Raw genomic sequence first — 72,089 nt, forward strand, 5'->3', positions numbered from 1 at the left:
AGAGGCTTCCGCTATTAACAAGACCTCTGGTCGGCTGTCCATCTATTCTCACATCTCATACATAATGATACCAAAGTGACACAGGTTATCTGTAATATACCCATAACTAACAGACATCCATTGGTTCCAGTTTGATTTTATTCAGGTTTAGTCATGTTTTGTCTCTCCAGCTCCCACTCTACGTTGTTGAAGTACTTCGCAGAGGCAGAGCAGGTGTTTTAAATACAGAACAGAGTGGTGCTTCAAACCATTTTCCCAGTTCAAAGCAGTTACAGATTCTCTAGTTCCATTATTACTTCATTGGGACAACAGGTTTATTCCAGTATTCACACAAGAAGATTATCTTTGTTTTTTTCAGACAGGCTTTCTACAGTGTCCAGGAACCCCGGTTAGCCAAAATCCTCCTTATCTAAGAAATGTCCTTTTCCATGTCATTATATGCTCACCTCCCATTCTGACAGACTTCTAATCTGGTTAGAGGCCCTGCTGAAAGCAGAAACAGGGGCGATCAGGATTCCATTCTGGCATTGAGTAGTTCTCCACTTACACAACTACATCTTATTTGAACCTGTTCTCCCTATTTCACTTGCCTGAAAGGAGAAACGGGGGCAGTCAGGAACCCTGCCTGGTGTAGAGTCATTCTCAATGGAAGACTTTGATTTAGATGTTTTATAGATAGGCGGGAATAAGACCCATTGTGCTAATGCCCTTGAAATCCTTTTGTTGATTGGGAATAAATATGATGGCCACTGCTCCTCCATGGAACTCTGAAAGAGTGATTGGAAGACCTTTCAAGCATTCCCTAAGTGGCCCCACTCACTTTAAACAGCTGGTCAACTACCTGCCTGGTTCATCATCTGCCACAGTATTTGGGGTCTTCTTCACCTGGGCATATTCCCCATTATCTTTCCCATTGTGGCCCTGAAATGATTTGCTCCCCATCTAGTCCAGGGTGAGCACAGCCTACAGGCTTCCAGACAACCCATCCTCCCCTCCCTAGCTATCGGAATCTCCATGCAAGCTGTGAGCTTTTCATCATCCCTGATAGGGAAGGGTCCTTCCCTCACCAGGAGAAACAACACAGTTGGCCTCTTGCTCTAGTGCCCTCTCATGCACGGAGGCCATGTCTACATAGTGGTAAATGGGAAGCTGAACATCTTGGTGCTGTATCTAATGCTGGCATCAGTGCACGATCTGGGATTTTGGATGGCTCTGTTCCCTGTTCAAAGTTCCCTATACTGATAATACAGGTTGCGTGACCCGAGTCCATTTTGAAGACCTGCAGAAACATTGCCCTCTGAAAAAAAATTCTTTGTGTCCACCTGAAGGAGTGCGAATCACACTCACTCAAGTACCTCCAGGATAGACGATTGGCGGGCAGTATGGGTGTCTGCGCTCTTTTGGGAAGGAAAGAGGCAGATCCTGTTAAAACAGATGGTGACAGCAAATATAGTATGGTTCCCAATGACCCATACATTGGGAACAGCACACTGCTCATATAAAATAGTGCAAAAGTACTGTGATTCTCAGATACTATATCCCCTTTCAAAGAAACTGTATTACTATTGATGGTAAACTTTGCTTAAATTCTTATATTTCCATCCATGATAGCATTCCTCAAGATGCATGTCTCTGCTGATACCCACCTCTTGCCCAACTTTTTTCTTTCATTCCTTTGCTCATGAGAAAACATTTAAGTAATGCTCCAGATAATTTGTTTCTATAACCTATTATACACTATGGTGAAGATGCAAAAATTAATAAAATTCTGAAAAAATGGGATGGTTAGATGCAGTTTAGTTGACATTGGTCATATGAATATGACGATCCTTTTTTATTGCTTGTTTGGTACAACTATGCTTGCATTGTGCAGACACTTTTCTGAAGCAAGTTATGCAATTCGTGAAAATGAATAAGACTACTGGTATAGATATACCTTTGTAGAACTCCTGGAACATCTCTTTGGGCAGAAGCTCGCCGGTGAGGTAGTGTCCGCTGATGAAGGAAATGGTGTCCCAATCATAGAGCCAGTTCTCCATGAACTGAGAAGCCACTTCTATAGCATCCCACTCTATATTGTGGATGCCCGATGCACCTGCATACTCAACAGTGGTCAACATGTGCTGCAAGGCATGGCCAAACTAGGGAGAACAGACGCGAAAGGAAACAGGGTAATCGGTCAGAGAAGTGACATGACTACTTGGAACAAACAAACTAACAGAGAGACATCATTGATAAAAGCAATCTGGCAGCAAGTGCTGTGTCTCTTTATTAGTATTCTATACTGTATGAAATATGTCTGCCACTGACAAACAGAGACAGTGCTAATGCATCTACATGACTATTGTATCTAATTCAATGAAAAAGTGATGGAAGGCTTAATAAGACATGCAAGGGGTAAATGCAAAAAAGGAGAATGTGGGAAAGAGGATGTGAAGTGAAGTACTAGGGGACAAGGCAAAATCCAGCCACCTCAACTAACCCCAAAAAACTTACACAAATTGCTAGAAGCTAAAACTCTCTGCTGAATGTAAAACACTGCCTGCTCAATACTAAAAAAAATAATACTTTTTCCTTGGAATGCAAAAGGACATTGGGAACTCGGAGGTAGCCAGACAGCAGAGAAGAGTGAGAGAAGGAAAGAGAGAGAAAAAAATAGGAAGAGTCGATAACAGATTTGATGTATGAGTGCGGAGGAACAGCTGAAGTGGAAGGTGGGGCTCGGGGGCATCAGAATCGACAATGGCGACCTTTGTTATGTAATGGAAGTTTTTGGAGGGACTTTTTCTCATTTAAATATCTAATCACGTTTTGACAGTATTCGGTATGGGGCGAGCATCACTACTATGTATATCCATTTTACGCATTTTCTTCAAATGCTACTTTGCTTTTTATCTAGTAAGGTGATTTTCAAAAACGTATATTTAACAATAACTTTCAAATGTTTTTTAGTTTACCAACTTGAAATCAAGTGCATATGACGATGTTGAGAAAATGTTCCTGGTGTGACTTCTTTATGGTACATTTACTGGTAATTCGTAATATCGTTCCTAACACGTACACGGTTCCTCTCAAAGGAAGGGTCTGGTGATTGTGATAAACAGAGGTGCAGTCAAAAGTATTCGTAAACACAAACGGTTGAAATGTAAAAACGTAGATGGTTGGAGGCTGAAGTTGCTCATCACTCAATTATTTTTTTACAAGAAAGCGCTGAGGGGAATATTTACAAGCCCCTTAGCGCCGCCATAGCAACATATTTTTTACGCCAAAGCGGCGCTAAACGCAATCTGGGAAAATCATAACAAGGCCCTTAGAGTGTCCCCTTCAAATGGCCACAAGAATAAGGCCTGAGCGTCTCTGCTCATAAATGCAAGAACTTTTCGTAACCCTTCTCAAACGGGTGCCCAGTTAGGCTTTCTGGCCACCACTAAAATATTTACTTCCTATAATTACACACTCCTGCTAGCAGAAGCAGCATTGACGACACGAACAGATTTTTGACTAAAATTCTTTGTCTTCATGTCTTTATTTGGAGGACAAATTAAAGAAGGGTATCACAAAAATGTAATTACAAATATCCCAATAATAAATACTGAAAATAAAAAAAAAAACAATGAAAAAACATAGGCCCGTATTTATACTTTTTGACGCTAAACTGCGCTAACGCAGTTTAGCGTAAAAAAAATTTGCGCCGGCTAACGCCATTCTGAAGCACCATGCGGGCGCCGTATTTATTGAATGGCGTTAGCCGGCGCAAGCAGACCGGCGCTGCCTGGTGTGCGTGGAAAAAAACCACGTACACCAGGCAGCGCCGGCGTTGGGAAAAATGGCGCTAGGGCGTCTTAAAAATGGTGCAAGTCAGGTTGACGCAAAAAAATCGCCTCCACCCGATTTGCGCCATTTTTAACGACGCCCAGACGCCATTTACATGACTCCTGTCTTAGTAAAGACAGGAGTCATGCCCCCTTGCCCAATGGCCATGCCCAGGGGACTTATGTCCCCTGGGCATGGTCATTGGGCATTGAGGCATGTAGGGGGGCACAAATCAGGCCCCCCTATGCCAAAAAAAAATTAAAAAATAAAATAAAATTATACTTACCTGAACTTACCTGAATGTCCCTGGGGTGGGTCCCTCCAGCCTTGGGTGTCCTCCTGGGGTGGGCAAGGGTGGCAGGGGGGGTCCCTGGGGGCATGGGAGGGCAGCTGTGGGCTCGTTTTGAGCCCACAGGTCCCTTAACGCCTGCCCTGACCCAGGCGCTAAAATCCGGCGCAAATGCGGGGTTTTTTGCCCCGCCCACTCCCGGGCGTCATTTTTGCCCGGGAGTATAAATACAACGCATTTGCGGCGCAGTCATTTTTTTAGGCGGGAACGCCTACCTTGCATCTCATTAACGCAAGGAAGGCGTTCACGCAAAAAAATGACGCTCTTTCCTCATACTTTGGCGCTAGACGCGTCTAACGCCAAAGTATAAATATGGCGTTAGTTTTGCGCCGAATTTGTTTGTACGTACCTTAGAAGAGAACCACACATATATTACCAAAATGTAAACGCATTTATCTATGCTAACTGTACTTGTTTGGAAGCCATATTTTCTAAAGTTAACCTAACTTGTAAACAGGCCAGATTTGCAAGTATTTCACTTTTATAAAATGTTATGCAAATGTAATGTTTTTCTCCCTTTGCAGATGTGTTATTAAGCTAGTTATAATAGAAATTATTTTTCTGAGACTGTTAGGTAGCTGGGAATAAATTGGAAGTTGGCTGTGGACACGCAGACCGTGGTGGTGGGAGAGATCCTCCTGTAACAGGCACACCGGACCAGTGATACATTCAAGGTTGTGCAGATGTGCGCTCTTTGTCTAGAGGTGGGAAACTAGGGAGTCTACCTGCTCCATGGAACAGCAGCGGCTGACTGAACTTTTTGGCGGGAACCAATGTGGAGCAGCTTCCAGAACTTTCCTTCACATATTAATTATGTGTTTTCTAGAACAGTTTAGCAGACACTGTCCTGACTTCACTGACAGAAGATCTCTTCTTGACTCTGCTGATTTCCCATGCTTGGGGTGTGGAACTTCATGCTTGAGTACCCATGCCTATCCGCTAAACCTTAACTTGGTTTATTAGATGCTGACAGCTTCCTCTTAGAAATTCCCTGTTCCCCCTTCTATACTTATTTGGAATAGGGGTGTTTCTTTACGGAATCTGTCTACTTAATATTGTGTCTTCTTTATGTCACTATATTTTTTAATGTTTTTCCTGTTAATATACAAATTCAGATTGTATGATCATTTGAAAATAAATGCTGAATTTATAAACTGACTAACTTGCTGATTATTGATTGATGTGGGATCTTGACTAAAGTTTGTTACTAAAAGACTTATAGTTTGGAAGCTATGCGCTCTGTTATCTTGGAGGAGCCACAGTGGTTTCACTGAAAATGAGATGTTTTGCTGATGATAGCCCCTTTATTACACTTCAACTTGGAAATCAAAGGTTCAGACGACCAGTGGAGCATCCTTTTTGATGATTATAATAAGGGATTGGGGTTTATGGATCTCCACTCCATCATCTAATACATACTGTACCGGCTTTTATTTTCCTACAGAGTCCCAACTATTTCATACAACAAACCCCTTAGAGTTTCACATGTACACATCTGTCACCTTTGCTTATGATATTCAGGTTCACAATACACAATAAGAAAACTTTCTTTAAAGAAAAGGACACTATGATTGTACTTTATTGTCCCCTGAATTCATGTATTATTGAATCATATGGGCATGTGGCCTAAGAGATTGACAGTGCTTCAATAAAAACACTGACACAGTAAAAGCAGTTGTGCCTATGAAGATCGGTGGTCTGTCCAGTAAATACTTCTAAAAAACCCTGGATGATTAATTGTAAGCTGAACATTTAGTAAAGCATAGTAATTATTACTGTGATTTTAGAAATTCTGATACCTGCGTGTTATCATTATGATAACTGAGAATAAGAACACATGTTTAAATTTTGAGTCTTTGCACTGAAAGTAGCTAAGGTTGCAACAAGAAGTGCTCCGCTTCTTGGAAACAGCTGATTCAAAAAGCTCAGCTTGTTGACTCACTGGATAGTATAATCCATTCAATTTTCAGACAACTCACTAAATTAGCAAATATTCTGTTCAAACAACCTCTTGCATATTCCAAACAACGAATACGTTTTTACATAAAAACACAAATATAATTTTTTACCCAAATAATAACAAAAGGCAAAACTTACACACCTCGTGAAACAATGTTGAGACTTCCTTGAAGGACATCAGCGAAGGGGTGGAACCCACAGGAGGAATCTGGTTGCAAATAATGAAAGCAACAGGAATCTGCTTGAGAAGACGACTCCTGGCTGAAGAGTGCGAGAAAGATTGACAGAAGTTAATGCTTTGCGCGTTCCCTTTTTACCAGTGACCTGTTGAGGTAAACAGGCTCAAGTGATTAACTAAAAGCAGCAAGGGCCTCATTTAGACATGGGAGTAGTGAAACATGCACCAAAAAATAGTCCAGCCTCCCCATCACCTGCATTTCCTACTGCATTTCCTACTGCATTTGGAGGGCAAGAGATGGCAGCTTTCCCAACGACGAAGCTGCTGCAGCTCCCTCAGCAAGAAAGTCCATTTGGCGGAGGCCATGCTAGTGCCATTGCTGTTAGGGCAGCTCTCATTAGAGCCGCCCCTCGGTTATCATGTCCAATGCCTTTTTTCCATCTGTGTCCATCATGTAGCCATAGTCATGTAGCCATGACAAGAAAAGTGCAAACATGTCGAGCAGGCACTGATGGGAAACTTCCCGTACATGTGGCGCACCCACTGGAGTGGTTCTGCCATTGAGGCAGGAGCTACTTTGGGAGTAAAAAAAACACCTTTGACCCAGCAGGCCGGCCGTATATGGGCTGACAGAGGTGGTGCCGCCACTACGACAGCTGGTCAGCGTGCCCTAACAGAAGCCCTACCTGTTAGAAGACCAAAGGGATCCAGTTCTAGGAAAATTTGAATGAATACCAATAGTATGCAAATATAAATCACACTATTAGCAAAAACACTTTCTAATGCACATTTCTTCATATACAACTATGTTTATAAACTAAACATTTGCTCCTTTGACTAGGGTTAATGGAATTCTAATTTGTAATCATTAGATCCATATAGACTCTACTACGGCTGCATGAAATAGCTGAATTGTTGAAGCTGTAATCATTGATGTTTCAGTAACAACTCTATTTTAAGGTGACTCGTATGCAGATTCTCTAACAAATGTATTATCAGAAAGTCATTATTAGGATCAGCAGTACACCCTCCCACCTTTATCTGGTGTCCATGTCTATTGTCATAATGTTTTATGTGAACACTTGTACCTTTGTTTTTGCCTCTAAGGGCCCATCAGACATTAGCCCCAGTCTGTATTATATCCACCTGCGCATATTGTTGGGGGCCAGAGGCTTATTTTTCCTCAACAGAGTATAGGTCTGTATGGCTGACTTTCATAATGGCTTTGACATTTTATTGTTCATCTCCTTTGATGAACAATATTATTTAAAGGGCATTTAAAGATGACTGGCCTATCTCTGGTAACACGATATATGTGTGTTTTCCCATACACTAAAAAACGGATGTGACACTGCAAAAGAAAGCATAGATGAAGATAACAAATCATAACTTCAAGGGCATGTGGAGGACATCTGTAGCTCAATAAAAGCCGAAGCATAATTCCATAGGGATGACGAGAGAGAGAGAGAGAGAAAGTGAGAGATGACTCTTCATCACCAAGAAGGGACCAACATCTGAGAATTGCAACAAAGTGAAAGAGTTTCTAAAGTTCCTGTAGATGCCACCTGGAATTTAGTGTTAATAAATCCACTGATGATGTCTCATGATTGCTATAAATTTTCAAATGAGTGGATATGGAGTGTGCAAGACTGTGAATCTATAATAAAGCCATGCTGCCTTTTAAAGCTCACATTATGCGAGTTAGTAAAAGTATGAGAGTAATTTAACTTACTGAGGAATTCCGCCATCCAGGCACCGCTGTTCTTCTCTTCTGGCCGAGAGTAAGGGTCCAGGTAAAAGGAGGCAAGGTGATTGTCTACAACACAGAAAACCACAACCTGGGTTAAAAACACACCTTTTCTTCACACTTGCAATGAATGCGTGGTAAAACAAAATAAATAATAATAATAATAATAATATACTTCACTAGCAGAAACACTCTATAGTGCAATGAACAAAAAATGTACGCAAAAGGAAATGCTCCATAATGATAAAGTGAGTCTTGAGTACTCACAAATTTCCAACTTACAAGCAACCTACTTTAAAGTTTCCAATCTCCCAATCTAGGGCAAGTGAGAGACTGCCTGAGCTAAACATCATCTATCCTTTAGCCTAATATCCTACAGGCTAGAGTTCCAGCTCACTACCTAGGGTAAGGGTTGTAGCATTTGTGATGATGGAACCATCTGCCAAAACCTACACAATGCCTTCTCACTAGTGACTCCATGCAAATATAAGAATCTTACTTTTATGAAACTAGGGTGCCCTTGACTTTTGCTTTCGCTGAAAATAGAGCATCATTTAATTTTGGCAGTCATTATGCATGGCACATAAACACTTCCACTGCCACCTTATCTTTAACTTAATAGTGCTTGCTTTAGGAAAATACTAGGGTAAACTTCCAATGCTGTTTATTTGGTACCATGGTGCTCCAGTGCCTTGAATTAGGTGCATTGCGGACATACACTGACACCTCAGTCTATCCTGTAAGTCCATAGAAAAGTACGCAAATGCACAGTATAACTAGGTTAGTCCACACCGGCTGCTGCACTTGCCACATTTTGCAGATTTAACACATACATCTAAATTGCTATGTGTCAGGAGGACTTACCGAGTGACCATGCCTGGCTAGTAACAACATTTGCACATTTAAAAAAAGGCACTTCCCTTGAATGTGCTTCTGTATATGAAAGAAAACAGTCTGCACACAGACACAAAATAGTAGCACTGAAAGCTCAAAGGGCATCCACAGAGTACTTAGCCATTGAAGATTTAGTGAAAACCCTCGGCCGAGGACTGGCGATGAAAAACAATTCTGTGGTTCAACAGGTAGATTCTACAATACTTTAGCATCAGAAGTTTTTTCCAGTGCTTAATTTGTGCCAGTGGATGCAGGGGTGGGCAATATTATCCATTTTTGTACACAGAAACTTTTTTCATCATCATCAAACTTCGGCCCAGAGCAAGAGATAGAAACGCAAAAAAAGGGAGAAATAAAAAGCACAACAATAAAACAATGAGAAGAAAGAATGGCTATGTTTGAAAAGCATAAACAGTTCATCCATCCCCTTGTTATGTTGGGGGCATCCCACATCAATGGTGACATGACAAGCCACTGTCCAACGCCTCTCCTTGCCACAGCTACACTCTTCTCTTTCTCCTTAGCTGAGATCTCATTGTAGGCCAAAACAAAGACCCTGAAAATCATTTGGTGGCCACCTTACTCGTACAGAACATGGCAGAAGGTTTCTGGATTCAATCGGAGTGCAAACTTACAGTTAGAATAAGTTAAAAGAGATCACAGAGAAGCCATATGTCTTATTTGCAGAGCAGTGAAAATAGGTCACCTTTGAATGCATAGGCAGGGCCAGTGGAATTATGTGTATCCATGGCTGGGGCGTTTTTCAAGTAACTATAGTTTTGCCAAATAATACACCACCTGCTGCATAATCTGCAGATTTTAACAATAAAAAAATTCTAGCTCATATGGATCAAAAGTTCCGAAAAATATAGCAACGTGTTCCTGCGCAGTGGCACCCTCTTTGCAAAGATTGACAGGTCATCTTTTAGCTGCTTATAGTGGCATAACAAAGACCCCCGCAGCCCCTTTCATGCAGTAGGGGTTCCAGGGTACCCCCTCAGCTCAGCACCAGGCTTGAGTGAGTCCATATGGGGCCCCCTCCGTGTTCTATGAAGGGGGGCCCGCCTAGTTTCATTACACCACTGGCTGCTTATTCCTGTATTTGCTGTATTTGTCTACTAAACCGGTACTATTGAGGTGACATTTTCTCGCTGACAGTGTTACCATGTGTAAAACTGACAAAATAACGAAGTAATACTATCAAAGAATGTGCTGCATTATGCTGCATAATTTGAAGTTTCTTGCCACATTATTCGGTCCTCCCCGTCACATCATTTGGTCCTCCGTGACATCATTTGGTCCTCCCCAGCCACCTAACTCCAGCTACCCTGTGTATAGAGAATCAGTCATAGAGTGGCCTGAGCAGAAACAGAATTTATAGTCCCCGGCTGGTGACTGTGAATTGGATCCTTAGAAACCTACGAGGTGTAAACTCTTGATCAAATTTAACTCTTCCAGACAAGTTGCCTAGCTGATGAGATCCAGAGGTTGGGTGCAAAATCACTACATCAAAGAGACAGGGAGCCGTGAAACAGAATTTGCAAAGCCTGCAACTTACATAAGGTACTCTGTGCTAGCTATGACTGTCAGCAGAATCACCTTTTTCATCGTAGACGGTGAAGAAGCGGACATCAGGATTCCACACTTCTGCAGCCCCATCAGCCGCACGGATCGTGACCCCAAAGAGCTCCTTACAAAGCTTAAACATGCCTTGCAAAACCCTGCAGGTGACAAAAAAAACTCTGAATGGTTTCTACCACTATAGTCTACACATGATCATCTGCATGTGTCAATCAAAAACAAATGAATGTATTTGCTCTGTAAACTAATAGATATCGAGTTGCCTCGTTGACAACTGTATAAGGGGAAATACACACTTCTGTGTGCTGCATTTCTTTTTATTGTTTGCAGTTTTGTAAAGCACAAACCTGTCCCAAGAACACTAGAGGATTTTACCCGAGAAGCAGAAGTTACACATTTTTATTCACATTAAGTTTCAGTGATCTGCCCAGAATCACAGGATGTTGAGCTGAGGCCAGGATTGGAACCTGGTTCTCAGTTAACACAGGGGAGCTTCTGCACACGAGCTCACAGGAAAGCAATCACCTGTTTCTCAGACTGCCAGCAGTTCTGACACTTGGAAAAATACTGTTTAACAAAGGTTTGAAATTCAGTAAGTAGTCACAGAAAACTAGTGGTGTAACACAAAATGATGCCCGCACCCCCCCTCCCAGAATGTAAGGAGGAGCCCCTGAGTCTCCCATATATCACAAATATTTACTGGCCTTCGGTTTTAGATATCAATACACATTTGTTAATGTGGTTATTAATTGCAATGTGATAATTAAGCCTGCGTGAATAAGTCCTTAGTGTCAGAGATTCTAAAAAGCCAATTTCCAGGCAGCGTTGTGGAAAGAAATCCAGACAACTTATCAAGTGGCCAATATTCAAGATTCATGTCCCTATGGCACACTCATCCAAACACAGAAAAGCCACCTAAAAGAATCTACGAAATGACAGAAAAATGAAGGATCACACAGTAGTCATTTAAAAAAAAAATAGGAACAATAACTAAACACTACATAGGACAAACCCACTGTTACACTGAACAGACACAATCATACCTGGACACTGTGACTCTGGTCAACGTAAAGTCCCAGAAGCACATGGAAAGGTGCACCCATACTGCTGAATGCACTATGGAGAGCCATTCAAATTCCATATATGTGCTATATAAAAGCAGACAACATAACCTAAGACAACACATAATACAAAGCCAAACTGCTAAAGACGTGAGTGCTCACCTCTCAAGTGGAAAATAGGGTCTCACCTTTTCTTCAGTTAGACTGTAAAACACAAAACACATGACACATGTATGACTGTTGAATTCAACTGACACCCAATAACAGACAGGACAGTTCTAAATATTGTGAAGATTATGCCAGCCCAGTGAATCATTGAATAAACTTGTTCTGGTCTGTAGAGATGGATGTACCTGGGTACCTGGGTCGTAGACATCCTGCAGGGGCATGAAGCCTGGTTAGTGATGGGTCCACAGCACCTCCACAGACTCCTCCGACAGCCTTTACCTGCACAAGGATTGTGAGATGACCCTGATATTTTGTTTAACCTAAAATTCTGAACAGAGTGAGTTTCACCGCTATTGTATTTAATACTAATGCCAAGTAAGAGGTGGCACAAGCAAATCTACAACCATTCTTTCTGCCACTGCCATGCTAAGACCAGTTGAAACAACGGTACACGTAACAAGACATCTGGTCCAGAAGGATGAGCAAGGAGTGGGTGCTGTGAAGTGAGTGAAGAACTATATGGATAAGTTATGCCTCCGATCCCTCTTCCTTGGATCATTTTGAAACAGTGCATCACTTTATTTTTTCTGCCGTTTAATACATTTTTTGAAGCTGAGTGGCTCTTTGGTGTGCAATGGAATTCCCAGTGTTCATTGGAATTCTCTGGACTTAGTGGAGATTCTGGGGCTTGAATCAATTTTCAACACAGGTTTTTTGGCAGATGCATTTCGTGGTCGAGAGCCAATCATTGTCTCTTAAAGTAGTTGAACCTTGCCGTGCTTTATAGGAATATTTGGCACAGTGACATTCCTTAGATTGTATGCATGCTATCTTAAAAAGCAACCTCTCACGATAAAGCTAAAACCTGCATGAAAAACGGACCTTAACTAAAAACTATCAATTGTGTTCTTGTACCTTCTATCGAATGTCCCTCTCTTTACCTTCCATCCTCTGCATGGCCACTCTGTCTGAATCTTACCTACTTCCTCGAGGTAGGCTGCTTGTCTGCCTTAATCTTTTATTGCATTTCTGCAAATTGTCTGCACCTCATTTCATCAATCACAATCTCACCTTTGAAACAATATCCCTTCAACCTAACTACCTAACTAAACCTAATTGCCTCTACCCTGTCCTTTCACCCACCAAGCATTTGCATAACCTCACATAGCCCCTACTAATTGTCCCGCCTAATCCCTATCAATTAAATGCACCTCAAAGAACCTGGAGTTCCTTGAGAGGCCAAGACTAATCCTGATAATCAATAACCACTGTATTAACAACTAACCGTGGATTCCAGAGTAGTTTGCTACACGCCACAATGTGCTTCAATGCTTCATCAGGGCTAGTAAGACTTAAATAAAAGCAATTTCAATACAATGCAAATAACATCTTCAAATAAGTATCATGTCATGGAATGTGTTGGATGGTGAGTCATTTATTCCTAGAACGATTTTGAGGTTGGTGTTGAGGTTTCAGTGTGATATACTTTAAATACTTTAATTGTTATGTTTTAGCTGTAGTGTTCTAGTTGTGCTGGTGTGTTCTTTTACTGTTGTTGCTGTATTATGGCAGACGTGTGTTATTATAGTATTGTTATTCAAGGAGTATTTAGGTTTATTGTTTTGTTCTAATCATTCTCTAGCTGTAAAGCTGTAGTTGTAGTTTTGCTTCAGTACTTGTTGAAAACAGAGAAGAAAATATGGAGAGCGTAGCCTAAGGGACACCATATTCTGCTGCATTTCCTAATGCTGCAGCAAATGGGCAGAGGCATACAGAACAAGAACAAAGCAGAGTACTTATTGGGTCATTTAAAGTTTGGTGGATCAGGGTATCTAAAGTAAATTGAGGATATCCCGCTGAAACCAGTTTTGGTTTCACTGACCCTCTTAGGGTCAGGAATGACTACGTTTCGGACGGTTCTTTTTTTTTTTAAACAAAGCCCCACTTTGGGGCACAAGGTACCACTCCATCACAACCAGGTTAACAAATATCTTACACAAAAGAATGTACCATAACCCTCTGCCTTTAAGGCACAGGGTGCCAACCCACGCACAGGGAATTCCAAACTATCTTCTTCCCAGCACGGCATGGTGCCCAACAAACGAGTCCCTTCTTTCCTGGGCACAACATGCACAGGCAAATCATATCGGTAGTACTCAGATTTTTGGTCAGAACATAGCTCCATGACCCTCTACTTTCCTTGATACCCATCCCAGAAACCATCTCCTGACACTCCTTCAGGAAGAACATTAACATGATTGGCACCGAGCACCTCCAAAAGTAAGTATGAATACCTTTCCGCAAACAAACGTTATAGAATAAAAAATAATTGGCTAGGAAGGTACACTCAATGATACTCAATAGGGGTAAACTTGTCAAAAGATAGAGTTCTAATACGACCATGTATTTACACTTAACAATGATGGTTACATATTAATATCACTAGGTGCTGTGAATCACTAGGGGCAGGAATGCACAATTTCTCAACAAGGGAAGTTTAATTTGATCAAAGTAGGGAATAACATCCCAGTGGAAAACCAATGGAAATGGCATTGACAACAAAAAATGAAGGTGGGTGAAGTGTTTGCATACAATTGAAACGGTTGTTATTAATCTTGTGTTCATTTCCATCATTTTTAGCTCCTTTCTGTCATTACTAACTTTACGTAAATCAGCGTTTAGCCAGTCCCAAAATGAACAGGTCAGCCAGAGCTACTTACTTTACTGGTGGGTGCAGAATCTCATCATGTTTTACAAATAAACAATTGTTGCATGAGAACATTCACTTATTGTGGTTTACAAAAACAATGCAAGTCGGAATAGTGAAGGAGAATTACATTTAAAGCACAATAATAAATGACATAATAGTACCAACTGAGTTCTTTACATCTCATTTACATCTGAGAGCCATAGACTACACTGGGGAGTTCCAGGACCTGCAGGCCATGAGGTAGCAACCCAGGTAGAGTATATGTAAGAAAAATGATAACAGAGTATTCTCCTAAAGTTTTGCAAGTCCGGAGAGCCTCCAAAATCTTGAGGAGACATAGGAAGCATAACACAGTGGTCAGGAAATGTAGACCATAGGACCAGGCTGCTCATCCTTTTCATTCTTCTTGGCAACTACCTGGAACTCTCTGTATCTGCGGCTTCGCTCAATTGAGGATAAACCCTCCCTTAAGCGCCCCCATAAGACCTGGCTGTATGAAAAGACAATTAGATAACCTTTTGTATTCATCTGTCCACAGGCCTAGTCGGTGCCAGGGAACTCACAGAGTAGCTGTGCGCTCTATAAGCCAGATGATTGATTGTGACAGAGGCCTGGGGAGAGGAGGGTGAGATGGTATAAGTAAGGGAAGTGGGCACCAGGTCATGGAATGAGTTGGATGGTGAGTAATTTATTCATAGTACGATTTTCAACACAGCCATTTCTGGCATGGTGCCAAAAGGAGGTCGAGTACACAAGGGTTTTAGAGTGTGTGAGTGGAAAAGTGAGACTTTATCAAGCATTCGAGTGCAAAGCTATTCTTCATGGCCATGTATGAGTGGAATGATATGTTGGTGGATGCAATCACTATGATAATAAGGGCAGCTAAGCATTGCAGAAGGAATATGTAATTGTTAAGGGTGAGTCCAATTTAGCTTTTCTAACAGGCATACATCTAGATAAGTTATCCATGACCTGGCACAAAACTTAGAATGCTACAGTATCAGCACTTAAAACAACTAAGTAATTTGAAATGACAATGATTAAACCTATATACTATAAGATTTTGCTGAGATTTACTAAAAAAAATCCCATAAATTGAATTGTGAAATATTGGTAGATAAATTATTTTGCCCTTCAAGAGCTCATGAGAAACATCTTATTTGTTCCTCTTGGCCAACTGAAAATTTCCGTACTGGACTTTGAATCTTTACTATATATAATTACTATATATATTTAACATTCATTTTCACATGACACTTCACTACTTTAAATTCCATATACAGGGACTCGTCAGATTTGCAAACAAGCATGTAATCAAGATTAATTTTCACCCAAAGCATCACATCTTAGTATCATGTCATACATGTCATTTCATGCGAACTTTAAATTATCATATGGAGATGTCTGTGGGTAATTGACTGGAGCAAAGCAAATATCTGTGTTACAAAAGGGTCTCTCAGCATTGCATGTTTACCCGTAAACGGCTTCATATTGTCTTTCGCTCCAGAATGCCAAATCCCAGTGTTCCAGTTCCCCTGAGTGTCCATGACTCCTGGCAAAATCCTTCAGCGATTGTAGTTCTGCTAGTGCCGCTTCGAAATACACAAAATAGATACACTTCAATTGAAAATAACAGCTCACATGTAGCAAAACTGTAAATGACTGTCTAATCAAGCTATTGAAAATGATCCATAACTCCATAATGTGTTAACACTCTAGTTAAAGGGAACGCCAAAGTCTTGATATGGAACGTCTAGGTTGGTCCTTGGAAATTATTTGAGTAGACTGGTGGGCTCGGACACCGTTTGCCAGCTGGTGCACGCTCAATTCTGGTAAAAGAAGTAACCTGTTAAACTCTGAAACGAAAAGGAAGATTCACATTTCCTCTAGGGCACGCTTTTCAACTGTGGCCAACTTGGTAAAAAAAGAATGTACATTGTTCTGACTGACTATACATAACCCCAGGCTAGTTTCTCTATATATTATGGACTGTTTGACAATGAACTTTTCACTACCTGCAAATCTTTCATGAGGTTTTTGTATTGTTAGGTCTCACTGTTCACACCCTCAAAACAAACCATTGGTCCAAAAGGGTGACCTGTGGCACACTATTATCACTTATAACCAGAGTGGTAAATATAATGTCTGCAAATGGTCACTGGCATTAGCTAAAGGCTTAGTTTACTAGTTTGTATTTGTGACATTTGTAGAGCACTGGCCTGGCACTGAAGGACTGTGGGACTCTGGACACATCAACTCGGCTGTGTATCTCTTTGAAGTGGCTAGAGAATGTATACAGGAGACACACAGGAGAGAGGAATGTGTTACACTGAAGCAAGAGAGGGAGAATGGGAGTGGCATGAATGGGCAGGGGACTTAGGCCCTCATTTTGACACTGGCGGTAAAAACCACCTACCGCTGCGGTGACGGCCGCCAAAATACCGTCACTGAGACTACCATCCGCCTGCCATATTGTGATCACTGCCGGACTTCCGCCACAAAAAAGGGCGGAAATCCGGCAGTGATCATGCTGGCGGACAGTGGTAAGCTGGTGCTGCTTCCACCAGCACCGCCACGCCAGTTGAACACTGCCAGCCGTGTCATTACCTGTGATATGGCCTGGTTGTGTTCTGCTGGCGGGCGCTGCTGGTGGTAGCAGCGCCTCTTCCCGTTCCCTGACGGAAGACCTCTTTGACAAAGGTAAGTCGGGCTTCCGACAGGGGAGCGTCGTGGGGGGTGTTGTGTGAGTGTGTCTGGTTGTGTGCATGAACGTGTGAGTGTGAATGCGTCTGTGTGTGTTGTGTTGTTTGCATTGTATGCGTGTGAGTGAATGCATGTAAGAATGATGAAGTGAGTGCGTGTCTGCATGTCAGTGTGATTGTGTGTTCGAATGTGTGTGAGCATGTCTGGAAGTATGCGTGTACGAATGCGTGTAGCTAGTTTGAGTGATTGGGTGTATGCATGGTGCTTGTCTGCGGGTGTGTGTATGTGGGGGGTGAGGATGGACGGAGGGGTTGTGTAGGTGTGTGTGTGATGATCGGAGGGGGGTGGGGTAGTTTGGATGGAGGGGGGGTGTCAGTTGTGTTTAGGGGGAGCCTACTGTGATGGTTTTCGTGGCGTTTCTAAGGCCACGAAAGCCATGGTGGTAGGCAGGCTCATAATACCGCCGGCGATACTGTGCCGGCCGCCGGGCTGGATATTGACATCTCCGGCCCGGCAGCTGATACCACCAAGGCGGTATGAGTGGAGAAGTGGCGGGTTGACTGCAGCCAACCTGCCATTCTCATAATGTGGCAGTATGTACTGCAGCCTGTGGTTGGTACCACAGCCACATTTCCACTCATCGCGGGGGTCATACTGTCCTGCTATTTGATGGAGTTTTGTTTTGACCAATGACTTTGTGTTTCACCACTGCGCATATTAGTTGCTCAATGTTCACCAGTAGCACATGGTATGTTTTGTTCAGTTGAGCCGCCTATTGGCTTTGACATGGCATTAGCCATTACTTTCTGTATTCAGTTTAGCCGTCTATGGGCTTTGACATTGCATTAGTCATTACATTCTGTATTGTGCCTTTTGGCTTTGACATGGCATTAGCCATTACTTTCTGTATTCAGTTGAGCCGCCTATGGGCTTTGACATTGCATTAGCCATTACATTCTGTATTCTGCCTATTGGCTTTGACATGCTGTATCCAGTCTAGATGCCTATTGGCTTTGACATGATATTATACATTGCATTTTATATTCAGCTCAGCTGCCTATTGGCTTTGACATGATATCATATATTACATTCAGCTCCGCTGCCTATTGACTTTGACATGATATCATATATTACATTTTGTATTCAGCTCCGCTGCCTATTGACTTTGACATGATATTATATATTGCATTTTGTATTCAGCTTAGATGCCTATTGGCTTTGACATGACACTAGACATTGCATTTGATATTTAGGTTAGCTGCCCATTGCCTTTAACGTGGAGTTCTGTATTTTTCCAAGCTGTGTTTTTGCACCAGAGAACCAAGATGTTTTGCTCTCACAGTAGACTAGACCTGATAAGAGAGAGTACATGGGCGTCGTTTCTCTTCCCTTGAGCTTGGGAACAGGAGTAGTCTTGGAGACCTGGCCAGTCTCCAAAAGGCTTGCTCAGTTTCCCAGGTCTGAGAGGAGGGGGCACACCTTTGTAACGAATGTAACAGGCTGCAGAGAGTCAGATTCGAATCTGCCGGACCTCGTGCTGGAGCTTGGCGCCAGTTGCCAGCATCCCGTGTGGGTAGATGACACTCTTTCTCGCGGCTGACAGGGGTCTCAGCTTGCAGACCTTAGAAAGATGTAGCTGTAAATAGTTCCTACACGGTGAAGTATTTGTTTTGCTTTGCATTCAATATCTTATAAATATAACCTGCTGTGTATATTGCAAACTGATATATTTTGTTTGATTAACGCGGACTTGAAAGCTACTAATTCGTCATTCATTCATAAACATTGTGGTTGGGGAAGAATAAAATAACAATAAAAGTCTTCTTTGACCTCAGAAGTGCATTTCTGTTGTGTTATGTTAGTGCTTAGAGACTAAATAAGAGGAAAGCACTACAATTGGTACCTGGAGTCGTGGGGTCGGTCATTAAGAGGTGATTAAGAAGGGGTTTGACGAGTTAGTAGATTTCTAAGTGCACACTTTAAAAGTGTAATTGTTTTTTGTTGTTTGGAGAATTACAGAAATTGTTTTCTGTTTGGAGAATCACAGTAGCACGGCAGACCATGTCTGAGAATACATGTGTTGATGAACTGCCTGATGGTGCTAAGAAAAACTGTGAATTGTTTTCTGTTTGGGGAATTACAGAAGAAAATGCACGTGTAGCTAAAATGCCTGATGTTGTTTTGAGAAATAATTCCCGTTGTATATATGTAGAAAACGTGTGTTTTGGAAGTAATGATGACAGAAAGGTCTGGATACCTTTATCTGCTTACAGAGAAATGCAGGAGAAATGTAGGAAGTTGGAACATGAAAATAGGAATTTACGTGAGCAAATTAGCCAGGATACAATAATTCAAAATAATGCTGAAAGTTATAAAAATGAAGAATCTTTCTTGTCCCATTCCAGTAATGAGGGGGTTAAGACAGCTCCGAGCTGCACTGAGTTTCCGTGTGAGCCAAGGTTTTTGGCAGCCAAAATGCATTCCTTAACTGATAACACGGACGAGAATGTGATTTACAAGTTACCGTTGCAAAATGCACAAGTAAAGGAAAGATTTTAGAGCAAGACACCCCGAGTTTCATTAGTTTGTTTGATTTTTGGAAAAAGAATAGCCCTCATTTGAGAGAAATCCTAACACTTTTGTACATGGTCACTGTGAAAAATAATATGCAGCTGCGCGCTTGTGATTTGGCAAATGAAATAATGCAGACTTTAGGTTTCTGCGCAGTGCAAGAAGGAAATACTTATGTACATTTAAATCATGAACAAGGGAAGAAAATAGTGCCCCTAGCTAGAATCATACAATGGATCTGGTACTTGCAAGACAGGGCTAGAGTACCACAGATAAAAGAGTTACCAATGAAATTGTGTGCACCATTTGAATTCGTGTCTACTGAAGATAAAAAGCATGTTTGTTTTACTAATGATTCATTGACTGAAATGTTGCTTTCTGGCACAGTAGAAGGAACAGAGTTGTATAATGTGTGTCAGATTTTAAAGCAAGAGCTACATGAGATGTGTCATTTTTATGCTGATTTTTGGTTCTTTGATAATGTTTTAGCACCTAACTGGTTCAATTACCTTGCAGATGTTAATGAGAAAAATGCAGAGAGAGAAGTGTTCACCCAGAATTCTGCCTTAGTGGGGATGGCTATGTGGGTGCACCAGAAATGTGAAAAAGCCACTTACAGGTGGGCAGAGATGAGAGAGATGCCCATTCCCCTAGATTTGATAAAAACTGTGCAGCACGCACAAAAGCAATCTGTCATGCAAGCAGTCACAGAGCAGCTGGGGAGAGGAAAGTTACCAGAACAGAAATGGCAAATTGATCAGGTTTTAGGGAGAGTGATTGCTGCAAACTACCAAGGAAAAATCGAAATTATGCTGATACCTAGAAAAGAATCTGATTCATTCATACAAATTGGAGACAGAATGGCCCAATTTGGCAAACATGCAGTGAATGGAGGTTTGGTAAAGAAGGAGTCTGCCCCAGCCCTTCTGACAGTGCAAGAAAAAGGAAGCTGTGGCGCAGCAGATAAAAACCTCAGTACTGATGTGTGGGCTGAAGCCCCAAGTGACCCTCCAGAACCTGCAGAAAATATAACAAAGGGCCCCAAAAACGTCCTGCTGATTATAAAACAGGGAAAGAAAGAGGAAGGGTGCAGTTTAAATGAAAAATGTTATTTGCAAGAAAAGTCATACTTGTTTCTTTTGCAGATCCGACCACGTTTCGCCACTGTCCCTGAGTGTGCTGTGTGGTCCCCCTTCCGGTGTGTGCGTGTGGGGTCGGGGAAGGGACCGAATCCCCAACCTGAACCTGGCTGAGTAAAGTGCCAGCACCATGGATCCATTTTGCGCAAACTGCGCCTTCAGTTCAAGTTCAACTTGTTTGCTGTGTTTTTTTTTTTTTCCCTCTCGTATGGAACTCTGACTTTTGCTTACCTTCCAGAAAACCTTTCAGGTGGACCGTGCACCTTTACATGAGCAGAACTCATGCCACATCAAATTGCTAACACTGTTGAATTAGAGACTCATTCAGAAAAAAAAAAAAAAAAAAAAAAAAAATTGCCCAGTCTTTTCTATGTAGATGTATCTGATGTGAAAGGTTATGAGATCAATGTGTTAATTCACTTCTATTGCTTTACAGGGATTGCTTTGATCATTGAAATTTGATTTGATCATAATGTTTTTTTTTGTGCTGATGTTTTTTTTGTTTGTTTGAAATATGAGATATGTGAAACAAAAATTCATTGGTCAAAGGGCGGAATGTCCTGCTATTTGATGGAGTTTTGTTTTGACCAATGACTTTGTGTTTCACCACTGCGCATATTAGTTGCTCAATGTTCACCAGTAGCACATGGTATGTTTTGTTCAGTTGAGCCGCCTATTGGCTTTGACATGGCATTAGCCATTACTTTCTGTATTCAGTTTAGCCGTCTATGGGCTTTGACATTGCATTAGTCATTACATTCTGTATTGTGCCTTTTGGCTTTGACATGGCATTAGCCATTACTTTCTGTATTCAGTTGAGCCGCCTATGGGCTTTGACATTGCATTAGCCATTACATTCTGTATTCTGCCTATTGGCTTTGACATGCTGTATCCAGTCTAGATGCCTATTGGCTTTGACATGATATTATACATTGCATTTTATATTCAGCTCAGCTGCCTATTGGCTTTGACATGATATCATATATTACATTCAGCTCCGCTGCCTATTGACTTTGACATGATATCATATATTACATTTTGTATTCAGCTCCGCTGCCTATTGACTTTGACATGATATTATATATTGCATTTTGTATTCAGCTTAGATGCCTATTGGCTTTGACATGACACTAGACATTGCATTTGATATTTAGGTTAGCTGCCCATTGCCTTTAACGTGGAGTTCTGTATTTTTCCAAGCTGTGTTTTTGCACCAGAGAACCAAGATGTTTTGCTCTCACAGTAGACTAGACCTGATAAGAGAGAGTACATGGGCGTCGTTTCTCTTCCCTTGAGCTTGGGAACAGGAGTAGTCTTGGAGACCTGGCCAGTCTCCAAAAGGCTTGCTCAGTTTCCCAGGTCTGAGAGGAGGGGGCACACCTTTGTAACGAATGTAACAGGCTGCAGAGAGTCAGATTCGAATCTGCCGGACCTCGTGCTGGAGCTTGGCGCCAGTTGCCAGCATCCCGTGTGGGTAGATGACACTCTTTCTCGCGGCTGACAGGGGTCTCAGCTTGCAGACCTTAGAAAGATGTAGCTGTAAATAGTTCCTACACGGTGAAGTATTTGTTTTGCTTTGCATTCAATATCTTATAAATATAACCTGCTGTGTATATTGCAAACTGATATATTTTGTTTGATTAACGCGGACTTGAAAGCTACTAATTCGTCATTCATTCATAAACATTGTGGTTGGGGAAGAATAAAATAACAATAAAAGTCTTCTTTGACCTCAGAAGTGCATTTCTGTTGTGTTATGTTAGTGCTTAGAGACTAAATAAGAGGAAAGCACTACACATACTGACCCCCTTAGTCTTTAGCTGGTAGGAAGGTGGTGAAAGGTCTGTCTTAAGATCTTTTTTTGAAGTGCTATAGGAAAAAGAAAAGTCTTAGGTGGAGAGGTTTGGGGAGGCAGTTAACAGTCTTGAGTGGAGGAGGACTGTTTTCCTGTGCATTTTTTTGCTTGTTGTTTTGGGATTCAGCCTCAGATCATACCTGGGCTTCCAATTCCATTTTGCGTGCAACTGTAGGTTGTGCCCGAGGTGCAATAAAAGTTGAGTGCAAACAATACAGCAGTTTGCCACATTATTTGTGTCAGGTAGAACATGCCAACATTGCAGGTGCAAATTGTGTTCAGTTACAGCTCGCGTATCCATGGAGTGAGTGAAATAATTTGCAATTTACAGATAATTCCACATTTTGCGAGGTGTGACTCAAAATCGGGTGCAGCTTGTGAACCTGTTGCTTATCACCCCATGTGGTTTGCATGAGACACAATGAATATGGCCCTTTGAGTCTGAAAAATAGGAACTACAGGTTTTGCAGGTTCTTTTAGAAAATTTGAGTTTATCTGCTTTCTAAGTAGTCCAGCTTACTTGTGTAAAGGGCACCAAAGATCGCCAAGCAACGTTTAAAGTTTATGTATGTTTAAACAAGACTTGGCAAAGCCAACAAGTCTCGCTTTTTAAAAGCAATGCACACCTATCGGCTTTTTGCTGATACAGTTCTCCGTCGGCAAGAAGAAAAAGTTTGTTGCTGATGCTGAACAGCATTGACAATAAAAAAATAAAAAGGAATGAAGTGTACGGACAAGCCTCATCACAGATTTGTGCCCATGCGTCATGATGTTACTGCAGGCCTGCGTACTCTCATATATGCATGCGTGCGTCAACACTCCTGTTTTTTGATTTACCTTGCGAAGATGGCAGATGTCTATCATCAAGTGATAAATAAAAAAAAAAACTGAAGCTGCCAGGCCCTCCAAAAACATAATAGTAATATATGCTACAGGGAGAAAAGGGAGAAAAGGGAGTTCATAAAAGAAGCAGAGTAGGTGAAGGAGTCATTGCTGCTAAGCAGAGGGAGAAGCAGGGGAGAGAGTGGAGAAGCAATGACAAAATAAATAAAAGCAATTGAATAGAGAAGAGCGTTAGAAGAAAATGTACAACTTAGTTCCCTAAGAACAAGCAGTGGAAAGACAGAAATCATCCAATCAGAAAACAACAGAGGAAATGCTGCAGTGGGGCCACCAACAAAGAATGTGGAGGAAAGCCATTGAGTTAGAAGCAGGGAAACGAGACAGACCCACAGCCCACCACATGTACATTTTTTTACTGTAGTAAAAGCAATAGATCTTAACAAAAACCAGTCAAAACTGTCTGCAGGCAAGAAGGAACCGATGGAGCTGTTAGAAAGATATCACCGCTGCCTCCCCACTCTTGGTACCCGACCCGCTGCAGTACATAATACTGTATCTAATATTGTCAGAGTGGTTATCGGGCAACAAGTGATGCACAGCTTTGGCCTAGTCGATGTGTAAAAGCACAACGGTTTGAAAAAACGTGCCGGTGCCCAGAGATCGCCTCTTAAACACGCGGCTGCTGCATTTAAATGTGCGAGCACGTAATACTGAGGCAGCATAATCCTGAACCTATCTCGGTCTCTTTTAATTCATTTAAAGCCACTCCCTGCCCCTTCAGCTCACTCCTGCAGCTATCTGTTTTCTCCCATTGTGACGCTTTTTCGTTTTTGTGTTCCTCCGTCTTTCCCATATATGTCTTTTGCTCGCAGTAAACGCTTGAGGCAGAAGAATAAGCGCCGGCCCTGAAAAATAAGTGCCGGTGCTCAGCCCCGGAACCAACAAGCACAAATTAAGCACTGAGCTACATCCATGCACTTTGGGCGTTCATCCCCACGTGGCAATGAATGAGACGCTATCATTGGAAGGTCCTAGAGATTTGGCACAGGGAAACTGCCTAAAAAATCACCCCTTCAGTCACTGCCTAGACATAGGTTAGGAATGACCTTTGGTTAATGAGGACACACACGATGTTCCTTTAGTTGGAGCTAAGGGGCGGATGCCCATCTCTGAACGGTGTTTGGGCATCATGTGATTCTCTGAAACATGGCTGTGGCAAAGCCCATGTCACTATGCAGAAACGTCATAAAATGAGGTTATCAAGCTCTTGGGATACTGCAGATGAGCGGGAAAGAGGTCAGATCTGGACAAGTTTAATTGTTTTTCCGTCTCGGCATTATGAGGTGAAATTGCTTATATGTCCTTTCACAACCCGAGAGCTATGATCAACAAGCCAATATTTATTAATGATTTTGAAGTACATGCTGAAAAACTAGAGTCACGGACATGCACTTTGAGAATGCACTTTAATTCTGTCTGAAAGAAAGATAGTGTTATGGTCAACAATCTTTAAATCTTTGCCTTTATCTCAACTAATAGGATTGCAATTTTACTACAGGGTTTTAGTGTCTTTTGTGACGCAGCTATAATCTGCATAGTAATTACTATCGGCACTTGCAAACGATATAAAGTAATTTCTGGGGACGTTTGAACTTGCCTCAAATTAGTAGGGTACCTTTGAAAGGATGAGCATGTTGCTGTGTGTTTACAATTACTGTTTTATTCGATATTCTCTGACGAACTATGCACTTAAATATCTTTGTAGTTTCAATTTATTTTGGACTCGTATAATTGTAGTGATTTTGTGAAGACATTTTTATGTGCTTTATTTGTTCCCTCTGACTCTTTTGGGTTGATTACTCTAACATTCTACAATTTACATTGAAACCGTATAAACAATATTCAATGTTTTTCTCACAGCCTGAAAAACTAAAAATACTAATGCAAGCAAACATAACAATTAGTGTACATGAGTTTGTGTTAACATTTTTCAGAAGGTGTGAGAGCAGTGCTTTCAAGGGTAGGTGTGCTCACCTGTGTAGCTCTTGTTGTGAAGAGAATTCAGAAAAGCCCAAACATCTTCCACTTGCTGCACCATTTTGGAAGACAGAGACATATATGCATAATTTTTATAGCCTAGAATTGCAGATGTTTCTTGCCTTTAAAAAATCAAAAATAAAGTTTCACAAGACGGTGGTACATACAAAAACATTTAATTTCATGTGCAATTTATTGAATAGGCATGTCATCGGGTCAGTTCGCTTCCTTGAATCGACTGCTTGCATACATTATACTCTCTTCCAGATTTCGAAGTTCATTTCAATGTCAAAAATATATATTTTGATTGTGTTCCATTACAGTAGAAAAACATGATTCAGACTTCAGTTTCCAGAATAGGCAGTGTGCTAATCCAACAACTAAGGTAGGGCAGGGCAGTGGGAAACTGAGAGGAATCCAAAAGAATAAGTTACTTACCTTGACAGTTCTGTTTCTGGTGGATACTCTATGTACCCGCAGATGACTGGATAGGGCAGACCTTTTCACAACAGTGCTCCCGCACTCTGCAATGTGGTGCTGTGTGGCTCTGCTTTGGCCACATTCTGTAAGCGCCAGAGCAGAGCTGCATGTGAGCAGCACCCCTGCACATCAACATGAGGTTCTTTATAAAAGCACCTTTGAACGCGGACCCAGACCTCTGCTCCCATTTTTTGTCGGTCAACCAATTTCTACAAATTAAATTCCAGTATGCAAGAGAACAATGTCCCAACCGAAGACTACAGGATTCAAACCATTCCATGGCTGTCTGAAACAGATATGGGCAACAGACCCAAATGAGGTGTGCCTTTGGTGCTTGGGCTCAGGGAACAACTCCAAGTCTTGCAAAGAATGGGCCTTCATGCACCTATAGGCAATTTAGAACTGTGAAGTGAGCCTTTATGTTGCCGAATATTGGAAGAAGACATGGAACTTGCGTACTTCACGCTCCTGCTCTAAATTGAGGGTGAGGACAGCTCCCGCCTCAAGGCCACTCCCATGACAAATCTTCACAGTCAAAGACGTCCAGTACTTTGAAGTACAAATTGAAGAAGAAGCATAAAAAGTCAAAGCGTTACTCGACCCCAACCAGCCACACTCTGTTTAAAGTTGTGAGGTCGTCAAAGTGCCAATCGGTCTCAATCCCAATCTTCGAATCAGGAGCTAATTCTGAAACTGATCCAGATGTGCCTGGTCCACCGGTGACACAGACAACACAGTCATGGCTTTTAAGGAGGTCGTTCAATTAATTTGTGGCACCCTTCAGCTCCTTCTGGTGCACTTTTTGGGCCCCAAAGATCCAAGGGAACCTTCATTCGAGTTAATGCCTGCAGATCTGTCCTCAATGCTGTCTGAGCCCCTAGAACCCACCTCGGGTTCAACACTGACTCCAGTGCGGACTTCTATTCCAGCTCTGCTGCCTACGTTGATCCCTCTCTCATCCACACAGGTCCCAAGTTCGCCAGCACCGGAGGGGGCTTTATTTCCAGCTCTAATGCCCGACCCCAAGTCAAATCAGGCTAGACCCTGACCAAGATCATGCTTCAATGCCACTCCAGTGCACACATTCCTCACACAGTCTGGTTCGGATAATACACTCCCACTACAGCAGAGGCATCCTCAGAGGCCATATTTTCTTTTTGGTACCGATTCTGATCAGAGTTTGCCACATTGAAAATGGTGATGATGGAGATGATTAACCCCAAGATTATGATGGCAGTTGGATTATGATGACGTGGAATTACAAAAGGAAAATGGGCCTGACACTTTCCCTGACACACGGTTAATTTAATCTCTTGGACCCCTAATGGAAGAGAGTGTTTCCTTCACTTTTGTGTAATTAGACGGACAACTGAGCTTCTTGAGGTACAGCTGCCTACTGTTGAAGTTTGGATTAATGTTCTTACTGATGTTTTGCACCCTGGGCCAACCTCATCTGAGCTTTTACTTCCATTCAATGAAGCCCTAAATGACGCCATTATAGGCACTTGGTCTAAGCACTGCTCTTGCTCACTGTTGAATAGGCAGGTGGCCAGACTCCACAGACTGCCACCGAGTGAGCCTGCTCTTGAGAGTTTGCTGGTCCAGGCTTCCACCAGCAAAGTAAATCCTAATGCATTCCCTACAACTCCTCCAGACTGGCAGTCAAAAAGAATTGAGGTGTTCAAGAAACAAATGTTCTTTTCACCCAGCCTAGCTTTCAGGTGGGTCAATGTGATCTGCATTCTAAGCTTTTATAACCATGTTCCCTGGGACATGTCCAGAAAGATCTTGCATGCAGTCCCAGAGGAATTTAGGGACTCCTTGGCTCAAACAATTAAAGTTGGCCAGGAGCACTTATCCATCTTATTTCAACAGATGCAAACTATATTGTCCAAAGGGGTCATCAAGAGGGTTATGGACTCGAAAGTAGGCACGGGATGCTATTCCCACTATTTTCTTGTGCTGAAGAAGGATGGAAGTCTGTGAACTATTCTGGATCTTTTCCCTCTAAATGCCTTTATGAGAAAGGACAAATTAAAAATGGTCACACTTGCCAGTTTCTGTCTGCCATGGATCCCAGCAACCAAGTGGTAGCCTTGGACCCTCTGGATTTCATGTGCCCGTTCTGCAGTCACACAAACATTACCTGTGGTTTCAGATTGGCCAGGAGAATTATCAGTTTGCAGTGCTCTGCTTCAGCCTTACCACCACCCCTCAGGTGTTCATAAAAGGGTAGGCAGTAGTTGCTGCACATCTTTGGAACTTGGTGATCCCAGTTGTCCACAACCTTGACGACTGGCTGTTTAAGGCGGACTTGCCACAGTCACTTGTTGACTACCTCCAGATTACAGCAAATCTCTTGACTTGATCAAGCAGTCAAATTCACACCTGACTTCTTCACAAAGGCTTCCTTTTATAGTAATTGTCTTGGACATGGTGATGGTCAGGGACTTCTACTAACTAATAAGGAGAATAGGGCCCCTGAGCAATTGATGCTACAAAGGCTGCAACCAGGGGGAATAGTGTACAGAACTACAGACAGGTGCCTAGGAATAGAAATAAATAGATAATCTTGTGGATATTGTATTATGATACACACTCATTGGAGCAATATAGATACTGAGGAGGCAACCGTGAGATCTAAATTATTTTATTAAAGATTGAATCTAATTCAACATCAATATGCAAAAATATATATGAGTATATGTGTGCAACATAAAGTCAATTTATTTTGATAAAACGTACATCATATATGTATATAGCTGGATCACAGACATCACTCATAACAAACACCAAACATTCAAGCACTCACACTAGCACCACCACCTCTAAGACAATTTCATACAATTCATCAAGAATTTTAAAAAAGAACACGGGTAAAAAAGTCACTTGTCAAGCATAAGATGCTGCTGAGTCCATCTAATTAAGTTCTTTAGCCATAGTAAAGGTTCAATAATCCATCTTGATAATTGTAGCAGAGAAAATCATACCATATCCTCAAATTCACACCCACACACACAAAGCCCTCCACGGCAAGGGACCGGAATACCTCAACAGACGCCTCAGCTTCTACGTCCCCACCCGCCTCCTCCGCTCCTCTGGCCTCGCACTCGCTGCTGTCCCTCGCATCCGCCGCTCCACTGCGGGTGGGAGATCTTTCTCCTTCCTGGCGGCCAAGACCTGGAACTCCCTCCCCACCAGCCTCAGGACCACCCAGGACCACTCCGCTTTCCGGAGACTCCTAAAGACCTGGCTGTTCGAGCAGCAATAACCCCCCCTTTTCCCCTAGCGCCTTGAGACCCGCACGGGTGAGTAGCGCGCTTTATAAATGTTAATGATTTGATTTGATTTGATTATATCAACATGTATTAAACACTTTGCTGTATATCATCGCAACAGTGATCCTTTCATCCCCAAAGTTGTGCCAACGTGTGTTTTGGTGGAGCCGCACTGCGGGAGCCACCTTCTTCAGGATGCAAAAGGGTGATGGAGAAAAGTATCTGAGGGGGCCGGGTCCAGCACTAATTTTCCAAGTGGGGGTAACACAGATTGGATCCCAGGAGAGGAATCACCATATTGCATCAAGGCATAAAAGGATTACTCCTAGTAGATAAGGGGCTTTCCTCCAACGCACCGGGTCCAGGACATTTAGACTATGATTCCTTACGTATGAACCTCGGTCCAGGATACCGGTGAGATCAGCTCTGAGGGTTCTTTGCCTGTTGGCCTCATGCATTCCTGCTTGTTCACCTCGTCAGGTGGCAAATGCAGGCTCTGTAGTAAGATCTGAAATCTCAGTGGGCCTAGCACCAAGGAAATCCGTCGGATGTCATACAGGTTTCGGTGGAGACTTTACAAGATCTACAGTAGTAGCTGCTCAACCGCAACCTAACCAATGGCAAACCCTCCACACTCCCCCACCCAGAGATGACGTTGGTGATGGATGCATCATTGCTGGTTTGGGGTGGTCATCTGGGAAAGGTGGAGATCAGAGAGCTCTGGTCTCTGGCTGAAAGGTGTTGGAGTCGGTGGGGGGCAATGTCCTGGCACTGAAGACCTACTGTCCATCACCAGGTTCTCACTGACAACACCATCACCATGTGGTACTGCAAGAAGTAAAGCAGACTGGAGTACTTAGTCCTGTGCCAAGAGGCTCTATGCCTCTGGTTTGGCTGGAGCATCAGTGGATATCCTTGATTGTGAACCACCTGGTGGGATCATTGAGCGCCTGGGCAGACGAGCCCGGCCAACGGTAGTTGATGGATCATGAATGGTAGCTGCATCCTGAGGTGGCACTGGGTGTCTTCCAAAAATGGGGAGGACCCTGACTACGGGGGTCATTACGACCCCGGCGGTCGGTGTAAAACAGGCTGGCGGTACATACCGCCACTATTATGACATTGGCAGTTTGGCCAAAGCCAAACCGCCAAGTTAACACACCGACCGCCGATAGAATTTTGACCATGCCCACCGCCATGGTTTCCGTGGTTCTTGTACCGCCATGAAAACCATGGTGGTAGGCACTATCAGTGCCAGGGTATTCTTTCCACGGCACTGATATAGGTCTCCTCTGCCCCCTGCCCCCTTCCCCCTCCCCAGAGTACTCCCCCACCATCCCACTCCTTTCCGCCCCCATATGTACACACATACACGCACACACATACACACACGCATACACATGCATCCATTCATACACACTCACAGCAACACTCACGAACATACATCCAGGCACACACACAATCATATGACACAACATGCACGTACACACACCCATTCATGCACACACGCATTACACATGCATGCATGCATTCAAACCCAGTCACACACACCCCCACACACGCACACAATACCCCCACCCCCCTCTACTGTCGGAGAACCCGACTTACCTGCTTGCAGGGGGTCCTCCGGCCGGAGACGGGACGCGGCGCTGCTGCCAGCAGCAGCGTCCGCCAGCAAAACACCGCCAGGCCGTATGGGACATGATACGGTCAGTGGCGTTCTGCTGGCGTGGCGTTACTGCTGGCAGCAGCGCCACCTTACTGCCGTCCGCTACCATGACCGTAGCCAGAATTCCACCAGCCTTCTGGCAGAATTCCGGCTACGGTCATAATTTGGTGGATGGTCGGTAGCCATGGCGACGGTATGTTGGCGGCCGTCGCTGTGGCGGTAGGCGCCATTTGCTGCCAATCTTATAACGAGGGCCTATATCTTTTTGCCGCTATCAAGAATGTGCAGTGTCCAAACGTTTGTGCGTTGGAGGTTCAGCAAAGGTCCTCCCTCGGATTTAGTCCAAACTGGACCTCCGCAATTGTCCAGAGAATTATATATATAGGAGCTCCCGGATTCGGTGGAGCCCATCAAAGTGGCAGTGACCTACCTAGGTGAGAAGAGACACCATTGATGAAGCATGTTACCATTTGGTGTGTGATATGTCTCCTCTCATTATCTTTATTAATAAACCTATAGGAGAGAGTTCTTGATATGGGTATGGTTAGTCCTTAGCTTTTTCATTCTGGGGAGAAGACAGATTAGGGGCAAACCTGCTCAGTCTGCTTCCCAGGGGGCAGCAGAAAGACCGTGAGGCCTAATCTGTACTGATGGCACTCCCAGGTGCTGTGGTGGGCCGTCACACCCCTTTTGTTCTTCATTTTCCGTGGTGTTTAATGGGATTTCTGACCCCAAAGGGGAGAAAAAGAACTATTGGGACCATCTTCGGGTGGGGGCACAACGCAATGCTTGGGTATGATGTCCCATGGCTTATCTTATCCTGTGATTTTGAAGTACACAGAAGTTAAATCTGCAGAAAAATAAAGCTGTGTTCTTGCAACATATGGAAATCCTGAAAGCCAGCCAGTGTTATCATGACAGTACCACTGCCCTACCAAATTATTAGTAAACTTAGAAATCATTCAATAAGATAACCCATGGAAAGATTTGATTTAACTTATTGATTTACCGAGTGTGCAAATACGTAATAGGTGTCCAGGTGCCAACGAATATGAACTCCTAGGGAGTGGGAACACAGATTGATCAGTGAAGAGACAGGCCTTGAATGCTTTTGTGAAAAGAAATAGCTGATCTCAGTGAGCAGAAAGCAGGTTCCAGTGATAGGCAGCCAAAACAGTGAATGATCGCACACCTGACCTAGGGAGATAGAACTTGGGAACTGATAGTGAGTAGGTATTGATGGATCTCAGCAGTCAGATAGGTACATATTGAGTCAATTTCTGCCTTAAATAAACAGGGCTTAAATGATGAAAAGCTTTAAAGGTAATGCACATAGGGGTATATTTACCAGAAACTGGCGCATCAGTGCTGATGCACCAGTTATCTTGCATCGCTCCTGCCCCACCTAACGACACCACGGGTGCACCGTATTTACAATATGGTGCGCCATGGTGCACGTTAGGCCAATAGCGTCAACATTTTTGCCGCCATTGTTGCACTTTACTGCACTAGCGTCAACATTTTTGATGCTAGTGCACTGAAGTGCAAGGAGGCCCATTGATTAAAATTGGTGTGTCACTTTAGGGCCTGCTTTAAGCAGGGGTTAAAAATGATGCTAAAAATTGTGCAGTGAAATCTTGTAGATTTCACTGCTCCATTTTTGCAGGCCTCCTAATGCCGGAATGACCCCCTTGCATACATTATGCCTGACGCAGGCATAATGTGGCGCAAGGGAATGCAAAGTGGCACAATCCATGCATTGGAGGCGCTAGGGCCTTGTAAATCTGGGCCATAGACTTAAAAAGAAACCTATTAGATAGCAGATTCCAGTGTAATGCCAACGATTCAAGCTGGTGGACTGGATCAGTAAACAACTGGACTCACTAAGCAGATAAGGAAGACTCTTAGGAAGAAATTTCAATAAAAAAAGCAAGAGGAAGAACGTTGACCAGCCTGTGGTGCCAGAGGAAGCTTGTGATCAAAAAGAACTCCCAGATTTCTCTACACTGCACTTGTTGCTGGTGCGAGCTAAGCTAAGTGGATCAGAAGCCAGCAGGAAGGACTTGAGGTTTATTCCTCCCTGAGGGAGTGGACTCTGAATATCAACACCAGAATATCAATTGGACACAATATCAAGGACAAAATATGGAAAGTAAAATATAGATATGTAATAAAATCTAGATTTTCAGTACTCAGTTCCACATATGTACCTAGTCAATATGTTTACTTATAAGGTACATAGATGGGGAGTTGTGATTATTATATCTATACGTCCCTATAAACATTTACCTTTAGATATTTTGTTATTCGCTATTATGTCCTTGATATTCTTGTACCATATTATTCTGAGTGTTGATATTCAGTAGTACAACATCCCATGGAAGATAAGAATATCAGTTTTATCTGTACTTAGTTTCAGGGGATCATTTTTGGTATGTTGATTTCTAAAACCTGTCCCATCACATACTGATGTGCTTGGAGCATCTGTCACCGAAAGTGGGTTTGCAGTTAGATGCATAGTATCTTGGATATTTACGCATTAAACAGTCTAGGTCTGACAGAAGAGAAGCAGGATGACTGAACAGAAAGGACCACATAAAATAAAAATAACAGAATATGCCCTGGAAACAGGCAAAACCAAGTTGCAGGAAACAAGTGTCATCATTAGTCCTGAAGAGGAATTTTGAGATGTAAAAAGCCGCAAAATGCTACCGAAGGAAACCCCCTGCAAGGGCAATGCCACCCTGAGTTCCACCTCTTTCACCAACGCACACAAACCATCACCTCTGCTGTACCTAGCCACTTAATCATCTCTTCTGATCCTTTAAAAGCTGTGCCTTTAAATCCACTTGTCACCCCTTAATTACACAGTCGACTGAGAAGATGCTTTCACCTCTGCTCTCCGGACTGAGACAAGCCACTCTACTGTCATTGAAACACTAGGGGGCATATTTACAAGCCTCTAGTGCCACCTTCAGCTTCCCTAGCGTAATTCTTTTTACATTATGGCAGAGTTAAGGAGGACTTTCTCCAGCGCCATATTTACAAAGCAGTGCAAAGCTTGCATCGTGCCACTTTGTAAACCCTTGTGCCCCAATATGCCTGCACCAGGCATAATGTGTTCAAGGGGCTGTTCCCACTAAGGAGGCCTGGAAAAATGGCGCAGTGAAATTTACAAGATTTCACTCAGCTATTTTTTTCATAATTTTTGATGCCTGCTCAGAGAAGGCGTTAAAATGATGCACCCATTTCAATCAATGGGCCTCCCTGTGCTTTGCTGCACTAGTGTCAACATTTTTGACACTAGAGGAGCAAAGTGCCACAATAGCATCAACGATTTTGACGCTATAGTCTTAACGACCAACATGGTGCGCCGCATTGGAAATACGGGGGAATTAGGTGGGGCAGGGGCGATGCAAGAAGAGTGGCACATCGGGACAGATGTGCCACTTTCTTGTAAATATGCCCCTAAATATTGACCTTGTTGATTTGCTTTCTGATGTCTCTCTAATTTATCCATGAAATAGGTGCAATCAGCTCAGTTTCATCAACTACGAGCAGCATTTTAACACCAGCGCTATAGTAAGGATAAATCTAAATTCCTAACCTCAAATTGAGTGAGGAAGTGAATAATATTTTGGGGAGCATAGACCTTGTTCTTTTCTCTCCCCGCTCTTTGGTTTTAATCATGACAGTGGTTGGATTATTTAATAAAATTTGCCTAACCTCTAGTTATTTTTAAATAGAATTTTTCCAATCCTATACCCTATTCTTTCTAAACCGGGCATATATCTCAAAAGATCTCCGGCAAAGAGCCCCCCTTGAGGGGCCCGTCAGGCATTGCAGCGCCGGCCTGACGTGGAGCAAAGCCCGAGGATGAAGCATGTCACCTTTGGTGAGTGAGGGCTCTTGTTCCAAAATAATTAATTTTAAAGGGACCTGGCTTTCTTTCTTCTTTCTTCTCTCTTTTTTACGATCTTTTCCTTAGATCAGGACCCAATGTGGTTTTCCTGATTATACTTACGTTGTGGAACTGTGTATACCTTGTTTTTGTACATGTATTGGGAGCTCTATACACAGGACCAGGATTTTTCTATCCAAATCTCCCTTTTTCCAAACCCCTCTTTTAGTTGGTTTTTGATGATTTAGTACAGCTGTTGAGCTGTGGGGTATTCTATATATATCACCCAGTAGAAATCTATTTGAGGTGATCATGGCTGAACTACAGGGTCTCAGCTTTGATGATGATATGGTACAAGCCATTCTCCAAACTCCTTCTATTTTGGGGAATGATAATAGCGGTCCTTCGGGCGTGTCTAAGGAAGACTGGGTCAAATTATCAGCCCTGAAGAAAGAGTTTATAAAAACAGTACTTCATGGGACAATTATGACCGAATATCTTAGGGCTAACATCTCACCTCATGGTTTGATTGTTACCAATGTTCCCAGGATCTTTTTACAAGATTTACAATTCCGTACTGATTGGGCACAAATTTCTTGGAAGTGTACCCGTGATTGGTTGATTCTAATCATTAACACTTCAAAACGTTTGGCTGATTCGATCACCATTCAGATCTCTATGATTGAAACCTCCATAAAGACTACAATACAACTGTCCCAGTTTAAAACTCGTTTGGCAGAGATGAACTCAGATTTGAATGAGATTAAAGAACAACTAACACGACAGAAGATATCCAAATTACAAAAAGATATCAAGCGATTTAGTAGGGAGAAAGTCTATCCTTACACAAAACAAGATTTTCAATCGGTAGGAACCTCCGATACTTCAGATGACTCGGACAGTTCACTACATAGACCTCGGGGCTCACATCCCAGCTCCAGTTCGGATGAATGGAGCAGTGATGAAGGCCGAAAATCTTATCAGAATCGTCAGGTCCCATTAATGAATATGACACCGACTTTCCCATACCATCAATTTCCTATGTGGCAACAACCGCCATACCCATTTTTCCAACCGCAACCCCAGTTTGGTTTCAATCCTTTTTTAGGGAGAGGCCGGGGCAGAGGCAGAGGCAGAAACAAAAGAAGAGGCAGGAACGTGCACTGGGCCCAGGAAGAACCACAAATGGTGACCAGGAGCCGCAGTGCGACACCAACAAACAATCCTTAGTGGTTAACCTGTCTGGCACCATACTATCCCCCTCTGAACTGTCAGTTTTGGAAAAGGGCTTAGGTTTTGTACCTACCCCAAAAGAAGACCAGTTCCGGCTAAATTGCGAAATTTCAGCAATGTTTAGGAAGGTACGTTTACACTTCTTCTTTAAGGATCGTATCCCCTCGATACCCCTGGGTGATACGAATTTAAGGAATCCGTCATCCTTCATGCCTCTGTCCACTTCTGTTCCAACAGAAGTTCTAACCTTTGAGAAGGCGATACGGCATGAATTACAGCATCTTTTACCTACTCGTCCTTTTCAGAATATGTCTAGATTAGAAAGAACAGCCATTAGTTCTTTATCTTCGAATCCTGACATTACCATCAAACCTGCGGATAAAGGAGGTGCTGTTGTGATACTCGATACCACCTTCTATAGACAAGAATGCCTGAGACTCCTAAGTGATGATACATACTACGAACCTATTAATGTTGATCCTACAGCCCGCCTTCAACACATCATTCGTGGAATGATTAGCGAAGCAGAATTAGCAGGTTGGATCACACAACAGGAAGCCAAATTCCTTGACACCAAAGAACCTAGGGTGCCATACTTCTACTGTCTCCCCAAAATTCATAAGGGCACCCCCCCTCCAGGCCGACCGATTGTATCAGGGATAGGATCCCTGTTGGAACCTCTCTCTAAATTTTGCGATTTCTTCTTTAAACCTATTGTACAACAAACTTCCACTTTCCTAAAAGACACTAAGGATACTCTCGTCCTTTTAGATCACATTAACACTACAGGCTTAACGGATATGTTAATTTGTCTTGACGTTGAAGCCCTATATAGTAACATACCCCAGGAAGCTACACTTACAGCAGTACAAGACACATTGATGTCCACTCCCTGGACTCGCAATACCCCCATCAGTTTTATAATGCAATGTGCGAGCCTGGCCCTTAAAGAAAATTTCTTCCAATTTGAAGATAACTTATATCACCAGGTACAAGGTACATCTATGGGCAGCACTTTTGCACAGAGTCTGGCTTGTCTGTATATGTACACCTTCGAACAAAACAACATACTGGTTCCTACTCAACCCTTCTTTTCCAACATCAGACTGTGGCGTTGTTATATTGACGACATACTAGTGGTTTGGAAAGGAGATGTGGATCAAGTTAAAGCCTTCATCCAGTGGATTAATACTCTTGATGTGCATCTTCGCTTCAGTGCTGAATATTCTGACAAAGAAGTTTCCTTTTTAGATCTACGGATCATACTTACAGATGGAGTACTACATTCATCCATCTTTCACAAACCCACTGACAGGAATAGTCTCCTGCTCTACGACAGTCACCACCCTAAATCCTTAAGGAACAATCTTCCATTCGGCCAATTCTTAAGGACAAGACGTAACTGTTCTGATTTGGCTGATTTTCATACACAGGCAGATATTTTGAGTCAAAAACTTAAAGAGCGGAACTATCCCAACTCTGTTATAAAACAGGCTAAGAAGAGAACTAAGAATATCCCAAGGGATACATTGCTAGCCACCAATATCCGAGAACCACTAACCAGACTGACATGTGTCACTACCTTTACTCCTCTGAGTAACCGTGTCAAGAAGGTCATTTTGAGACACTGGAGTATCCTGAACAGTTCGGGAGAATCCCTAGAACGTCCTCTTTTTGCTTTCAAAAGAACTCAAAACATTAGAGATTTACTAGTCCATACCAGACCTGTTGTGCCAAAACCTAGAGAATTGATAAAGACACGTTGGCTGGGGGTCAGGGGACATCATCCTTGTGGTGGGTGTAATGTTTGCTCACTTACCACTACCACCCAAGAATTAGATTTGGGAGAACCCTATACCTGGCAGTTAAGGATACATACCAATTGCCGTACTAAGAATTGTATCTACATGATCACTTGCCCGTGTAAACTACGATACATAGGGATGACCACTAGGATGATCAAGATTCGGATAAATGAACATCGCAGTACTATTAGATGTCAGAGGTCCTCCACAAAATTGACGAAACATTACATTGATTTACATCACACCCCTAATGATCTCAGGTGGGTTATACTTGAGACCATCAGAGACCAAAGAGAATCCACAAACCGCCTTTTTGAAAAAGAGCAACGTTGGGTCTATCGACTTAAGACACATATTATAGGACTTAATGATGACATACCATGGACAGACTTTGTGCATGGATCATGATTAAGGAATCTCTTGACCAGGTTTAAGTACACTCACTACTGGTTGTGGCTATTCCATCTCTTTCCATAGATTTTATGCTTATTTAAGTCTGAGCAATTTGCCTCTTAATCCCATTCTTTTTCCGACACATATATTTGAGCCTTAGTTCTGTGTCTTTTAAATTGGTTTTCTGTAACACTAAGATGGCCGACCCCTTTCTTCCTTTTTTTTGGGGCTTACATGATGGAGTCCCTCTTTAATTTCTATCCCACTGCTGGACCTAACACAAGATGGCCGCCATTTCTGTCCTCTTTCTATGCTGAGGCTTGAAGATATATAGCCCAGCCTACCGGGTGCTCTTTCCTATTCCAGGAACACCGAGACGGGGCAGGTGATGCCGCAAACTTCGGACAGGTCCCAAGTAAGTGGATGGTAATATTGTTGGGTGTTTAGATGGGAATCCTTAGGATCATTTCACGTTACTTTGGGAAAAGGCAGTTATATACCCTTTGATTTGGTCCTTTGTTGTTTACACGCATTTCCCACCACGAACACTCGTGTGTAGACACCGCCGCTGCATACTTGGCTACAGCGTTTTTGAGCGTGTTATATATACTTATACATATATGTGTCTATGACATTCCTTATATATGCTGTCAACATCTGCAATCAGCACACCACGTATTTTACGTTTATTTGATGTTTTCTCAGCTAAGTGAACTTTAAAAACCTGGTCAGTCATAATATGTGTACCATCCTGCTACATTTGATTATGGGACACGTGAATGTTTGGCAAACGCTATATCCCTCAACTTCCCGGTATTACTGTTTTTGTCTTTCTCCCTAAATACAATCTGATAATTGAACTCACGCATTTAGCTCAGTAGGACCTCCGTTACTTGGTGCTTTACCTGATGCGGCCCATCCACTAGTATGAGGAGGGTAAGCATTTATTTCATCATTATTTTCACATTGATTTACACGTTGATCCACAGTGGGCATACTTCACCTATGTGTGGATTTGCACAGAGCACATTGCTGTTGATATTGTGCATGTGAATAATGTGTTGTTCTTTTTGTTTGTTATTCTTCTCATTTCAGGTCCCTGCATTGTACTAATATTCCTTATTATAGGTTATATTTACACATAGGATTAAGTAGTTTAGGTCCTGAAGAATCGCGTTAGATCCATAGGACATCAATAGCGAGAAACATGTTGACCTTCTGGTGAATCGTACAGGGGATCCTGTGCGTACAATTCCTAACCTCAAATTGAGTGAGGAAGTGAATAATATTTTGGGGAGCATAGACCTTGTTCTTTTCTCTCCCCGCTCTTTGGTTTTAATCATGACAGTGGTTGGATTATTTAATAAAATTTGCCTAACCTCTAGTTATTTTTAAATAGAATTTTTCCAATCCTATACCCTATTCTTTCTAAACCGGGCATATATCTCAAAAGATCTCCGGCAAAGAGCCCCCCTTGAGGGGCCCGTCAGGCATTGCAGCGCCGGCCTGACGTGGAGCAAAGCCCGAGGATGAAGCATGTCACCTTTGGTGAGTGAGGGCTCTTGTTCCAAAATAATTAATTTTCCAGGGACCTGGCTTACTTTCTTCTTTCTTCTCTCTTTTTTACGATCTTTTCCTTAGATCAGGACCCAATGTGATTTTCCTGATTATACTTACGTTGTGGAACTGTGTATACCTTGTTTTTGTACATGTATTGGGAGCTCTATACACAGGACCAGGATTTTTCTATCCAAATCTCCCTTTTTCCAAACCCCTCTTTTAGTTGGTTTTTGATAAATCTAATGTCAAACAGCAGGGACAAGCATATCTCTCCTGTTATACAAGTGGAATTTAGATCCCACAATTATGCAGATTTCACCCACCAACGAACTTTGTCCAAATGGAATGGATGCCTTTCTTCTTCCCACTTCTGCATGCATCAATACAATAGCTAAAAATAGCCTGAATAAGGGGTTTGGAACCCCAGAGAATTCAAGGCTATAGCCGTACCTTCACCATTCCTGTCTCAGTGACACTTTCAAGCTTCCATAAAAATAATAACAAAAAACTATATAAAGTAAGAAAAACAAAGACTAGTAGACTAGGGAATGCACGGCCAATTGAAATTAGTGGAAGATATCAGTGAGTGGCATCTACCAGAATTACTATGGCCTGGCTTTCACCAACCCTGAATAGTATAGGAAGCATTCCCCTATGTCTTACAGCCCCCTATAATTTGTAATCCTGGCCCCCTGATATACTTCAGTAAAAAAATAGTTGTACAGAGATTTTCATTTTTGATTTGTGTTTTTTGATAATTAGAGAAGTATTTTAGCTTGGGCCAAATTTTTCTGGACTACATATTTAAAAATGGTGGATGAGTTGCAGTGATGATGTAATATTTCAGGAAACATGAGACCCATATACTACATTTTGGTGTCAAAAAATAGGTCAAGTAGTCTTATAGAGGCAGAAAATAACTCCTCAGAGCAACCCTTCCACCATTTTCCACATTGGTGGCTCTTCAATGATGTGTTTTAGCCATCATATTGGTAATTTATACATGATAAGACCCCTGTTTCGACACAGTTGCGATTTGAAATGTTGATGAATTTAGACAGGACTGCAATTTTTACCACCTCTTTGGAAGCAGGACTACACGTTGGCCAATGTATTACTGTAACTTAGGTGCAGTTAGAGCTTGTTATTCCACCTATGTTAATCATTTTACGTCACTATATTTCATTTTTTGGATTACTCTATTCCACGGTTTCCATGGTACAGTTTTAATACAGACTTGCAGCCTCCAGGCTGATAATCATAAAATGGTATACATGTGTGAAAATACATTCCTAGAAAATGTGTCTTTTCATTATGTTGTGTACATTAAGGGTCAACATTCATTCAATTTATCCATGTTAGATTTCTCTCCTAAAGTTTCCATATATCAGTATTTACTATATCTTAATGCAAGTTATCCATAGCTAAAAAAAGTCTTCTCACTGGACAATGTCTAATCACATACATTCCTCAAGTGTCCCAAGTCCTATCTCGTTAGAGGTGTCTTTTCTGCGTACTCTATTTGCCACCACTTGTAAGATGTACCACAGGCACATATTGGCTTCATATCGAGTTATCCTTATGTAGAAGGCCTTGACTTAAAGTGATTAATTCAAGATTTAAAATCATTTCAAACACCCTTGCCCAGCTTGACGTCTGTCTATTGCATATACAAACACATATCTAGAAACACATATTTGGAAGACACAAGATAAACGTATGAGAACCAATAATGATGTAAGACTAAATTAATGCAAACCTTTTTCTACACCAAGAAAGAAAAAAATACAACCAAGAAAGGAAAAGGAGGCTACGTTCATACAGTTGTAACTTCTATTTGTTCTTTCATTCATGTATTCAAATGACAGCCATGCCTGCTTTGTCCAAGTACTCAACAAAGTGTGGATCTTTGATTAAAGTGGTGCAAAACGGTAACTAGTCTATCACTTTACCTCACTCCTCTTATGCCTTTCTGTACATTATTTTACAAATCCTCAAATCAGTAGCTCTGAATTGTCCCCATAAGAGACCTTCTTACCTGCCTCACTCTTTTTACCCTACTTGATTTCTGACAAAACAAATATTGAATCAGTAACAATGTTTAATATTGCAATGATTACAATTTTCGACGGGTTATTTGTAAAGAGTTGTCATTTGCCATGTGCCTCCATAGTGTTCCAAAGTATATCATGCATAACCCTTCCTAGGTGAGTGCTGCTTTATAAAAATGTGAAATAAATAAATAAAAACATTACTTTAATTTGGTGGGGAACCTGCTACAAATACACCATTTCATGGAATTGCAGGCATAAAGACGAATACTAGTCCTACATCTTTTTCAGCTGCTTGCAATGGACCAGAAATCTATCTCCGGCAGTCACAGTGCTTCAGGGACCAAATACATCTATTTTTAAAGTTCCATAACACCTGTCCCCTTCTATGTTTCTAACCGTGCTACCTCTTACAACTACTCATGCTTCTCCACAAATGACTGTTTATAATACCATATATCTGCCACACCGGTGCATAATTCTGTATTAGTAATACCACAAAGATCTGTTTTATATGATAGAAATATTCTATACATCTGTTTTTTTTCACATGATTTTAATAAGAAGGACTTTGTGCACTGGATTCTGATGCCCTAACTTAGTTTGGACCACTGTCCTAGTGTTCAATGGGACTGAATTACAGTTTTTGTTGTTTAGATTAGATTTCTGGTAAGTTAGGTCATTGACATGTCATACTTCTGCCCTGCATAGATCTGTGTGCATACTGGAGATCATAGAAAAAATGTTGATGTGCAATTCAGGCTTTCAGCCTTCAAGGGTTGAGGACAAAAGTGTGAGGTACACTGGAGGTTTAGCTAACATCAATCGCCAATATGCAAGAATCGAAACAAGGCCCTTGTGATATTAGACATAGCTGATGAATTTAAGTAGGTCATCACAGATCAGATGAGATTTGAGAATAGGAGAGGTGAAAATATACAGATGATTTTTAATCTTAAAACCCATAAGAAAGGCATAAACAATAAATTGGAGTGAATGTTTTAGCACTATTTTAATTATCAATAACCTACATAGTACATTCAGGAGATAAGGGTTATTTGGTGATTATAATGGACATAAGAATGATACTTAGGTTTGGATATGGAGGACCACTTGTAAAATACCAACTATGAGGTGTAACTTCCCATTGCAGGGGTTCTCTCTCCTTGAGTTAATCAGAGAACAGTAACAATTATTCACATTATTCACCAAGAAGGAATTCCCTTAATGAATGAGTAACCACTACTATAACCTTTATCAATGATATCTTGGTTAACATCAGGTTAGTGGTTTGAAAACAGAACTGCTGAGTCGTTGTAGAGCAAAGTATCCTTCCTATATACATTTTTAAGGAAGGAATACATGAGCAGTATGGGGCCTATTTCTCAGACGAGCATGTCAGCATTACCTTGAATAGTATAATAAAATAACACTCATGTGCATTGTGTTAGAGTTAGTAGTTCATTGGTGAGGAAGAGAAAAAGTTGCCACATCGACTGACAGAAAAACTGTGTTTTCATTGTGGAGCAAGAAACATTCTCTTCGTGACAACAAAGCAATGTGAAATAGTAGAGGTATCCTACAGTATGTCTCACAATAGAACAGAAGTATTGGTAATCAATGAACATTTTTGTTCCTTACTGTTTACATTTTTCAATTAAAGCTAAATGTTTAAAGAGTTCAATTCTGTAGTAGTAAAGACTACACTGGACCCACAGGATATTATTCAGTGGGTGCAATATTGACTTAGATGTATGTGTTGATGGCACCTCAAAAGTAGGAATGTGGTAGCCCAAAAATGATACTCCTGAATAATTGAGAATGTAAGCTGTGTAAATAAGCATCACTATCCAACTGAATTTATTATAGTTATATTTGATGTACCATATAAATGTGTTAAAAATCTTTTACCTATATGACAGCTAAAGCCCTTCGCCAAATTGCCATAAGGCACACCCTCTAAGATAACATGTGATGTAGTCATTATAAGTAATTGGGGATTTCAACAGAGGATGGCAAGTATAAATAATGTTATGTTATATTTCAACAGCTGTTAAGAGTAATTAATATGTAAACGTGTAGTATGCCTGTGCTCCTTGTGGGACGGGTCTACTGTAACCTTTGGTAAGGCATATGTGTCAGTATGTGACAATCTTTAATCAAACAGCATTCTTTCGGTAGTAGATTAGTACACTTTGACTGATCAAGAAACACTCAAGTACATATTAAAGTGTCGTCCTAGCATCACTGGGGTGTTGGTAAAGAGGTGGTTGCTACTTTATTGTACCCTAAAATAACTTTGGTAGCCACTCTCAGAGGAATGTATAATTTAGTGTTAAGTTTGATTTTCAAACTGTAATTTTAAATGCTTTTTGAAACATGTCATTCATCCTAAATCTGCAGACTGCAGCCTAGACCCATAGAGCCTGTGCGGCCAACACATGTGTATTTTTCATTTGATTTCTTTTTGTATTCAATGTTCTGACCAAATCCATATTACCTTGCTTTACCAGTCAAAACAACATTGTGGACAATAAATATATTGAGGTTTTGTTTTGAAATTGCTAACAATTGATTACAAATACCCTGGTCAAATGGAGACAATGGGGGTCATTACGAGTCTGGCGGTCTTTTGGCAAGACCGCACGCTGGCTGCCACCATATCGGCCATAATCTGACTGCCATATTATGACTCACACTGTGAAGACCACCAAAAAACAGCCAAAAATCCTAAACCACCAGGACACTGGAGGATGGAAAAGAGGAGGTCCCACCACTAGCCCCGCCAGCCCGACAAAAATCCACCCATCAGATTACAAGCCACAAATCAACACAGCGGTTCTTCCATGGCGAAAAACCATTGGCGGTGTGAACCATGGCGGTCAGAACTCACATCAGTCATAACACCACACCACATTGGATAGTTTGAATACCCCACACCTGACACACATCCACTCACCTAACACCAACTCATTGCGCTATATAACACACTCCTACACAACCCACAATCCCTTGCAAACAGAATACCATTCAGATACTCAGAGAAGCCAATATTATAGATAAAGTATTTTTACACTATAGGCACACATAAACATATCTCTCAGCACAAATATCATAATACACACACTACTACCACACACGGTCTGCAATGACCTCTAACTCACTGTGCAACACCCACACCTCACCAATTACCTAACACTGCACCCTTACACTCACAACACCCCCACACACTGTCTACACAACCACTACCATGTCCTCACAAAAACACCCACGTTTCACTGATGATGAGTTGAGGGTCATGGGGGAAGAAGGTGTCAGAGTAGAGCCACAACTGTTTGGAGCACAGGTCCAACAAACATCTATTGCCAGGAAAATGTAGCTGTGGCAAAGGATAGTCGACAGGGTCAGTTCTGTAGGCGTCATCCACTCACAAGGGACAACATCAAGAAGATGTGGCACGACCTACTGGGGAAGGTACGTTCCATGGCATCCAGACACTAGATAGCCGTGCAGAAAACTTGTGGTGGGCCCCCACCAACTCCCCCACAGTTCAGATCATGGGAGGAGAAGGTCTTGGACATATTCCATCCTGAGGGCCTGACAGGAATACTTGGGGGACTGGAGTCTGGTAAGTGCCCACAACATATATGTCACACAATTGACATATATGTCAACATATATGTCACACAATTGACATGCTTCTCCACCATCCAAATCCTCCCTATTTAACTATTGTAGCCACACCTCTCACCTAATCACTAATGACCCTCTCTTGCATGCCACCTCTCCACTCAGCCCAAATGCCCACACAGCCCTTGGAAACGCTATGTTAGCTACAGGCTGACCAGATCACTACGACACACATAATGCACTAACCCATCATTGTGAAAACCTGGATTGTGCACATCACATCACATGTCAAGCATGTGTAACTAATGTACTAGCTACACCATCTAGATTGTTCCAGTGAGGATCAGTACATGGCAATGACAGCAATGCAATGGCACACTCACAATAGCAACCAAAGCAAAGCACAGCTACAGGTGAGCGACCATTCGCAATGGCCACAGATCAAATATGCCAAACCAGAAATAGACAGACCTTGGTTGGAGAGTAAGATGGTAGATTTGATGCATATGCACAACATCTTGTTATGGGACAATTTCCCCTGCATACTCACATACCTTGTTCCCAATAGGACACCGTGGTCAATGTGCAGTTTTAATGTGAGACAACTAGCAAGCCGGATTAATCAGTAGGTAACAGAGCTAAACAGTCATGTTGTATATCAGACATAATCAGATTGCATTTGCACAAAAAGCTGTACCCAGTTAGTATGACAGCTCTCAACTTGTAGTAAGGAAAACAAGTCACAGAGACGTGTGTACAACTAAGGTATACTGTGCTGCATCTGTCAATGTCGTTGCAGGGGATCGTGTAAAGCCACTGTCTACAACTCACAAAAAAGCAAGCAAACACACATTATAACCTGAACTCTGTGTCTCACCCCCTCCTCAGGTAACCTTGACATTGTCACCATGGAGAGGTTACCTGAGACTGTCAGTCCCCCTCAGGATGAGGGCCCCAGTGAGGACAACATGCTTGGATGTCTGGACACTGACGAACAACCTGGCCCATCTGGGACACCTGGTCAGTCAACAACTCTCAGCCTCATCCTGCCCACATCAACTCCTACCAACACTGTTGCATCCACATCACAGGCAACCGTTTTCCCCCAAACATTTGTCCCAAGGACTGTTCAATCTATTGTGTGCCCCACAGTACAGGGACCTGAGTCTAACCTTGACACCCCTGACAAGGATGGACTTCCAACCACTGTGATTGGGCACACTGTGCCATGTGCACAGGCACATTCAGATAGGGTGCATAGGAGGGATGCTGTGGGCCAGAAGATGTGGCCTCAAAGGGACATAACTGATCAGGAAACCATCTCCCAATTCTTGGGAGCTTACCAAAGTTCCCAAGACAGGATGGGTCAAATCATCACAATGTTGGCGGAAAATCAAAGGCTGCAGAGGGAACACCACGAGGAAATCATGCAGCAGTGACAGGCACAAAATGCCCACATGGCTACTATTGCAGGGGTGCTGAGGAACAGCAATACCACCCTGTTTGGTTTCTCCACAGACCATCAGGCCTCTTCCACTAGCAATGTTACATCTGCCCCTTCTACATCTGCGGCGGCTAGTGGAACGGAGGACCTTCCAGGGGAATGTCATGCCTCGGACACCCCTCCCTCTGTAGCTGTAGAACCCCCCGTAAATGTGGACATCCACCCAGACATCCAGCTGGAGCAGATGCCAAGACCAAATCTACTGCCAGGAAGTGAACCTCTCCTGATTTGTCACCCTTGTGTGCCGCAGATATACTCTGTTGACTGTTCAGAAGCCAAACTCCACTTTCCCATGGTATAAGGGCACAGGACTTGTTAACAAACTGGTGTAGCAGCTACCCTGATCAATACAGCAACCATGAATTCCCTCATCACTTTTATTTTAATTTATGCACTTTAATTTTAACTGATAGTATTTTGATATGCACAATAAATCACAATGAAACATAGCCACTGTTTACGTGTCCTTTATAACACGTGTATAATGGTCATGCTTGCCAACTGTGGTCTGGTCATGCCGTCCTGCATCGAACAGCCAGTGTAATGATCATCAGACAGAGGCTCCCTCAGCAGCAGACACATTAAAACAGAAATATCATAGGACAGATATCAGAGAGGTTGAAATCCAGGTCAACACAATTGTGTAGTCAGTATTCCAATCTGCAAATACAGCATGACAAAGAGTACCATCAGGATGTAATCCATGGTGTCATACAATGCACATATACAGGTTATAGATGTCAGGCTCCTGGTAAACGACCTACAAAGCAGGGGCCCACAGACAGGTCCTCTATATCAGCAGGTAGAGGCTCTTCACATACCCATACCATACCAACAAATTCATGTGACCCATGGAACACACAAAGAACATGACAGAGGAACCCAGTACTTAAAATATACACTAACATAGGCCCCCCATACATGTAGGATTGTCAGTCACCTATGTCAGAATACAGTTACATGCACAAAGTACTCCACCCATTGTGAAGCGAGAGGCCATGATCCAGCCTTCACACATGTGCCACAAACTTCACCTGACACTTATACACTATTTTACATCCTCCTCAATTCCACGGGTAAAATAAAAAGACTAAGCATTTACCACCCAAATTGTGTGAAGGATAAGCTATCAAGGTACCACCCCACTGAAACTAAACTAATTTTACCAGATATCTGTCAGGTACACCTCTCATGTCTGTCAGCATTTACCATTGGCTACTGACAATGAATACCTCAAGCCTAGGTTGCAGAGCCAAACATGACATAGCTAAATCAGTGAGTGGAAGGAAAAGAGAATAGGAGATTGCACAAAACATACCTCAAATCTGAGAAGTCTTAACCAGAAGTGTATGGTAGCATCTGCTGTAACAATACATTAAAAAGCAGCACATACAGTACTGTACACTTTACAATCTCTCAGTCTGCAGCCACAGGTCACATCTAGGCATTGGAACTCATGACACATTCACTAATGAAGCAGGAATGGAGGGGTAATGGCAGCCATCTACTTCAAGTTGTACACATTCATCACAACAAAAGGTCCACTTGATATATCTGTATGTCAGTTGATATACTGATTGATGAGATCTGCCCTAGAATCACCTGCTCCTTCTTCATCACTTGCCATATCAGCATTTCCGGCCACTGGTCCAGCCTCCTCCCCCTCATCTGCTATCAATGGTATCTGACGTCTCAGGGCTAGATTGTGGAGCATGCAGCAGGCAATGATAATTTGGAATACCTTGTGGTGCGAGTAGAGAAGGGCTTCTCTAGATAGGTCCAGACACCTGAATCTTACCTTCAGGAGCCCAAATGTTTGCTCAAATACACGCCTTGTCCTCCCATGGGCCTCATTGTAATGGAGATCCCCTGGCATGGTTGGGTACCTCACTGGTGTCAACAGCCAAGAACGGTTTGGATAGCCTGAGTCACCTGTGAACACAAAGGTTGAACAACTCAAAAATGTATGTGGGACTGGCTATATTGTGATGACAAGAGACATACATCACAAACACACACTACAATGGAAACTCACCAGCCAGCCAGGCCCTCTCAGTTTGGAGTCATGCCATTAGCTGTGGGACATTGCTGTTCTGCATGATGTAGGAATCATGCACCTATCCTGGATACTTGGCTGTGACTTATGAGATGTACTGGTCTGCCAGATACACCACCTGAATGATGATTGAGTGGTAGTTCTTCCTGTTCCTATACTCCTGTTCATTGGCACTGGGAGGGACTAAGGCTACATGGGTGCCATCAATGGCTCCTACCACATGAGGAATGTGTCCCATCTCATAAAAGTCTGCCTTCACATAGGCCAAATCAGCTCGGTGGGGAAGCCTGATGTAGCTGTCCAGGTCTCTCAACAATGCACACAGTACATCCTTCAAAACCAGACTGAACATGTGCTGAGACATCCCTGCTGTTAAAGCCACTGTATTCTGAAAAGAGCCTGTGGCCAGGAAGTGTAGCACTGACAAAACCTGAACGATGGGAGGTATGCCTTAGGGATTGTGAATGGCAGGCATCAGATCTGACTCCAACTGAGTACAAAGATCCATGATGGTATGACTATTAAGACGATATGTCTGGATGACATGCCTTTCCTCCATGGTGTCCAGGTTCACTTGTAAATGGTACACTGGTGGTTGTCTCACTCTCCTCATGGCAGGATAACTATTTTGGGAGAAGTGAACATACTATGAGTTATGCAGTATGCACACATCATGTATACTTTGCTTATTCCCTCACACCTAACATCTGTAGAGGATACCTAGCACATCTGTCATCTACAGTACAGCCCATAGATATGCACCGCTTTCACCCTCCATGGTGCACATTGGCAACTATGACAATGGGATTGTACATATGATGCTAATGTTAGAGTATATGTGTAAGACTTAGCTGTCCTGCAGTAATCACACATATGTTTTGGAATAGATCAATATCTTCCCGTGGACTAGGAACCTCTGAGTAGCTGTACAAAGTTATCACCCTATTTACTCTCTCAACACAGCTTTTACTTCACATTTGCACAATGTTACACAAACATGATGGCAGTACATGCAGATATACAGCATTTTAGAGGAGTAAGTGAATAACGCAGATTAGTATACACTTCCATCCATGAAATGTGCCCAAAATGGCAGGTGCCTGACCTACTGGAATGGACAGGTGGACGTGACCTAAGTTTGCCTTCTGGAAGTTGTCATGGCGGTAGGCGGTCGCAACCGCTGTGTAACTTGCCATTGGTAAACATTGCTGCCTTTGGCGGACTTGGGCCAATGGCGATGTCTGCCGGCTGTGATGGTCATGTATGTGGCAGCCATGACCATCATCTTCTGCACTACTGCTCACTTGACTCCTGACACTGTTTCTATTAAGACCTCCACAACGTGAGCTGCTGTGTACTGCCTCTGGGAGCCGTCATGCCAAGTCCTGCAGGTGATAGGGCCCCTGCCTTCACCCCAGAAGAGCTTGAGATGTTAGTGGAGGCGGTCCTACCCCTGTATGAACAGCTATATGGGGCACCAGAGGAGCAGGTGAGTCCAATGTCCTAGCCATGTGTGATAGGTGTTCTGTGTGATGTTGCATCGGGCATGTGAACTTTTGAGGGTGTTGATGCATACATATGGCATAATGTGAAGGCGTGTGTGCAGAGACGATGGGGACGTGTGCCTACTTGTTGTGACTGATGTATACTGACCTCTCCTATTGGTATGGCGCATGTGTACATGACTTTCTGCTTTTGTCAGTGTCATCCATGCAGGTGAATACCCATCCGAAGAAGGGGATTTGGCGTGCTATAGCCAACCAAGTGTGGACCCTGGGGGTCCACAGCCGGCGGAGCGCCCATTGCAGAAAGCGGTGGGAGGACCTGGTACACTGGGCCTGGAAGACTGCTGAGGCCCAGCTCGGGATGTTCTCCCAACGAGGGAGGGGTGCCCGTCGGACCCGGACCTCCCTAATGGCCCCCATTTTTGCACTGGCCTACCCTGAGGTGGATGGGCGTTTGAGGGCACCACAGCAGCCACAAGGTGGTAAGTACTGACTGACTCCATGTACTTTACTCTGGCAGTTAGGGGTTTGCTGTCACACTTTAGCAGCTGTGACACTGTAGTAGGTGCTACATGTATGTTGAGTACTGGGAATACATAGTACTTAAGTTCCCTGACTAAAAGATGGAGATCTGGCCTTAGGGTTGCACATGTGTATGTTTAGATCACCTTTGTAAAGGAATATCTATGACTGCATGTGGAGAGGCACAAATGACAGTGCCACATGTGCAACTCTACTCAGCTATATATTTGTATGTAAGCTGCTGTATTCTCCTACCCATCTAGTATTTCCAGGTCCATTATTCTGAATATATGAATATGTATCTCTAAGGTGTCTGACCACTCCCATCTGTAAAGATCAGCTGTATTTGCTACATAGTGCCTGACATATTTGGTACAGGGCCTAGTTACCTTTTGTCCAGGTACATGTTTTGACTTCATGTGAGGCTGGCATCTCGTCAGTCTATAGGTATTGCCAGTACTGGGCTGTTCATATGGGTTTGTGGAGGTGTCCCCTTTGTCCTTTCAAATCCCTACTATGGGGTATGTGAAGGTTGTAACGGAAGGACATCCAACTATGGCTGTTTGAGTTTGTCTATTTGCCCTTATCATGCATTTACATGCCATTGAAAAATGGGCAAATCACTTTTATCCCAATGCCTTTGTTTAGAGGAGGTAAGTGGTTAGGCTATCCTACCCTTTGACAATGTGCAATGTCTGTGCTATATGTGCCAATGCCCTACCAATAATAGTGCAACATATGGTATTAGCTGCCTACATCACATCACAATGGTTACTTGGGGCAGATCTTGTTGAGTGGGACAATCATTGCTGTCCTTAGCCTAGCTGATGTGGCATGTGTGGACAGGAATTGGTTTTGGCTCACCTCATATTTCATGATGTCATGGTTTAGCTGTACTATTATTTATAATAATACAAGTGTTGTTGTGGGATATGTTGTAAGTGCAATGGCAGTCGTGTATGTCCATGTGTACATCATGTGTACATGACTTTACAGTGGGATATGTGTGTTGTCTGGACTTATCTACTGGAAATCACATATCAGAAATGGTGTGAGTGATGTAGCTGTACTCATGTTGTCATGTCGTGGCTCTGAACTGCATGTCAGGTGGAATGTAATGTGCCCTATTAGGAATTAGTAGGCAGTCCTTTGTTTAGTTGTTGTAACTATGCTCTCTGTGATTGTCAGTGGATGTCTCATGTGTGCTAGGTAGGCCACTGTAGCGGTACATGCATGTATGGTATGATATGGAATATCTGTGAATAGTGACTGCAACCATTCCACTGCGATTTGGTACATGTAGTGACATAGCAGTTCTCCAGACATGAATGTAAAAATGTGATGGCACCAGTGTGGGTCTGCAGCATGCTGTGTCTTCATCAGAGATTGTAGCTATTGAGTCATGTATGTACAGAGGAATCAGCTAGGCATGTGACAAGAATGGCAGGTGCTGTATTGTTTGTAATAGAGTATTCACTTGCATGGAACATGACTTATGGACATGGACTGGTCAGGTGAAGACTCGGAATGTGCATGATATGGTGTTATCAGTCTACTGCATTTCCTAAAGGTGATAAGATTATGGAGAGTAATGACCTGGATTAGGACGAAATATCAGCTTTAGCCAGGGCATGATGAGCATGGTGACATAGGTTTACAGGTGAATTAATATGATGCTCCAGTTGTGCTACCTTGCATGGATTATGATGTCGGTGAGAGAGATGACAAATGGGGTAGATAGAAGTAACATGTTTTGACATGATGTAGGTTCTGTGGTTTTCAATATGGGATTCCCTAGCCAGGAGATGTATACCTACAGTTGTGCATGTTGTAATGTGTGTATGTGAAGAATGTGATGACCCTCTCTCTGCCTCTCTATCTCTTCCTCCCTCTCTCTCGGTTTGTTTGCATCAGCATCACCAGGTGAAGGAGATGGGCACAGATGAGTGGGGATGCTGACGGCCACGAGACCCGGAGTGCTGATACCATGACTGCGAGGGACCCAGTGTCCCGGAGGACAAGGGGAGTGCCATTGGGAAGACTGGATTCAGCACATCATCTTCAGAATCCTCCTTCAGTGGACACTCCCTCGTGGTGGTGGACCCATCTGGGACCACCACAGCACCATCTTTGTCCACCCCGCCCCTTTTTACCACCATCCTCCATGTAGCTGCCCACCCAGCTGGCCGTGCCCGCTCACCCAAGAGGGTGGATGTCTCCTTTGCCGCAGGCACCTCTGCCCGTGTCAGTCCTGCTGCCCTCAGTGAGGAGGCTATTGACCTCCTGAGATCCATCTCTGTGGGTCAGTCGGCCATTGTGAATGCCCTCCAGGGACTGGAGGGCATTCACGGTGCACTGGCTGGCCCACAGAGATCCTTCCAGGCTCTGGCCTCCACACTGACGACAGCCAGTCACCTTTTGTCTTCGGTCCCCCCCCCACCTTCCTCTTCCTAAACCGAAAACCCTCTTCCCCAACCCAGCCACAGCACACAAACAGACAGGCATGCATCCACCGCAACAACCAAGTGTAGCGCTGACAAACACAAGCACCACAAGACCCACCAAAGGCATGCACACAAGCAACATCCACCTGCAGACACATCAACAGTCACTACCTGCCTTGACACCCCCAGCATCACATACACAACACCTGACACACCTGCAGTCACCACAACAACATTCACCGATAAAGCCACATCACCTATCCTACCCACAATCAGCAATCAAACATCCATCCCAGTCATGACAACTGCTGACACCACAACCACAGACATGCCTACATGCAGCACATCCACCATGTCTGCAGTCACCACCTCAACAGACAGTCACCCATCCACAACAGCATCTCCCGTACCTCCACCCCCACTCCTCCCAAGACACATAAACGTCCACACTCACCCACCCAACAGACACCCAGCATACCTCGCACACACATGCACCCAAGACATCCACCAAAACACCTCTTAAAACCACTCCCACTCCCTCCACACCCAAACCCTTTTGCCATGACCGTTCCAGTGTGTCAAAGAAAGCTTTCCCGACTCCTCTCTCATCTCGTGTGACCCCAAAACACTCTGTGTCCCTCCCAAAGTCCAGCCCTTCCACCTCCACCACCTCCCCTGCCCACCTTCAAGTACCCATGCCCTCCCCCGCCAAGAAGTCTGTACCTCCCAAGAGTTCCCAACCTCCCCTAAGCCTCGACCTAAGCCCCCCTCCCAAACCCAAGCCCAAAGATCCCCTTCCAGCCCTAAGCCCAAACCCCCCCTCCAGTGCCCCCCCAACCCGCCCCCTTGATGCCCCTACCTGTGGAGGTTACATGGCAGTCAGGTTTCAAGTTAGGGGCACATACAAGTGCCATAGGTGGAAGTTGCACTTGTCTGTTCAGACTGGCCTATGGCCTTCATCTTTGTATATATTTATGTATATATATATATGATTGCTGTATTTCATTTGTGATATATCACGAATCTACGCAATGTAATTAGATGATTTTGAGACTTCTACGTACTATATTAAATCACTAAAAACAATTTGCATGTTCATCTAACCCTGGAGCCTCTTACCTTCCCTATAGAGCTATTCCTGATCACTGAAACCCGTCATGGGCTGATTCCTAATATAGGGGTTTGATAAATTTACACAAAGGCATATAACATAATACTGCCCTTAGGGTACCCAATTCCTGATACAGGGACCATACAATATTAATGGCACAGAAGCTGTATCACAAAAGGTTTACATTTTGGGTCCCAGAGGAGCAGTTTTGTTCCTTTGCTCTTAAGACAGCAAACAGGAGAAAAAAGAGAAATACCAAAAGAGAAAGAGGATAACATTAGAGGTAGAAGGAGAAGAGAAAAGCGACAGAAAGGAAAGAATGACAGAATGAGGACAAAAGTGAAGAAAGGAAAACAATGAAGAAAGAAGCAGAAAAAGACAAGGAAAGTACAAAATAAAGGAGAGAAAGAATATGAGAAAAATTAAAAACATAGAAAGAAGCAAAAGAAATTAGATGATGGAAGAAAGAAATTGCAAAGAAATAATGAAAGGAATTAATGTAGGGAGAGGAAGAAAGAAGGAATGATAAAGGAAGAAGAATCAGTAAAAACTCAGAAAAAGGGCAACAGAGAAAGGGAAAAGGCAATCAAAAAAGACAACAAGAAAGGGATGCAAAATACGATAAGGAAAAGTATGAGTGAAAGGAAGAGAAAGAGAGTAGAAGTAAAAAGAAAATAAGAATCAGAAAGGAGAGACACAGAGAAAAAGACTACATTGCAGGAAGAAAGGAGAAAAAATGAAAAAGTACAATACATAAATAGAACAAGAAAATGATGAAAGCAAATAAAGAATAACAAAGGAAGAAATATCAAGATAGAAAGAAGGTAAGGCTGAAAGAAAGGAGAGAAAGAAGGAAAGAAGAGGCGAGAAATTGAGAAAGAGTGGAAGAAGGAAACAGAAATGGAGAAAGCGGAAAAACAGAAAAGAAAGAAAAAACAAAGGATGAAGGAACCAAACAAAATTATCGCAAGAAATTAGAAGAGAAAGAAGGCAAAGAAAGAATTATAGAAAAAAGAAAGAAAGAGAGAAAAAAGCAAAAATGAAGAGAATGAAAGAGAAGAAAGAAAAAATAAAGTAACAAAGAAGGGGTAAATAGAGGAAGCGGAGAAAAGTAGAGGTGGAAATGAGGAAATAAGGCAGAGAAAAATAGCTACAGTAAAATAATGGACGAGAAAAAAGAGAAACTGAAAAAGAATGCACAAAAAAGAAGTAGAGAAAGGAAGAAAAAGATAGGGAAAGGAAAAGGTAGTATAAAAAATAGAAGAATTAGATAGAAGGTGAAAGAGGGAAAGCAAGAAAGAATTGATAAAAACAATTGAGAGGAAAGAAAGACATGAAAGCAAGGAAAAGGAAAGAGAAGGAAGTAGAGGCAAGAAAGAAAGGCAAAAAAGAAGTAAATAATTTTACTGAAGAGGGAAGGCAGCATCATCCTGCACAGTCAACTTTCAAGTTGTTTTAAATAGCTGCCCTATTAGATGGGCAGCTGTATATCATCAAGTCTACTAACAGGCAGTTGTCATGTGTGTGGTACTCAGTAGCAGCCTGCAAGCATCTAGTGGCCTGCGATAAACCTGTTGGAGACCGCTAAATTCTAACCCATGTCTAGTGAACCAGAGGCATTTTTATGTTTTACCTGCACAGCGCATGTGCTGTGCTTGTGAAATGTATTGTAAAGAAAAAAACATCTTAAAATGGACTGAGAAACCCACCCATTGGTTGGCTCCAGCAATTCTCTTGACTCTTTGCTTCCTATTAGTCAGGGCCTCTTCCTCGCCTTCAACTTCCTGCTGGGCTTTGAGTCTTCATCACGGCAGTGGAGCATGGAGCAAGTACAGTTTCCTATGGCCAGTGTCCTTCCACTGGCCGCAGCCTCCTGCAGGTATTCTTTTTTTCCCTTTTTGGAAAGTACTCTGAGTGTGCATGGATCTGCAGTTCCTCTCCTTCTCCCACTGTCCTCCCCTTTCCATCACCCTCCTTCAGCCCTCCTCTCGCTGAAGCTTAAAGGAAAAGAGCACTATAATGCGGTCAAGGCTGACCGTATTATAGTGTTGTTTTTAAAAATTTTTTTACTTTGAGTAATATTGAACATGTAAAATACAATGACAAAGCAATAGATTTTGCATAGGTGAAACCTATTGGCTTTGCCAAAGCTTGTTTTAAGGATTGTTACCCTATTCAGTGCCAAGCCAAGAAGACATGTCAAACATGTCAAAATGTTTATCAAAATTAAAAACAGTCAAAGCAAAAACCAAAACGAGATACAGAAATATTACGTGTACCATATTTCATGAATAACTGAGGTTTCATCTAGGGCGACCAACAGACCTGAACTGCCTGATTTGTTCGATCAATTTACTGTTGTTGAGCTTTCCCGCACATGTACGCGTAATGTAGGCATGGTAGAGATCCTCTCGTAGTTTCCGGTTCCGGCTGTGCTTCATGAAAGGCCCATAGCTTGGGATATCTAGAGTCACTTTCCAAGGACCAGCTTCAGGGTCAACGCTGACGGAGATCAATTAGGAGTCCCACGACATGAAAATAAGAAAGAAGAGCCATGTTTGATTATTCCTGCCCATTACCAACATCACAGGATTTATTTATCATTTATGTTTAACTCTTAGAGGGAACATGCACAGTTAATGATAAATAATATATTATTTGTTGCTCATAATGTTTTAGCTTTGCTGAATTTTAATATTACAACTTATATCTATCTTTCTTAACTGGTGAATGTATTTATTTTTAGTTCAGCTTTTTTCTTACCTACGTTGTCCTTCTGGGTGTGAATTGTCTTAGTGATTGCTAAAAGTGGAGGGCTTCCTGCAGCTGCATTATGGCAACAAAGGAATAAGGACCTGAATATCACCTTGGCGGATGGGATACTCAATCATAAACATGAAGGATATCCTGTTCGCCGTTTTACAAGTTTCATAGGATATAATGGAACTTGTAATATGGCGGACAGGATATCCATCACATTTGTGACGGAGTATCCCATCTGCCAAGGTCATGATTAGGACCTAAGTAAACAACTGTATTCTGTTATATTCTGGCTACTCATTTATATACTTGATGATCCAACTTGTGGGACGAAGTTTTAGATGTGTAAACACACTGGTAGTATTTTCCATCCCAGGCTAGAAGAAAAATTGAATGAAGCTCTTTACTGGTTGGAGAGATAGCCAAAAAGTTGTCATAAATAACTGGGCTTGTGTTTTGTAAGGTGTGCCTAGTACCCAAGGACGTTGGGCGCAGAGGCTAGAATCATGTGATTGGAGCCCATTAAGGAATATCACAACATCATATTTGAGGGCCCTCGACCAAGACATTGTTATATGAAAGTTCATGTATATGCCTATCAGACATGAGGATCTGGTTTATGTTTCCTGATTTGATAGATGTCAATCTGGATGCCTCATAGTGAAAGTTTTGGACATGTCTCTCAGAGGTGGGGTGCTTCAGAGTTGGGAGCCTTAGCGCTCTTCAAGTCTGAGAAGTCTTTGGTCAGAGCTCTCCTGGTGCTAGGGTCTCATTCGTGGTCAATCTTATGTGAGGATCTCAGTTAGGCTTCCTAAGACTTAAGAGCCTTAGGCGGAGGGCCCCGTCAGGTATGAGGTTCAGACTTGTGAATGAGAGTCACCTGAAAGTCATTAGGGATCCTTTGTGAACACTGGCTGGTCTGAAAATAATTGTTATCCTGCCAGCATGTTTGAAAGCAAGGAATTCCAGAACTTGTAATCTATGCAGCAGGATGCAGATTTAAAAAGCAGATACTGAGCATCAAGAGGTGTTAGGAATATGAAAGTGAGCATGCAAGAGCACACATAAGCTGTAGGACAGTGGTTCCCAACCTGTGGTCTGGGGACCCCTGGGGGTCCGCAAAGCCTTCTCAGGGGGTCTGCGAGAGCCTAGAAAATTAAAACATATTAAGAAATATTGACAAATTAGGTTCCCAGCTTCCAGTAATGACTCAGACAGGGGTCCCTGGATTCCCATGATGATTCAGTGGGGGTCCCTGGGTTCCATTAATTTTAAAGTGGGGGTCCACGGAAATCAAAAGGTTGGGAAGCACTGCTGTAGGTTATTTGACTGAAGCAGGTAGGGGATGGGGAGGGCTTCCCTTAATTAACTCTCTTGTCTGTTTAGGACAACTACGTGGATCATCTTGTTTCTCAAACAGTGGCAAACCCAATAGGTCTGGCTTTAATAAGCAGCTAAACAAAGGCACACAGAAATGATAGTTGCACATTAAAGCTAGCCTGCTTGACTTTTGCATTGCTTGATATTGATGGTTTTAGTAATGTGATATCTGTAGTGCTAGCGGTTGTGATACTGGTGGTAGAGGTGGTGTTATTGCTGGATGTATTAGTGGTGGTGTTTTAGTTTAAGTATTGGTGGCATTACTAATATTGGTGGTAGCCTGGTATTTATGCTGTAAGTGGTTAGGTGTAGATATTATTGGTGGTGTGTTAGGATTGGTGGTGTTGGTGGTATCTGTGGTGTGTGTATTAAGGATAATGTGGTATTGGTGGTTGCATTTAGTGGTGGTATTAAATAAGCTACTGATGTTGTTAATTTGATGGCGGTAATGGCACTGGTAGTGATATTGTGTTATCGGTGTCGATCATGTTGGTACTGATGGCATTTTAGTGTTGGTAGTTTTAGAGGCGGCGTTAGTAGTAAGGGTTTTAGTAGTGGTGTTGGAATTGGTAGTATCGTAATGGAGGCGATATGGTATTTGTGCTGATAGTATTAGTGTAGGTAGCACTGGCTGTGATACAGATGGTGGTGTTAATGAAAATGGTGATATTGATATGTGTGGTGTTGCTGGCTTTATTGGTAGGTTGGAATTGGAATTGCTTGTTGTTTAATAACAGTGGTGGTGTGGTTTTTGATGTTAGTGTTATTATATCTTGTAGTACTGGTAGTGTGTGTATTGGTGGTGGTTTTGTGGTGCGGTTGCTCTAGCTGCAATGGTATTGGGGTGGAAGTGGCGGAGGTATTGCTGGTGGTGGCCACTGTGGGGGTGGGATTTGTGTTGGTGGTTGTCTATCTCATTGGGCTGGTCTGACCCCTTGATTGCAGCCCAATATGACAAATAAAAATAAATGGGGAGGTCATGGAATAGCAGGCTTGGTTTTCAGTTACAACAAAAGCATTCAAAGAGGCTTTTTAGCACTAAAAATGTATTTTGGGCTGACCCAAAGAACACACTTTATATATAAAGCAATGCAAGCAATGGTCTTGAGGCAGCAGGCTGTTAACCCAATGCTAAAAATACAAAACAGCCTTAGCAACTGAACCTGAAAGAAAGCTGAAGAATTTACCCAAAATACAACTTTCACTGGCAGATGTGATTTGTTTAAAAAAATGTGAGGTTAAATATTAGAAAATCCAGCATTGTATTGCACCATCTTGGTGTGCTGTAAGCCTCCCTCAAGTGTAGGAGTCTACACTCAGGCTTATTTAGATTTTTTAGATTTCTGTGTGATTCTTTTTTAAATGCAGATGCTAGCTAATACCTGCTATGTTTATGCTTTTTTGTGGAAGGAACACAGTTATTCCTGTATAGACTTCATACTACCCATACAGACAACATGTTTTATTCCTTTTTTTGTATTGCAGTCATGTATACACAGTTTCCCACTATTAGTCATCAGGGTACCTGAGGACAAAACTAATTTTGTGTGTCTAAAATCCAGGTGGACAAACCTTTTTCTAGTTGGCAAAAAGACTGGGCAAGAACAACCACGTTGTGTGTTCAAAGCCCAGAGGTACAAAATATCCAAAGGCCATGGGACAAGGCTTCTGTTTTTGTGTCCAAAGATAAGGGATGGGAAATCTACCTCCTACCACTAAGTCCAATAGACCCAGGAGATAATATCCCTCTATAAAGGTCTAATATCCTATAAGATACCACTTCTCCTGTGATTCCATTTGCTCAGAAAATACAGGCTTCTTCATGCTTCTAATGGGTCAGTGGCTCAGGGCAAACAATCCAGAGTGCAGAGATTAGCTGTACGTGTGCTACTGCAAAATGTAATAGGTAATATTACCATTCCCTCAGGTAAATATCCTTTATTGACTATCACAAATTAACTCTGGGTCCATTCTTTGGGTACACAATTCTAAACCTACTTAGCATAATGGTAAACCAGTTGTGTAAAAATCATGTTCTAACCTTTTATTGGTCCCTTCCACTGCATTAGAAGCAAGCAGTCTTCGTGTGGGCTCAGGTAATCCTTCCACGCTCTCCTTGTCAGTGAGCAGCAGGGAGAAAGCTTTAGTTGAATCAAGCACATTGTCTCTGCAAAAAAATGGAAGATGTTTGAATTGTCCCTTTTTGAAGAAACTACACCTCATCCTTGATGAAACCTTGATGAATTATCCAATTAACATTTTATCACCCACCACCCTTTCCTTGGCAAAATATGAGAGATTACACTATAACTAATGCACAAATTAACAAACAACTGCTCCTGTGCTAACATTTGGGTTCACCATCTAGTTTAGCACAGAAATAGCAAATTAGTGATGTCCACCAATATGAAAAAGACTATGGGCTATGACAAGACAGTCCTAAAACTGTTCTTCAGAATCCTTTCAAAAACAATTCATGCAGCTGAACATTTCCAGGACTCAATGATACCTTGTGGCATGTGACATTCCACGGAACTAAAATTTTCAACTGTACTCTAAGGTTTCCCTGGAACCACTGACTTGTGAGCCAAGGAACTGTTATTTATTAGAATGTAAACAATAATCAAATCTATCTCAGTCAACAACATTCACCAGGAGACAGCCTGCTTTGTCTGTATGTAAGTTGAGATATTTATAGATCAGTAATCTAGTTGGGAAGCAACAGAATGCTGACTGTTCTTGAACTTTTCTTTCTGAAAGGCAGGAGGGTCACCTTTATCTGATACACATTTTCATGTTTTCAGGCCCAACAAAACAGTGCCCTTCTCTATAATGGTGCATCAATATCTCATGACTAATTCTGCCTCTCTGACACTTCTCTGGCTGAATTCAACTCATCTCATGTGAACAGTGGCTGGGCTTCCACATTGAATCCAAAGACCATGTTATCAAGAGGTTACGGTCATCCAGGAATCAGATGAGTCTATTGTATTCAATCCAGGACCTTCTCCTCTTAATCTCCGCTATACTGTTCGGAGTTTGGGAATATCCCACTCACTACACACAGATACACTAGACTCTACATTGGCACCTTCACATGTTGTAGTTCATGCTGCTGTTGTCCTGACCATGGTCCAAAAGAAATGTGACCATATATTTCCCACATACATGCAAATACATTGCATTCCAGTTCAAACATGTATCATATATAAAACCTACTGGTTCATACCCAGAGTGTCTAAAGTCTTTTTAAATGTGCTGTGCTTTAGTCAAGAGAATTCCTCAAAGGCAGGTTACAAGGGCACTTCAACTTATCTTTGGCTTATTCTTTTTAACATACAACTTCAAACATGAAGCATACTTAAAAAGATCCTCTTTTAAAGTCAAACTCAAACTAAACAACCTGCTTTTAAAGTCCAGTAGCCAGCTTGGCTGGTGGGTGCTGTGGCCTACTTCTCTTGAAAAGAACCGAAAGGATGTCAATCCACAGAGCACATGTTTGTGGCAGAAGATCACTGCTGCTTGAAGGCTGCGCATCACTGAGGAAGACACACTGAGTTAAAACCCTTATTTTATGAAAGGATCTCTCACATCACTAAACAAAATAAAATCTAAAGAGTTTAATGTACAGCTGAAAATAAAACACCATATTGGTTGAATAACACTAATTGCACAGCCATTGAAACTACATTGCATTTACTTTGCTACCTCTACACAGCACTACTCTTCTTGATAAGTTAGCCTCTAACTGGGAAATTAGGATGAGGTTTAATAAATAAGGAGGCATCCTTGAAAGCAGAAGTAGGGCCATTTCTAAATAGATACTTTCCTCTGTCCAAGACACAAAGAAGCTTAATTCCATGTTTAATGTCTTTACGATCAAAATCTGTGCATTTGTATCATCCACCACCTTGGACATCCCAAGCATGGTTGCCTCACATCAACAAACTTGAACAAACTCTTCACCATTAAGTGCATTGAAAACACAATGTGACAACCACACCACAAGTGTTAATTTTTTAAACTTAATATGCATGCACTACAATGTGAGATCAGCCAGCATGTCCTACACAAACATAGCCAGGCTCATATAAACTAGGTAAACTATGTATCACTGAACACTGGATAAATAAGCATTATCATGCTTGGGTCGACCTACCAGTACCGAACGTATACTTAAAGTAAATCCTACATGAAGGCAGACACCCAAAGCAAAGCAAGGAGGAGACACTGCTGTCATCTTGAAGGGCTAGATAAAATGTAAAACACGCCCATCCTACACAACCTTCAAATACCTAAAAGCCACCATTTCCATATTTCCTACAATTGCCACAGACATTCAAATTAAATACTACTAACCGTAATTAAAAACATTATTGACCAGACTACGAATACCTAACACCCAATAAAATGCTCTCTTCCACAAATACCTTACTGGGAGACGTAGATATCCACGTGGAAAATATGAAGTGAAGCCATGCACCTAATAATCTCCTTTGGATGCAAGATTTACTTCAATGTTCCTCACTACAAACCTAACACAAAAGGTTAAACTCTCAGCTTCATTTCTACTTAACCACCACTAGTAAAATGTTGCCCTTTATTTGAATCTCACTTGCCAGGTCTTCTGTTCATACCTTTTTTTCCTTATGAAAGACAATCAATTTAAACTGATCAAATCAAAACCTACAAAAAATCTAGGTATGACACACAAGAATCACAAAATATACACTGCACAACGAACCACCTTGGCCCCACAAGGATCCTGACATGATTCTAAACATGTTCAACAAAACCCTGTTGAAACATAAACATCTCTGATCCAAGGTACCCCTCCTGCTACTGTGATCTCCCTAAACCTTTCCACAGACTCTTCCCTCCTCCATCCCCCTTTACTCATCCCAAGCCTGAATCCTATTACTATAAACTCCCAATTGACACTTCTGGATTCTTCCCTCATCCACCCCTTCATTACTCCAGTCAATCCAACTAACAAACTCACTTATCCGTGGCTCAAATTAACTCATAATAATACTAAAACTGTACTCATATTTCCTATACTAATCCACCACTAATTCCTTTTGGGTTCCGGAGTAGCGTGGTACTCGCCGAAAAGCGCTTTGACGCCTCGTCAGGGGTAGTAAGCGCTATATCAATATTATTACAATACAATACAAAAGGTGAGCCACCCATAGTTTACTGACCGCTTCAATGAACTGAAAGAAAAACTATGTAATACTGAAATTGCTCTGTGAAACTCTAAATCTCTGATGATTCTTTCCAAACCCAAAGCCTGCACAAAGGAATATAAAAAAGAATTTACATTAACAGCAAACAACAATTCAGGAGAAAACACCTACCTCATCAAAACCAAGAGCTGTCTTTTTTACATGCATTCAATAAAACACATTTCTGCAGGTTGAGTCCTCCCACTTCATTAGAAGCAGTCTAATTAATTACTTTATTTTTCCCATGACAAAATAAACATTAACAAAGAATTGTAACCAACTTCTCTCAAAATAATAATCTCTACCTGAAACATTAGACACATGGCATAAAAGCTGAAGGAATAACAAAAATCTTACTAACAAGTCATTGTTTTACCACATATCAGGTTTCAGAGCTGGGTTCAGCAGGGACACTTCAAAGGTCTTCTATGGTGTTACCACTGATTTAATAAGCATCTGACACTGATGAACATCAGAGGCTGATAATACTGCTTGAATCTAGAGTGGGCTGCAGTGATGATGTCTTGGACTGGTTCTTCCCACCCTAAATAATCAAAACTAATTATTATTGGGAACCACACCTTATCTATTGGACCAATGAACTGCAGTGTCTCTCAAGACTCCATTATAGCACCATTGTTAGTCAAGCTCTATCTACAATCTTTCTGCGAAATATTGATGGACTCTGGCATTATTATACATCAGCATGCTGAAGAGTCACAATCATATGTAAAAACATTATGCATTAATGACATTATCATCCTCATATTATGTAGCAGGAAAATACAGCAACAGATGTCAAATGACTTTTTCATGTTTAAATCCCCGAAAAACTGAATCCATCCTCATCGCCCTTAAGCACAATACCATGCTTAACAGAGCTTTCTGAACAAACACAAACCTAATGACTTCCACCCATCTCTCTCCTCTGAATTCTTTGGGCTTCACCATTGACAACAAGTTATCACTTTGACTTCACATCATTCAGTTAGCTCTAGTCAAGAACAAGTCCTATGTTGGGGCTCATCTCATAAGTTCCAAGAGAATATTTGATCTATCATACCAGTGTTAAATCACAGGCATTCAGTCTAGGCCAGAATACACTATAAAATGTGCTGTCTGACATACAAGGCTTTGCCATTTGGCTCATATGCCTTGGAAGAACATCTCACCATCTCCAACAGATTTAGGGGACTAAGGGCCAGAAGTAAAGACATTTGGAATACCGATTTCCTAATGTGTGAAACGCACTGAGCTTCATTTAGGGATTCCTTGGTGGTCACAAATCGACTTACCTCATAAATATTATTGAGTTAGGTCGCAGTTTGTGACCCATTACAAATCACAGCTATCACAGGGGTGGTGGCCTGCTGAGGTCAGCAGACCACTGTGTCTCTGATTGCTTTTTAATAAAGCAATCTTTTTTTTTTTTAATGCAGCTCGTTTTCCTCAAAAGTAAACAGGATGCGTTTCAAAAGGGAAAAATTAAACCATTAAGTTTAATTTTTTAAGATTAGGCAGTGGTTCCTTGGACCGCTGCCTACACTTAAAAATATTATTATTTACATTCTCAAAAGGGAAGGGGTCTCTTGGGGAGCCCCTTCCTCTTTGCAAAAGGGTTACCACCAAAAGTATTACAGTTTTGAGACTGGAATTCGGTTGCGAAACAGTCATACATACTATACAGATTTGGTAATTGGAAGGGACGCCCTAAACACGCCCCTTCCAAATACCGAATTGCAAATGCAAAATGCGATTCGGTAACAAGTTGCCAAGGGCTAGATGTAGCAAGCAGTTTTGCCCATTCTGTGTCTATGGGAAAATGTGTTCGTACATATGGCCCTAAATCACATTTTACAATTTTTCCGGTCACAAGCGGATCAATTCTGTGAATAATTGATTTTAATCCCCCTTGTTCCATGTGAAGAGCACTAACACCTTTCAGGTGCAGCAGCGATATAGAAAGAACATAAATAAATAAATATTCTAACATTCTTGCCACAGGGATAAGGTAATCAAAAAGCAAGCAATTAAGAGAATAAAGAATACTTAAGGTCCTCAGTAAGATTTAATAAAATAGTGAAAATATCACTGAAATTTGTCAACCATAATATCAATTTATACTTCTGGTGTTTCCAACCTTCCGAAAATGCACTGAAAGGGGAGGTCACCATAGAATATAACAAACTATGCCACAAGGTAATTTTAGAGCCAAACAAAGAGGGGCAATGTAACCAAAATTATAGTTGAAGTTAAGAATTGGATGTCCCTTGATATGCCCTCCACACTACAATCAACTACTGCTGAAGTAGTTAGGAGAGATGAGGCACCTTGCTAGACATCCATCAACTGTAGGTTGAACATCTTTAATAACTGTATAATAGAGGCTCTTTACTTTGTCCTTCCTCTTTAAAATACATCTAGATGTATATGTCCTCAGCATAACAATAATGGATGGTTCTCTTCGGCATTCTGTTTGTCAGTCCCTCCAAAGTCCTATGAATGCTGGGATGGAGGCATGCAAGCGACAGCAATTCTCCATCCCTGTATTCACATTTGCAAAATGCAGTTTTCATATTACAAAGGGACTGGGGCCACAATATATAATAATAAAACAGTATGATGTGAAGAAACCTAGTGAGACTAAGCTGAGGATCAGTAGATCACTACATGTTTTAACCAGTGCCCGAGCCCACATTTACAAATGGAAGCTGCCCCTCATGGACAGCTTCGACCCTGCGGATACAATACCACCCTCTTTGAGGGCTTGGTACCCCATCAGTGGCTTGCAACTGCAATTGCAGTCACAATGCATTGAAACATTTCATTTAAATACATAGAGAAGGAGATGTCCCTTGTGTGCTCCTTCTCCTTCTGAACCGCAAGGAGTCGGAAAGTGTACATTGCGAGTGGCAAAGATATTTACAACTTATAATGTATATAGTGAATATTTTGACTTCAAAGGTTTATGGTTTGAAAACCTATAATTTTGCAAACTGCATACATAGCAACCAGAAACCCATAGGTCCAGAGATGTAGCACACAGAGCAGGGCACACTGAACTTCAACACAAGGTCAAAAGAGAGATCACAAAGGCAGCGGGTGGGGGTAATGCTGGTAACCGTGGAAGCTTTCGATTGACTGAGTGTCAAGAAATCTCGTTTGTGAGTTGTTAGTTTTTTTTCCTGATACAAAAAGAAACCATGGCCCAGATTCAAGAGGGCCTTGTGCCATTCTAACAACACATTGGTGTCATTTCTTTACACTAATGTGGCGTTAGAAGGCCAAAAAGGCCAAAAAGGCTGCAACAAATTTACAAAATGGCACAATGCATGCATTGCACCACTTTGTAACCCTTTGTACCACATTATGCCTGCACCAGGCATAATGTATACAAAGGGGGCATTCCCCCATGAGGGGGGGGGCAATAAAATGGCACAAGGAATTCTAAGAGATTTCCTTGCACCATTTTTTCAGCACTTTTTATGCCTGCTCTGCAGCAGGCGTTAAAAGGAGGCTTCGATTGCTTTCAATGGGCCTCTGGGTGCTTTGCAGGATTAGCATCAACATTTTTTTATGCAAAGCGCCACACTAGCTTAAAAAATGATGACGCTAGTACTCCTGACTACGGCCATGATGCGCCATATATTAAATACGGCGCACACATGGTGGCTTTAGGGGGATGCTAAGAGTTGCAAGAAAAGTGGCGCTGCACCTATAAAATCTGCCCCATGTTTTTTTAAACCAAATATTCTGACATTAATTGTCATCTCTTTGAAACAGTGCTGTATATAGTTCTTCTAGGCCAGCTTCAGTGTGGATAATGCATAGTAACTACAGAGCAGCATAATCCAATATTGGAAAAGCAGATAGTTTCTCGATAAGCATGTTGAATCCGTGTTGGCATCAAAAAGTTCAGCTAAAACCTAATGGCCCTCATGCTTTGAGATATGGTGATTCGGGTTTTGCTCATATTTCACCTTCTCTCTGGTCCAAAACTATTCTTTTATTAAATTATTTCGGTAACTCGTTTAATGTTCTGCATTTGCTGGTCAATATCCTGGAACAAATCTGTGGCTGTACTCACAGAATGACAAATTGAACGATGTTCCTTCAAGGTACTTCATCTTGAAGATCCCTGAAAAGCTTCCACATCAGAGAGATCAACAAAGATCGGCTAGGAGAAACATTATGGATTAGGGGGAGCAACACTTTGTACCTGAATGCCCATTGTTGCTCACTCCTGGGGTGGGACTTCATCGGCCAGGATACTGATGCTGCTGGAGAGGAGGGGTCGTGTGCTGACATTGCTCTAAAAGCGCCTCAAGCCCCTGTGACATGGACGCAAACTTTGTACCTGACTGCCCATTGGTCATCGCTGCTCACTCCTGGGGTGGGACTTTATCCCCCAGGATACTGCTTCTGGAGAAGAGAGGCTGTGTGCTGATATTACACTAAAAGCACCTCAAGCCCCCTGCGGTGTGGGACGTGAACTTTGTACCTGACTGCCCATTGCTGCTCATTCCTGGTGTGTAACTTCATCCCCCAGGATACTGCTGCTGGAGAGGAGGGGCTGTGTGCTGACATCGCTCTAAAAGCGCCTTAAGCCCCTGAGGTGCAGGATGCAAACTTTGTACCTGATTGCCCATTGCTCATTGCTGCTCACTCCTGGGGTGGGACTTCACCCCCCAGGATACTGCTGCTGGAAACGAGGTGCCATGTGCTACATCGCGCAAAAAGCGCCTGAAGCCCCCCGCAGCGCAGGGGGCTTCAGGCCGTTGCCCATTGCTGCTCACTCATAGGGTGGGATCTCAACTCCAAGGATACTGCTCCTGGAGGAGAGGGGCTGTGTGCTGACATGGAGCTAAAAGCACCTCAATCCTCTGCAGTGTGGGATGCAAATTGTGTACCTAACTGCTCATTGCTGCTCACTCCTGGGGAGGAACTTACTCCTCCTATGGTTCCGCTGCTGGATAGGAGGGGCTGTGTGCTGACATCAAGCTAAAAGCATCTCATGCCCCCCCCACGCAGTACGCAAATTTTGTACCTGACTGCCCATTGCTGCTCACTCCAGGGGTGGGACTTCATCCCCCATGATACCGCTGCTGGAGAGGGGGGACCATGTGCTGACATTGCAATAAAAGTGCCTCGAGCCCCGCACGGCAGGGGACGCACGTGAGATGCACCAGGGCACTTGCCCAGGCAAAGTCCAGGTCAGCAATGGGCCCATTTGTGCCCGTCCACAGCTGACCGAGGCTGGGCTGAGCCGCCCCTTTTTGTTTTCATTTAGGAGATCGGTGAGTGCTTCTCCTTCCAACTGTGAACTGGGCTAACTTGGACCAGTGGCACTCCTGCTGGTGGACACTGATTGGTCTGTGGCTGTGGTTTGTGAACACCAAGGGCCCTAAGATGAGTTTGGCGGATGGAAAACTCCGTCTGCCAAACTCCAGACAGGGTGGCCGCCAGAGCTATTATAGGTTTCCTGCTAGGTTGCAGGCAGAAACCTACGTTTCCGTCTGCTGGCCTAGCGGGAAACAGGCTACAGCGTTGTCTCCATCTCACAATCGAGCCTGCAACAATGCTGTAGCCCGCAGGGTGCACCAGCACCCTTGCACCCTCGACCTGTCGCTTTGCAGACAGTGTACATTGTGAGGGTGGTGGCCAGGGGGGCCCTGCACTGTCCATGCCAAGTGCATTGGCAGTGCAGGGCACCCCATGTGGCCCCCTGCACCTGTTCTCCGCCAGCCTTTTCATGGCGGTGCTACTGTCATGAAACCTCTGGCGTAGAACGAGGTTGTAATCCCCAGGGCAGCGCTGCTTGACAGCTAGGACAGGTTTGGGTAGCCGGAGTCACCTGAAAGTAGTGAGGGACACACATTACTCATGTACAATGGCATGGAGTACAACTTCAGTTGGCATACACTGACATACATTGGTTGAAGACTCAAGCTCACCTATGAGCCACACTCTGTGCCTCTGTAGTCATGTCATCGCCTGTGGGACGCTGCTATTCCTTAACACATAGGCATCATGCACAGATCCAGGAAACATAGCTGTGATGTGGGAGATGTATTGATCAGCAAGGCACACCATCTGGACATTTAGAGAGTGGTAACTCTTCCTATTCCTGTAGACCTGCTCATTTGCCCTGGGTGGGACCAAGGCATATAGGTCCCGTCAATGGTCCCAATCACATGTGGTATGTGTCCCATGGCATAGAATGCAGCCTTCACAGTGGGCAAATCTTCACTCAGGGGGAATGAGATGTAGCTGCTCATGTGCTTGAGTAAGGCAGCCAAAACCCTTCCAGGTACAATCGAAAACATTGGCTGTGACATCTCTGCAGCCAAACCCACAGTCACCTGGAAAGAACCACTTGCCAGGAAGTGGAGCACTGACAGTACCTGCACTGCAGGGGGTATTGCTGTAGTGCTACAGATAGCAGGATTCAGATCGGCTCCAATTGTTGACTTAGTTCAGTGATTGTGGCCCTGTCCAGACGATAGGTGATTATGATGTGCCGTTCCTTCAGTGTAGCCAAGTCCACTAGGGGGTCGGTACACGGGTGCTTGCCTCCTCCTCCGCAGTGGTAGGTATCTAATTAAACCAAAAATGAGATGTGTGTGACTACAGGAAGTATGCACACATAATATCACAGTACACAGAGCATGTATCTGGGTAGCAGACTGGAATTGTCTTGGTGTGTACCATCGATACCTATGACGCACATTAAATTGTCGGACTTGGGTACCAGCATTAGGAATTGACAACCGCCTGTCCTGTATGTAGGGACAGATGGAAGTGACCTCACTCCACCCGCGTTTGGCGTCATGGCAGAAGGCAGTCTGCACTTCTGTGCAACTGCTCATTGGTTAACATGGAGCTCTAAGAAGCACAGGAACCAATGATGATCAACGCTGGCGGGGAACACCGGACGTGACCACCATTTTCTCTGTCCCACTTCAATTGATTCCTGACTCTCTAGACATCAACACCTCCACTGCGTGTGCTGCTGTGTCCTGTGTTAGAACCCGAAATGGCCCGAGCTACAGGGGAAAGGGCCCCAGCCTTCACATTGGAGGAGTTGGAGAAGCTCGTGGATGGGGTCCTACTCTTGTATGGGCAGTTGTATGGGCCTCCATACTAACAGGTGAGTACCTCATGGGTATGTTTGATGCAACATGTCTGCATGAAGATGTATTTGTGTGCTGGCAGTGTGTCATTTGGGGGGGTTTGCTGCATGCAATGTGTATGCAGAGGTGCGGGTCATGTGTGTGCTTAATGTGGGATCTATGCAGTATGTAAGCCATTTCTGTTACAGAATGGAGTGTTGAGTTAATGGTGTCCATTCGTCTGTGTTCCCTATGTAGGTCAGTGCCCATCAGAAGAAAGGGTTGTGGCGTGCCATTGCCAAGGATGTGCGGACCCTGGGGGTCCATAGCCGGAGGAGCACCCACTGCAGGAAATGGTGGGAGGACCTGAGATGCTGGGCCCGGAAGACCACGGAGGCCCAGCTGGCCCAACCACCGCCAACCCCTATGCAACGGAGCAAGGACCTGCCCCCTCCCAAACCCAAGTCCAAGGACCCGCCTCCCAAGAAAACCCCCCAGGCCTCTGAGGTGCCTGTCTACCATCACCATGATGCCCCTGACCAGTGGAGTGACTTGGGCTGTCAGAAGTCAGGTTGGGCCTTGGGCGTTGCCCTGTGGCTTTGGCCTAACATTGGACTGGCCAATGGCCCTTTGTATATGGTTGCCTCATCAGCTGTGGGTACAGGTCCACCAAAATACAGTGGTTGGACCAGAGGTGTGTGTCCTGGCTTTCTTTACTTCTGGCTTATGTTGGTGTAGGATTTCCCTGCAGATTGTTCTCGGTGTGTGGTGTGTGTATGGTGTGTGTTGTGAGTGTGTCACTCTCCCCTCCCTCCCTTGTGTGCTAGGTGGCTGTACCCACTGTCATTGTCTTTGTCGA

General features: G+C 42.8%; 1 protein-coding gene across 1 annotated transcript; it reads right to left on the reverse strand.

The window, feature by feature from the left end:
• Window positions 1–669: 669 nt before the first annotated feature.
• LOC138262385 (uncharacterized) lies at window positions 670–57,246 on the reverse strand. The gene is made up of 9 exons (XM_069212285.1): window positions 57,076–57,246; window positions 25,606–25,730; window positions 15,935–16,052; window positions 11,745–11,786; window positions 10,540–10,661; window positions 8,032–8,115; window positions 6,264–6,382; window positions 1,937–2,141; window positions 670–767 (listed from the first exon to the last, which is right to left on the reverse strand). Exons 1-9 carry the CDS (start codon window positions 57,189–57,191, stop codon window positions 670–672), a joined length of 1,029 nt encoding a protein of 342 aa, XP_069068386.1. The 5' UTR covers window positions 57,192–57,246.
• Between the last annotated feature and the right edge of the window lie 14,843 nt (window positions 57,247–72,089).

This window comes from Pleurodeles waltl, chromosome 10 (assembly GCF_031143425.1).
Source record: "Pleurodeles waltl isolate 20211129_DDA chromosome 10, aPleWal1.hap1.20221129, whole genome shotgun sequence".
NCBI lineage: Eukaryota > Metazoa > Chordata > Amphibia > Caudata > Salamandridae > Pleurodeles > Pleurodeles waltl.

What these genes read in the sequence shown, in the direction of transcription:
- LOC138262385 (XM_069212285.1), bottom strand. Translation starts at nt 57,191, where the DNA reads ATGAAGCACAGCCGGAACCGGAAACTACGAGAGGATCTCTACCATGCC. An exon ending in GAACAAATCAGGCAGTTCAG is followed by an intron (nt 25,731 to 57,075) that starts GTCTGTTGGTCG and finishes GATTTTTTAAAG; the next exon opens with GCAAGAAACATCTGCAATTC. An exon ending in CACCGTCTACGATGAAAAAG is followed by an intron (nt 8,116 to 10,539) that starts GTGATTCTGCTG and finishes TCTGTGTTGTAG; the next exon opens with ACAATCACCTTGCCTCCTTT.